The 60,948-nt window shown below is 43.0% G+C and overlaps 1 protein-coding gene, 1 long non-coding RNA gene and 1 pseudogene across 2 annotated transcripts in view; all 3 read left to right on the forward strand.

Annotated features, from left to right (window-relative positions):
- LOC142852127 (transmembrane protein 184C-like) overlaps nt 1-9,551 on the forward strand; it is a 16,007-nt gene extending 6,456 nt beyond the window's left edge. The window contains exons 5-10 of the mRNA XM_075976596.1: nt 591-665; nt 2,178-2,271; nt 4,632-4,744; nt 7,597-7,696; nt 8,121-8,292; nt 8,769-9,551. Coding sequence (XP_075832711.1) covers nt 591-665; nt 2,178-2,271; nt 4,632-4,744; nt 7,597-7,696; nt 8,121-8,292; nt 8,769-9,145 — 931 coding nt within the window. The 3' untranslated portion in view covers nt 9,146-9,551. The remainder of the gene's footprint in view (nt 1-590; nt 666-2,177; nt 2,272-4,631; nt 4,745-7,596; nt 7,697-8,120; nt 8,293-8,768) is intronic.
- Nucleotides 9,552-42,299: 32,748 nt separating this feature from the next.
- LOC142852906 (uncharacterized) lies at nt 42,300-45,752 on the forward strand. The gene is made up of 3 exons (XR_012911019.1): nt 42,300-42,564; nt 43,910-44,076; nt 45,384-45,752. It is a non-coding gene; the product is annotated as an uncharacterized LOC142852906 (long non-coding RNA).
- A 99-nt stretch (nt 45,753-45,851) lies between these two features.
- Nucleotides 45,852-60,638, forward strand: LOC142853078 (uncharacterized; annotated as a pseudogene).
- Nucleotides 60,639-60,948: the final 310 nt, after the last annotated feature.

The following is a 60,948-nucleotide window of genomic DNA, read 5'->3' on the forward strand; positions in this document are numbered from 1 at the left end:
ATTAGAAAACATTTAGTCAGCATCCTTTTTACAGCTGGGAATAGGAGCCTGCGTGATCTTGTCTGTGATCACACACTAATTGTCTCACTGCTGGGACAAAATGACTGCCAAGAGCAACTAAGGAAGAGAGTTTGTGGAGCCAGTCCATTGTGGTGGGAAGGTGTGCGGCAGGAGCTCAGCTCACCGCCTCCTCTGTGCAGTCCAGACCACAGCCTGGAGAATATGCTGCCACCCTCGGTGACTCCCTTGTCCCAGGAAATCTTTCTGGGAACACATTCTTACATATGCACAGGTACATATGCACAGTTGATCTGTGCCTCAGTTTCTCTCCTGGAGTGTGTGTTAGAGCTTTCATTGTCACTTCTATCAAAAATTTCTGAGATAATTAGGTTTATTTGGACTGTTGATGAGATCATTGGGTCCTGTTGATTTGAGGTATATCATGGCAAGAGTGGGAAACAAGGAAAGACCAAGGTCCCAGAACTTTCTACTCCTTCTGTTCCGCACCTTGTAAGTGACTTCAGTTTGGAGGCTTTGAGATGCTCCGATGCCACTGAATAGTTGAGCTTTGGTCTTCTCTTCTCTTGCAGAATGCTTCTTTTTCGGTGCAAACTGGGAGTGTTGCAGTACACTGTGGTCAGACCGATCACCACTGTGACGGCGTTGTAAGTGTCACCTTTGTGGAGCTGGATTTTTTATCTTCATGATACATGCCAGGGAATATAGCTCAGTTAATAAGAGTGTTTGCTTTGTATGCACAAAGCCTTGGGTTTAATTCCACAGAAACCAAGTGTAGTGATTCATGGCAAATAATCCTAGCACTTCAAGGTAGAGTCAGGAGAATTGATAGTTCAAGGTCAGACTGGGCCTTGTCTTAAAAAATAATTTATGTTCTTAAATGGGAAAAAACAACTAGAAAATCAATGTTGATTAATAATGTAAATCCATATACAAAAGCTGGATTCTATTACAGTGAACAATGCAAGAATTATCACAAGATTTACATTCTTTTGAGAGCAGGCTGTAAAACACAAAAAATAAAATCTCCTTTGGGCTAACCACACAGATTTATTTTATACCTTGTTAAGAATTATTAGGAGCCAGGTAGTGGTGGCGCACACCTTTAATCCCAGCACTTGGTAGACAGAGGCAGGAGGAGCCCAGTAAGTTCAAGCCAGTCTGGTCTACAGAGTGAGTTTGAGGACAGCCAGGGCCACACAGAGAAACCCTGTCTCAAAAAAAAAAAAAAAAAAGTTTATTGGGAGCACTGTCCTTTACTGGTGCCTCCTTTCATCCCAGCACTGAGGAGGCAGAGGAAGCGGATCTCTGGGAGTTTGAGGCCAGCCTGGTCTACATAGACGGAGTCTCAAACACAGACAAAAACCATTTAATGTCAAAATATGAAACATAATGAAACTACCTCGGAGACGTTCCCTTAAAAAAATCCAAAGTGTTAATTTATATGATTCCTCTGTTAGACCTCAAAGTTCTGCAGCTCACAAAGTAAAGCCAGCCACACTGAAACAAATCAGGTCAGCTCTTTATTCTGCCCTCGAGCTGGAGCGCTTTATGGCTTATGCTTTGTTTGTTTGCTGCTTAGAAACCCAACGAGCGCATAACCCAGTACTTGTGCTAAAAATTACTGGGGGGGGGGGGGTGAGGGGGTGGGGGGAGGGGGTCCTGGGTCTGAGGATACGCATCTGCCAGGTAGTTTACAGGGAAAAGGTGAGCTGGGATCAATGTTTATCCGTCACACTTTCCAAAATCAGGCCTTGTCTTCTGGAGTTAGTGATGATTCTCTAGTTTAATGATGCTGAGTTTGTCATTCCTTTAAGGTAGAAGGAATAATCATATCATACATATCTAGAAGAATGTCCTCTGTGACCAGAGTCAAGAGATGATCCATAGCGCTGCTGAAGTAAATGGTCTCAGAATTCTTAAGTAGTGCTGCCATGATACCTTCCGTGTGTGTTCAGGGTTAAGAGCACCCCACACTCCTGCAGAAGACTCGGGTTCAGTAAAATATAGGGCCAGCGTGGCCAGCACCCTTTTCTGGCCTCCAAAGGCACTGCACACACATTGTGCACAGGTCTGCATGCACTAGAATATTCATATACATAAAATAAGTCTCTATGGGTTTGCTTGGTAAGTCATAACGTTAATTTTTGCCATTTAAGGGTATGTGAGATTGTTGGTGTCTACGATGAAGGGAACTTTAGTTTCTCCAACGCTTGGACTTACTTGGTTATATTAAATAACCTGTCACAAGTGGTAAGTAAATCATCATTCCCCATAGCTGTACTAAGTTAGTTTCTGTACTGAGTGTTATCAGGCACTTTTCTTGAGAAAAATATTACCTTTTCATTTGTACATGTTACTTGAAACAGCTTTAATGTATATAAAAGTACAGTAATGTGTTCATGAATGATTTGGTGACTACATGCACACCTGTTTGTCCTTGTTACCGCCTAGCTGTGGGTAAAAGCATCGTGTGCTTCTAAATGAACAGAACAACACAGTCAGCCTGTTCAGTTGGAGGGAACGTCTAATGGTGCAAAAGGAAAGATTCACCAGGCGGTGGTGATACAGTCCTTTAATCCCAGCATAAAGGCAAATCTCTGAGTTTGAGACTAGCTGGGTCTACAGAGTGAGTTCCAGGACAGCCAGGGCTACACAAAGAAACCCTGTCTCAAAAAAAAAAAGAAAGAAAGAAAGAAAGAAAAAGAAAGAACTCAATTATCTGATCTGTATTTAGAATTAAAGGAAAATAGACTGAAGTTTTTTTGTTTTTGTTTTGATTTTTCTCTGTGTAACAGTTCTTCTAGCTGTCCTGGAACTTGCTTTGTAGACCAGGCTAGCCTCAAACTCACAGAGATCTGCCTGCCTCCACCTCCCAAGTGCTGGAATTAAAGGCGTGCACCAGCATTGCCCTGCCAAGACTGAAGTTTAAAAAAAAATGGGTGCTGTCTAGGAACTTAAGGGCTGTAAGGAGTGTCTTTGGGTGGTGCTTCCCACAGTGTAGTAACTGAAATACAGTGACCCACACACAGTGTTGGAAGTTTATAATGGTTCTGGGCATGGCAGCGCATGCCTTCAGTCCCAGAAGGTGGGAGGCAGGGGCAGGCAGATCTGAGTGTGAGGCCAGTGTGGTCTACGAAGTGAGTTCCAGGACAGCCAGTGCTACACAGAGAAACCCTGTCTCAAAACACCCAAAACAAACAAAACAATTTTTAATGGAAATAAATGTGGTGTGTCTCCAGAGATTTCCCTCGTGTTTGCCTTCATGACCCATAGTCTTTTTTCTGGAAATGTAGTCTAAAGAAATGGTCAGAAGTGCTTTTGCCTTCCGGATGAAATACCCATGATAAGAAAGGACTGGAAACGCTCTTCATTGTGGGCATAGTTTGTTCTTCCCATTGGCATTTAGATAGATATTAAAAGTAAAATTTAAGAAAACCGCACAAAAATTATCTACTTTTAGTTGAAAACAATATTGGGGAACAAAATTTTATTTTAGTTCATGACAGATGTTAGAAAATTGGGTTGTGACTGGTGGAATATGGAGTGTTTGCCTAGCACACATAGCCCTGGGTATGATCCCAGCCTAACAGGGTAACAGTTCCTATGTACAGAGAAATGGCTCGGTGCCGAGAGTCAGTTTGTTTTGGTTTCTGTTGTTGCTGTTGCTTTTGAGTTTTTGAGACAGGGTTTCTCCATAGTTTTGGAGCCTGTCATGAAATTTGGTCTGTAGACCAGGCTGGCCTCGAGCTCACATAGGTCCACCTGCCTCTGCCTCCTGAATGCTGGTATTAAAGGTGTGTGCCACCACCGCTAGGCCTTCAATTTCTTTTATTGTTTTTTTTTTTTTTTTACCAGTACTAGAGCTAGAACCCAGGGCCTGTGAGTGTAGAACATGCACCTTGCTTGGCCCTGACTCCACTGCAAGGATCTGAAAAAGGATCCTTACTGCTTTCCTGTCCTGGAGTAGTTTAAATGAGCATAAAGTGTCTTATCATTTTAATGGGGAAAGTAAGCTTTCAGAGATGCTTCTTGCTGCTGAAGTCCTGGTTGGTCTTTAGAACTGACTCTGACGTCATGGACATTTATTCTAAGAAGTCAGGCCAGCTGGACTAACAGACTGCTCTCAAGGAAATTCATATGATGTAGATTTCATGGTCACAATTTTATTGAAACTGTACTTATTTAATGTGTTGATTTACAAACCGTGTATGTATGTATGTTGTTTAAATGTTACACAAGAGACTAGTTTATAATAATAATAATAATAATAATTGAGTTTTTATAAAAATTGACGGTAACTTGTGTTTAAAAGCTTAACAGGTATGTTTCCCTTCTCTTTTGAATGAAAAAATCTTCTGTTCACGTCATTTGTTTATTGCTTGAGTTACAGTATGTGAATACTTAGAAACACGTTCAGGAAAAATGGTACATATGTCTTGAGAAATTTCACATGTATACCTCTGCAGTAACGTATTAAAAGCACTAAAACATTGACTAATCAGCCTTAAGTTCCACCTGGAATGTTCCTGTAGAGCAGGCTCTGGCTTCAGCTTTAATCGTCAGTCCCTGTTTTCCTACTGCAGAATGATGAATGTTGCTTTTGTTTCTAGTTTGCCGTGTACTGCCTCTGGCTGTTTTACAATGTGCTGAAAGAAGAGCTCAGCCCTATACAACCTTTTGGCAAATTTCTTTGTGTCAAACTGGTAGTCTTTCTCTCATTCTGGTAAGTATTGCATGCTCTTAAATATTCTTTCTTTATAAATGCCAATAAAACTGTTGTTTAAGGGAGTTTTTTTTTTTACAGTAATGTAAAGACAATGCCTACCTGTCTTTAATGTAAGTGGTGCCTACCTGTGGTCCCAGCCCTTGGGAAACTGAGGCAGGACCACCATTTCAAGGCCAGTCTGAACTTGGCAGATGTCCTTGGGCTGGAGAGAGGCTCAGCAGTTAGAGTTTGCACATATCCAGAGGACCAAAGTTTGTCCCCAGCAGCCATGTATGGCGACTCACAACCTCATGTCACCCTAGTTCAAGGGACCCGAAGCCCTCTTCTGACCTCTGTGACACATGCACATACTTGCACAGTCTCAGTCTCTCTCTCTCTCTCTCTCTCTCTCTCTCTCTCTCTCTCTCTCTCTCTCTCATACACACACACACATAAAATTTTTTTTAAAGATTTATTTATTTATTCTGTATACAACATTCTGCCTCCATGTATGCCTGCAGGCCAGAAGAGGGCTACAGATCTCATTACAGATAGCTGTGAGCCACCATGTGATTGCTGGGAATTAAACTCAGGACCTCTGGAAACTCTTAACCACTGAGCTGTCTGTCCAGCCCCTGAAATTTTTTTTAAACCCATCTGTTTAGCTTTTGTAATATTTACAAAAACAAGCCTGGAAAGATGGCTCAGCAGACAAGAGCCCTTGCTATTCTTTCGGAGGATCTGGGTTTAGTTCCCAACACCAACAAAGTTAGTGGACACAACCCTCTGCAATTTCAGATCCAGGTGATTCTAATGCCCTCTTCTGGTATCTGCAGATACTTTACTTGTATACACATATGCAGGCAAAACTCACACAAAAATATATATTAAAAAATAGTTTTTAAAAATATGTTTAAAACATAATCTTAGTCCTGTGTGGTGGTATATACCTGTAGTCCCAACACTCAGGGTAAACCAAGAGAATCTCATTGAGTTTGATGACAGCCTGCTCTCTATAGCAAGTTGTAGATTAGCCTATGCCACTGTGTGTGATCTTGTATCTAAACAATCAAAGAAGTAGTCAGACGGCCACTATGACATTTAAAAGATGAAGATAATTTGAGATAGCCTAACTATCTTGATACCATCGTTAAAATTATAGTTCTGCTGAGTGTGGTAGTGTACCCTTTAATCCCAGAACTCCCCGGGGAGGCAGAAGCAGGTGGTTCTCTATGAGTTCAAGGCTAGCAGGGTCTATACATAGCAAGTGTGAGGCCAGTCAGAGGTACATAGTGTGACCCTGTCTCAAAATGAATAAAATAAACTGTTTAAAATTATGATTGTCATGAATAAAACAGTATCAGTTTAGGAGAAGACATTTAATGGTGTGAGGAAATGTTTATCAGTGTGTGTCCTTTAAAATACAAGGTAGGGATGGAGATACATTTGAGTGTCCGCATAGTGTAGACAAGGCCCTACTGCCTGTCCTTGGTGTCACAAAGCAAACAAACAAACCTAGATGTGGTGTTAGATTAGTAATAGGCTAGGTAATAAGAGTTACATAGACAAATCTATCCAGTTTAGCAGTTCAGTAACGGGAAAAGAGATAAAACATTCATGGAATTGCACTGCCAGAGTAATGATTAGCATCTGAGGGCACACATCATGTGCAGTCTTCTACAGACGTAATTTATGCTAGAAAAACTTCTGGAACTCAACAGTATTCTAATTCAGATAACCCGTAAACTGGCAGGATAGCTCAGCAGGAAAAGGCCCTTGCTGTGCACACCAAAGAATTGAGATTGATCCCCAGCACCCTTGTAAAAGCAGAAGTAGAGAACACAGCTGCCCTCAGAGACCCTGCCACACTCACTGATCATAAAGGGAGGGGGAATAAGACAGTAGTAGAGCCGTGGCATGGGTCAGCAGGAAGAGAGGCTTGCCGTTGCCAAGACTGACGAGGGGAGTTCCACCCAAGAGCCCACGCTAGAGGGAAAGAAATGGCGCCAGCGGGTTGTCCTCTGATCTCACATACACGGCCGAAAATAGTCATTTTTTAATCCTGGTAATTATCCAGGTGTGATGGCACGTGCCTTTAGTCTCAGCACTTGGGAGGCAGAGGTGGCCAGATCTTGTGTTCAATGCCAGGTTGGTCAACATAGCAAGTTCTAGAACAACCAGGATTGCATAGAAAGACCCTGTATCTAAATAAATAAATAATAAAATAATCTTAGTATGCACATGTAAACACACTGTTAGAACTCAGAATCTAATTATTTGTACATGGTTTCAGAACAAAAAAAATATGTAAATCAAATGTTTTTCTGAGAATACATAATGAAATTCATCTTATGAAACTAATACATTTGAAATGCAAGGTGTGTATATTTAATGTAAACACAGTTTGTTTGGGAGTATGTCCTGAAGGCAGGATAGTTTGGAGTCCTAGGATACACTGAGGCCTTAACTGTTTGTGGTTGCATATTTTAATCTTTTTGTGTATATGTTATGTGTTTATTGTGAGTGGGAACATGCCCATGTCATGTGTGCATATGGAGATGAGGAGCTTTGGGTGTCCGTGTCTTGCATTAAGGTGAGGGTCTCTTAATTGTTCATTGTACGCACACAAGGCTTGCTGGCCTGCGGCTTCCCCGGATTGTGTCCCACCTCTCAGCTTCCCTCAGGAACGCTGGTTTACGTGTGTGCTACATGCCCGCCTTACCTGGGTTCTGTGCTTCTCACTTAGGACCTTCCTCACTCTTGTACAACAAGCGCTTCGCCTACCAAGCCACCTCCCTAGCCCCTAATTGCATAAAACAGCTGGTCATTTCATGATTTAGATTTGACATTTACCTCTTCTTGACATCCAGGCAAGCAGTGCTGATAGCTTTGTTGGTTAAGGTTGGCGTTATTTCAGAAAAGCGTACGTGGGAATGGCAAAGTGCTGAAGCTGTGGCCACAGGCCTGCAGGTAAGTAGGGCTGTCTCTGAACTCAGGGGCTTTTACTGTTTAAGCTATTTAATGCAGTGATGCCCAGAACCTGCCAACGTACAAACAGTAGGCAAGACTGTTAGCTTACTCTGTAGTGAGGAGCGAGAACCCGAGAGAAACGGCCCATAGGGACTGATGGGTACTGATTGTATTCCTGGTCTGCTTATGTCTGCATGGTTCCTTTCAGTGCTTGTGTAATGCATTGAGAAATTCTTGAGTGAGGGAAAGCAAAAGAGATGCAAACTTTGCTTGTCATGTTATGAAGTGGGGAAAAATGTTGAAAAGGAATATAATCTGGATTATATTTCAAAGTTATTGACACTCTAAGTAACTTTGAAAAGTTAGCAATTTGAAAAGTTATATCGAAGCCCAAAGATGTCTGATATTTGTGTGGCTGTTGTAGGATTTCATCATCTGCATCGAGATGTTCTTTGCGGCCATTGCCCATCATTACTCGTTCTCCTATAAACCCTACGTGCAAGAGGCAGAGGAAGGCTCGTGCTTCGACTCCTTCCTCGCCATGTGGGATGTGTCAGATATCAGAGATGATATTTCTGAGCAAGTAAGACGTGTCGGTAGGTAACAGCTCTTTAACTTCTGTTAGTGTAAGTGTGTATATTGGGAAGGTAGGTTTATGTGTGTGCACATGGGGTCAGAGTTGAACCTCAGGTGTGGTCCCTTGGAATGTTCAGCTTGAGTTTTGGAACAGGGTCTCTCGCTGTCCTGGGGCTCAGCTAGGATGGCTGACCAGAGAGCCCCAGGGATCCTATCTCTGCCTTGCTAGCACGAGGACTACAAACATGCCCAGCTTTGTACCCGTGCTGAGGATCGAACTCGGGTCCTCATGCTTGTGTGGTATCCTGACCCAAATATGTAAGATAAGGAAGGTCATTTACTCTAGTAATTTAAGAAATGAGAAAATATGGAAAGCAGTGCCATGATACAGGCTTTTCAGATTTGGGGAAGACAAAGGGGGGAAGGGAGTGGTTAGAGAATTAAGTTTACAGCAGTAAAAATAACCTTTGGCTATTAAATTTATATTGTCTTATAGGGAGAACAATGCGAGGTTATCCCCCAAAAAAATGTTTTCCTGAAGACCCAGAGCATAGTGAACACACAAGTCTGCTTTCCTCATCGCCACGCGATGCAGGTTCTCCAGGTTCAAAGTCATCCTCACCCCAGGGCCAGTATCAGGGCTTTGGACACACGATTACTACCCAGAATGCAGCTGCTACATCCAAGCTGTGTGAAGTCATGAATGACATCCCAGACGAGCATGGCCCTCCTGACGATGCAGGCCAATATCCAGACTTTGAAGACACAGTGTATTCACAGGACACGCTCTCTGCAGAAGACCAGCTGTCTGCAGACGTCATGAATGACATCCCAGACGAGCAGAAGAAGCTCCTTGACACAGCAGACTCCTAGAGAGGTGCCACAGCTCAGAATGTTCAAAATTTCAGATAGGCAAAGCCAGATATAATACTAATACATACATGTTAGTATATATATTTGTATATGTTTTATATATCACAAATAACATTTAAATTTCCTAGGCTTTGGCTTTCTTAAACTCTTAGGGTTTCATATATTCAAACAGTAGGTAACAACTTCAGCTGAGTGCTCTTGCATTTCTCAAGAGGATGGACATTTGAAGATAAAAAAATAAAAAAATCAGTGCTTCTTACCACTGCATGAATGTAATGCTCTGGACTCAAAATGTAAATATAAAATTCAGATTAATTTAATTTAATCATAATCATGTGCCATTTAAGTTTACATAATTATTCTTCAATTACATGTCTTTCAATAAATCTAGTACTGTTTTCTGAAACTCTTACATGTCTTATTTTTTAACCTTTTTTGGTTTTTTTTTGTTTGTTTGTTTCTTTTTTTCTTATTGAGACATGGTTTCTTTATGTGTTCCTGGCTGTCTTGGAACTCCCTCTATAGACAAGGCTGACCTTGAACTCAGAACAGCCTGCCTGTGCCTTCTGAGTGCTGGAACTAGAAACATGCGCCACCACTTGGCTGTGTCTTATTCTTTAAACATAAATTCTTAATGCTTTAGCAAAAATTTTTTGATTAGAAGGCCAAAATTTTTGAGCCAGACTGAATGGTGTACCCAGCACTCAGGAGGCAGAGGTGGCAGGACTTATTAAGTTCCAGTCCAGCCTGGTCTAGTCCAAAAATGAAAACAAATCACTGGTCAAAGAAAGAGAAAATGGAAGGACACACTGTGAATCTAAATAAATCTTATCACAATGCCCACACTACCCATAGGAATATATAGATTCAGTACAACTGGCAGCAGAATCTTAGTGGCATTAGTCAGATGAACAATCCTAAAACTCATGTAGAAATATTAAAAAAAAAAAGTCCAAACCACTTCTGAGGAAAGTTGGACACATGGTCCATCCTGATTTGAAATACAAGCTGGGTGCCATGATTCATGTCCCTGTCATCCCAGCATATGAGGCTAAGGCAGAAGGGTCATTTGAACCCATGTTTAAGATTAGCTTGAGCAACATAGTAAGAAACACACACATACAACATACCATATGCCTAAGAAAGAGTTGTTAAGAGAACTCAGTGGTCAAGAGCGGTGCCTGGAGAGTTGGCTCAGGGGTTAAGAACACTAGTTGCTCTCCCAGAGGACCCAGGATTGATTTCCAGTACCAACATGGTAGCTCACAACCATCTGTAACTGTAGTTCTGAAAAGTTTAGTGTCTTGTTCTAACCTACTCAGGCACCAGGCATGCCCACTGGTACACAGATATACATAAAGGCAAAATGCCCAAACACAAATGAAAGTGTTTTAAGGAAAAAAGTGTGAAACTAAGAAAAACCAGACAATTGGAACAAAATGGAAAGTTCAGGATAGTTGCTGACAAGAGCACCAGATAGGCATACTAAGAAAAAAACAGCTTCCATCCAGGGAATTGTCCCAGGAAGTCTGGATTCCACACACCAAAGGATGAAACTGGACCCTCGTTTACACCAGACACCAAATCAACTCACTGTGTAAGACACAGATATAACTGAGACTTTCAGAATATCACACCATCAGAAGGTACCGTGCAAGCTTCCAAAGTCCTACACAGCTATAACAACCTCAACAACAAAGCCGGGCGGTGGTGGCGCACGCCTTTAATCCCAGCACTTGGGAGGCAGAGGCAGGCGGATCTCTGTGAGTTCGAGACCAGCCTGGTCTACAAGAGCTAGTTCCAGGACAGGCTCCAAAGCTAACCCTAGGGGTGCAACAGTGGCATGTGTACTCTATTTGGACCTAAGATCTGCTCAACAAGAGGGAAAACATGCCTGGTACTGGAAACCTAGTTAACTACTCAGTGCTAATAATTATTGGAGGAGAATCTACAACCACTAATTTATGACACCAGCCTAATCCCTAACCAAAATCTATAAACATCTGTCCTTATACCTACAGATAAGTGTAGTTTTTACCCCTCATCAAGGGAATTTATCTACAACAGACCATTACAGAAAACCATAACCAAACATGCAGAGTTGTGGGGCCCAGTCCCAATGGTTAAATCTACAAAACATTCCTACACCTAAGGTTGAGGGGACATTGTGGAAGAGGTGGAGGAAGCGTAAGATCCAGAGGATCAGGGACTTTGCTGTGAGATTGTGGCTCCAAGTAATGTCAGAATCTACACGCACAGTCTCACCAACATGGCTACCCAAATGTGAGCTGAACAAGGACAAGACCAAGGGACAAACCAAACTAGACAGGGAAAATCCCAGAAGGCCTCAACCCTACACAAAACTATAGGTAACTGAGGAAAACTGGAAGTAGGAGAGGTGAGTTTTTTTTTTCATAAAAAAGCACAATAATAACTGGTTGTCTACTATCAAATGGTCAGCTCCTAAAAACAAATGCAGATAGCATTGTACAGACTGAGCAGGTTATATTTAGGAATATATATGGTATACATATATGCATACAATAACAATGAGAAAAGAGGTCATGAATTTGAAGGAGAGCAGGGAGGGATATATGGGAGAGTTTGGGGAAAAGGGAATGGAGAACTATTATTATATTCTCAAAAAATAAAAAATAAAATATCATACCATAAATTTATTCCACAAAAGCAAACCAAATGAGTGAACAACATTCTACAAGAGATGGCATCTGCACAAATCCACAAATTCAAACAGCCCTGGTCACAACTGCCTGCTGGGAAGACAGCAATTGTGCTGGACAGGCAATCTTTCCTGTTTTTCTTTCCATGCATGGCCCTGACACTGTATTGGCTACCATATCTAGAGCTCCCATAAGGGCAGGACAAGTATATAAATTAAAAGCTTCTGCAGAGCAAAGAAAACATATCGGTGACACAGAGCAGCAGCCTACATGCTGGGACAAAGACTTACAAACAGTATCTGCTTAAAAGGAGTTAATAGCTATAAAAATAAAAGCAAAAAACTCATACAGCTCAGTAATAGAAAAGCTGAACAAACATTTCAATAAAATAAAAATGGCCAGCAGGTGCTGTCTGTTTCTTTCTGACTGTGGACAATATGACAAGCCTTTTCACGTAGCTGCCACTATGCCACAGGACTGTATCCCTCTGTAGGCCTTCACGCTATCTGCACTGAGATCTGTGCACTTGGCTCCAGCCAGGCCCCATATCAAGGCTCGTTTCTTACTGCTTTAAGTGCAGCTTCTTGATGTGAAATGTCCTTCTGTATATGTGTTGCTTTTATTGGTTGTTGAATAAAGTTGTTTCAGCCAATGGCTTAGCAGAGTAAAACCAGGCAGGAAATCTGAACAGAGATATACAGAAAGAGTAGGCAGAGCCAAGAAGACACAATGTAGTTGCCAAAGGAGAAAGGTGCTAGAACCTTACTCGTAAGCCACAGCTTCATGGTGACACATAGGTTAATAGGAATGGGTTAATTTAAGATGTAAGAGCTAGCTAGGAATATGTCTGAGCCATTGGCCACACTGTTATAATTAATGTTAGCAGCAAATGCCTTGTAGCTCTTTTAAGAGGCCCTGCCATCGAACACTCAAATGCTGTTTATAAGCAGCCATCAGCATGCTTCTTGGTGGTGGCATGGACCTAGAAACTCCACTGAGCTGTGGCAAAAAACGTGGCTCCCACCAATACCCCTCCATGAGGCAGGACTCTCAGGAAGCCAAGGAATAAGACAAATCCAGTCACCAAAACTGCAGCACTAATCCTAGCCACATCACTTAGCAGATGAAAGACTCAAGGTCAGAAAAAGATAAAGGTACACAAGACAGATTCAGACAAAAAAGATACTCTAAATGGTTTACAGTGTGTTTAAAAAAATACATGGGGCCAGATCCCAGCACTTGGGAGGCAGAGGCAGGTGGATCTCTATGAGTTTGAGGCCAGCCTGATCTACAACAGCTAGTTCCAGGACAGACTCTGAAACTACAGTGAATCCCTGTCTCAAAAAAACCAATACACAGGGAGCTGGAAAGATGGCTCAGCAGTTAAGAGCATTGCCTGCTCTTCCAAAGGTCCTGAAATCAATTCCCATCTACCACATGGTGGCTCACAACAATCTGTAATGAGGTCTGGTGACCTCTTCTGGCCTACAGGCATACACACAGAGAGAATATAGTATACATAATAAATAAATATCTTTTTAAAAAAACAATACATACACAGAGACTTGGGAGAGAAAAGAAAAAGGATATAAAAAGTTCTAAAAAAAGAAAAAAGAGAGAAAAGAAAAAGGATATAAAAAGTTCTAAAAAAAGAAAAAAGAAATAGAGTAGTCGAATGTGGTGGCACACACCTTTAATCTCAGCACTTGGGTTGCAGAGGCAGGTGGACTGCTGTGAGTTCAAGGCCAGCCTGGTCGAGAGTGAGATTCAGGACAGCTGGGGCTACACAGAGAAGCCCTTTTCAAAACACCAAAAGTTTAAAAATAAAAGAAATAGAGTAAAAACAAAACAAAAAAGCCAGGTAAAGATGGAAAATACACAAAGAGTCTGGATTGTGTATATTATTGTGTTTTCTTTAAATTTTTTGACTGTTAATGAGTTAACTGCTGAAAACATTTGATTCTGGGGCAACTAAGCCAAACCAACATATATATTTTAAAAGTATCTTGATTTCAAAATTTGAGTCAAAGGATAACACTTTGGAAAAGAGGTTCTGCTTTTGTTTCCACAAAAGACGAGAACCTGTGGATTCCTTCTAGGTTAGTGTGGTTTGATGGAACAAGACCTCCAGAAAAGTCTCTGAACCCTAAAAATACTTTGTCCACCAAAAACAGGAAGTAGTTTGGAGAAAACTATGCCCAAATTCCCAAATGATTGTTTATAAATGTTTTATTTTCTTTTAAAGAAGGTTGTTTATAAACAATTAATGGTCATGGTTAATTTATAAAAAAAAATAAGGGGAGATGATAGTATGGATTTTGGTTTGCTGATACAAAATTAAAGTCAATTTCATTATATGTATATTTCTACTCTTGTTTAAGGTATTATGTTTATACAGCTCATTGAAAATGTAATGTATAATTTAGAAATTATGGGTTAATAGTCATGTAAAATAGTGAAACTTGTAGCCATGGTAGGTTTTCTAAATATACAGCAATATATTTCAGTTACACAGATAATCTTCAGCATTTCAAAGACCTATAAAATATGACATTTAAAATGTTTTAAGAACCTAGACTTATCTCGAAAGTGAGACATGTCTGCTTCTGGCAGCACCAATCACTTCAGAGAGGTTGATGGGCACTGAAGAAATTCATTATGGAATTTTCCTTCAGTGTGACAAAGCTAGCTATTTGGGCAAGAAACTGCTCTTGCCTGGACAGCTTGATGGTATGCTATATGAACTGTACATGCAAGACCTACAGAAAAGTGCTGAACTTTCCAAGATGAGATGGTACTTCAGAGTTCCTGCTTCACAGGCGAAACTGCCAGGCATCTGCAGGACACAGTTGAGAGCAACACAGATGAGACAAACTGCCAGCACAAGGCATAACAGATCTTCAAATTTCCTGCTTCAATGGAAAGTCAGCTGGACATTATGGGCCTATAGGCTGAAGATGGATGCCCCAATATTACAAAAGAACTTTGGGTGACTGTCCAGGCAGTGAGATGACTCTGTCAATTCTAGAGTTTTAGAAGTTGCTTACAATGCACTTCCTGTTTACTTAGGTCATATTATATCCTTCTGGGGTCTTTGGTGGAGTTGAAAACAGATAATTATAATTAGTTTTTCTTAGTTATGATAAAAGATAAACTAGAAATAAAACTTTAGACATGCAAAACAGGATAGATAGAATATTTTCCTTAATTTACCAAGTGTAAATGGACTGAATAATTATAATTCTTGCTTGATCAATATTTTTTATATGGAATTTTACTATGTTAAAGTTAAAACCTTCCTTTTTAATTAGACAGAAAAGGGAAGATTATGTGGGACGTCCTTCTGTATATGTGTTGCTTTTATTGGTTGAGTAAAGCCAGGTATAAAATCCGAACAGAGATATAAAGAGAGAGCAAGCAGAGTAAAGAGAATCCATGTAGCTGCCAAAGGAGAAAAATGCCAGAACATTACCAGTAAGCCACACCCTCGTGGCAATACCTAAATTAATAGAATAGGTTCATTTAAGATGTAAAAGCTAGGTAGGAATGTCTGAGCTGTTGGCCAGTGTTACAATTAATACAGTTTTGTGTGATTATTTGGTTCTGGGTGGCCGGAAATGAAAGCACAGTCTCTGTTTACCGCCCCTGCTCAGAATAATTTGCAAATTAGACATTATCAGCAACTGCAAGGTTATTTCAAACTAAGACCCCTGCTGCCTCTTTGTCTCTGCAACCCAACGGACGATGTGAACCATACTCTTAAGGAAATTCAGCAAGTGTCAGTCACACTAAAAACCTGGGCAGCAGAATACTTGTAGACTATGGAAGTATTTGAAACAAAACTCCTTGAATTCAGTGACCTGGAGACCAGAATAGAGCCTGAGTCTGCCAGGGAGAGCTTGGATACAAGCTCTACACAGCATGCTGGACACTGGATATATACAGCCAGCTTCCTGAAGGCTTAACCAGAGCTGAGACCTCAACATCTGTAAGCCAGACTTCAAAAGAGAAGCCCAGAAGCAAAAAAACATTCCATTCCAAATAGAACCTTGAGGGCAGTGGAGCAGCACAGGAGGGCAACACCCATGACTGTGACCAATAACTAGGACCCTAGCAGTGAAATGCCCAAGAGCACGGCAGGCTCTGGGAATCAGGAAACAGTGGAGACTTGAGACTGAATAGAGCCAACAGGATGGACAGAGTTCATACGGTCACGATCCAGCACTCTTCACATTTATTCTGTCTACTCTATTTTCCTTTCTCAAAACACCCAGACTCGACTGGCTTGTGGGTCTCTGTGTCCGCCTAAGACTGGGACTGGACTGTCCTGTTACCTGAGACTTTGTATTTCTGTCCTCACTCCTCCGAGCCAACACTGAACACCAGTCTCGCTCTTCCCTTCCCCCCTCACACCGAGTGAACAAGGTACCGGTGCTCTTTACTTCCTGAAATGATGTTTAAGGAATGGTGGGTTTTTATTTGGCTATGACAGTATTTTCACAGTTGACCTACCCCTTGATATAACAATCAGTTATTGTTGCAGACACTATTGTCAGGAGTACTGGGGACCAGGCCAGGGCTAAGCAATCTAGCAGAAGAAAACAACAACCCGGCCTTGTTATATATATACCTTTATCCCTCTTGAACACTGCAAACATTCACTCCAAGAATAAAGATGACTTAATTTTTAAAACTTTCTTTTATTAGTGTAGGTATGTCATGCACCGCCTGTGTGCTCGGTGCGGGAGATCTGAGGGGAGTGTCGGATCCCCCAGAGCTGGAGCTACACATAGTTGTGAGACATATATGGATGCTGGAACCAAACTCAGGGCCTCTGCAAGAGTAAAAATGTTCTTCATTATCATTATCAAACCATCTCTCCAGTATTTTGTGTATGGGTATTTCGCCTGCATGTAAGTCTATGCACCAATGGGCATGCCTGGTGCCCATGGAAGACAGAAGAACGCATCAGATCCTTGGGAACTGGAATTGCAGAATGCTGCGAGCTGCCATGTAGATGCGAAGATTCCAACTCGGGTCCCCTACAAGATCAGCCAGTGCTCTCAACTGCTGAATCAGCCAACAGTCTAACAACAGAGGATTAAGTTCAGAGCGAAAACACAGGAAAGAAACTGGAATACCAAGACAGTACAGCTTCGTGAAAAACTATCAAGCCCAGTTGTAACCACACCTAGTGAGAGCACATTAAATGACATCCCAAGAATCAAAAAGAAAGATTTTAAAATAAATATTACAACTATATTTTTTTTAAAAAAGTAAGAAGACACAAACTTCTGAGTTCCAAGAGAACATTAAAGAAGGAAATCAGGATAAGATATAAAAGAAACTGAAGAAAAACCAAACAAGTAGAAATTAAAATTCCAATAATTCAAATAAGACCTGTGGAAAGATTCGGCAATCCAAAGGACCATGAATAGGACAACAATATCCAGGCTTAAGGGCAATGAGGAATTGTACGTTCATTAACAAAGATGCATTAATTTAAAAAATATGCCTGGGCTGAGCTGTGGTGGTGCACACCTTTAATTTCAGCACTTTAATCCCAGTACTCAGAGGCAGACACAGGCAAATCTCTATGAGTTTGAGGCCAGTCTGGTTTACAGGGCTAGCTCAGGACACCCAATGCTACACAAAGAAACCCTTTCTTGAAAAACAACATATATGTGTGTTTGTGTGTTTCCGTGTGTATGTGCATGCCTGAAACATGCAGGATTCACGAGGAACTAGTAAAGAACCAAATCTAAGAATTGTAAACAGGTAAGTTTCATGTCAGAGGAACAGGAAAACATTTTTCATAAAATGACAGACAGCAAGAAACTGCACCTCATCTGAGATGCTCATACAGGTACTTGTTATCTTATGGTCAAAACACTAAATATACACAAGGGAAGTCTATCTAAAGCTGCAAAAGAAAAAAGTCACATTATAAAGGCTGACTCATCAAAAAACATATTCCTTAACAATATTTTAAAAGAGGAGAGTGAGGAATTTCAAGTATTTCAAGGTCTGAAAGATAATAACTTCCATCTCAGACTCCTATACCCAGTGTGGTGATTTTACGGAAATGGTCTCCACAGACTCATAGGGAGTGGCATCATTTGAATTAGGACATGTAGCCTTGTTGGAGTAGGTGCAGCCTTATTGGAAGAAGTGTATCACGGAGGGTGGGTTTTGAGGTTTCAGAAGCTCAAGTCAGACCCAGTGGCTCACTCTCTTTCTGCAGCCTGTGGATCAGGATGCAGAACTTTCCAATCCTTCTCCAGCACGAGGTCTGCCTGCACGCTGACAAGTCCTGCATTGAGGATTGTCTCAGTTTCTACCACTGCAATGAAATACCTAAAGTCAAGCTGAGGTGGGAGGGGAGCGGGGGGAGGGGATGGGTTTATCTGGCTTACACTTCAGCACTGTCGTTCATCACAGAAGGAAGTGAGAACAGGAAGTCAATCACGGCAGGATCCTTGAAGCAGGAGTTGATGCAGAGGCCATGGAGGAGAGCTGCTTGCTTACTGGTTTGTTTCCCACGGCTTGCTTAGCCCACCTTTTTATAGAACCCAAGACCAACAGCCCAGAAATGGCACCACGCACCAAGGACTGGGCCCTCGCCCACTGATCACAAAATGAGAAAATGCCTTACAGCTGGATCTCATGGAGGCTCCTTCCTCTCTGATGACTCTAGCTTGGGTCAAACTGACAGACAAAACCAGCAAGTACAATGATAATGAACTATAGACCAGTGCCAATTAAAGATGATCATGGTGTCTAGCTCAAGACAGAGGTCCAAACCCTATTGCTTTAGAAGGGGTGGGGCGCACAACACAACATGGACAGACTGTGGAGCCAGGTTATCAGAAAACACTAGTAAGAATCTTTGGGCCTGAAGAAAACAAACACACCCAAGAGGCTATGGAAACAGGCACACTGCGGCTGTGCCGCAACAAATGAAGAGCAGGAGAAAGCAAACACTGGAGCGACAGGATCAAGGTGTTCCTTCTCACTGACAACTGAACAGCAATGCTCCCAAGTCCACAAAGACACCGATGAGCCCCTCGCGGTCAAAGTAAGGATCCACTATTTGTTGTCTCCACAAATGAGCCACCAGTATAAACTGATGGTACCACACAGTGCCAGGATGAAATGGTGGTCCAAACAAATGGAACTATAAACAAGCAAAGTGCCACTGTTTTACTGCCTGACAGAGCCAGGCAGTCACAAGGTCTAAGATGTGATTGTATCTAAGGCAACAATCTCTCAAGAGGACATTACAATTCCAAACTTCTGTTCACCCAGCACATGTGCACCCATTTCACAAAACAAAACTACTAGATGTAAAGTCAAAGTAGGAAGATGGCCCAGTGACCAGAGGGCTTCCACAAAGGATCAGGAGCAGCATCCAAGCTAGACAGCTGTGGTGGTTCTCCGTCACCCAACACTGGAGGGGAACCAGGGTCTACAAGGCACACCGGCTAGAAAAGACTTTGCTATTGGTGCTCTCTGGCTTCAGCAAGAGAACATACCTCAATAAACGAAGAATGAGGGAGAGAGACACAGTATCAACTTCAGGGTTCAGTATTCATGGGTACATACTGTGTGTGCACACTAGCACATACATGTACTAGCACACAAGCCACATGCAAATAAAATTTTTAAATCAAATGAAAAATCACAAATTAATCCCGACACACAGTGGGTGACTTTCTCAGCAGCAGACAGGTCATCGTGTCAGAAGTTACACACCAGAGTTAAGTGACGTAGCAACAGAGCCTACAGTCCATTCCAGCACTTCAGGACAGACACTCTCAGCAACCCATAGGAACGGCTCTAAAATAGACCATAATAGATCATATAATAGGACATAAACATAGGGAACTTGAAATAACTTTTATTTTGATCAAAATGTTAAACTAAAAAGCAACAGCAAGAGTAACTACAGAGCATGCAAACTTGTAGAAACTCAACAGCACACCATTGCCATTGCACTGGCACTGAAGAAATCAAGAAGGCCATCAGAGATCAGGAGAATCAAAGCAAAAGGAAAACAACAAACTAAAACCTACGGGACACAACAAAAGCATTTCTAAGGGGAAAGTCGTAGCTAAACATGCCCACATTTAAAAAATAAATCAGAGAATCTCAAAGAAAAATGAACCTCAGAGTCTTGGGAGAAGTAAGAACAAGCCAAACCTAAACAGCAGTGGATGGAAAGAAATTAAAATGAGGGCAGAAATTAATAAAAAAGACTCATGAAGCTGAGTTGGTTCCTTGAGTAGATGAATAAGGGATGGGAATGGAGCTTACTAAAAATGTTTGACTAGCATGCCCAAATCGGGACCAACCAGAGATGCTGGCATGCGCCTGTAATCTCAGCATTTAGAAAGTAGAGATAGGAAATTCAGAAATTAAAAGTTATCCTCAGATACATTGCTAATTTGAGACCAGTCGGGGATACATAAGACCCTGTTCAAAAAAACAAAAAAGAAAAGGAAAAAAAGGGAGGAGGAAGGATCAAAGAAAGAAAACGGAGAGGAGAAAAGAGAGAAGAAGAGACTGGGACAAGGGAGAAGATCAAAAAAATCCTTATTGCTGTGCGGTTGTGGCACATGCCTTTAATCCCAGCACTAGGGAAGCAGAGGCAGGTGGATCTCTGGGAGTTCGAGGCCAGCCTGGTCTACAGACTGGTCTACAAGAGCTAGTTCCAGGACAGGCTCCAAAGCTACAAAGAAACCTGTCGTGAAAAAAAAAAAAACAAAACCAAAAAAATAAAGAGAAAAAGAAAGAAAGAATTTCTTAGCAAAATCAAAAGTAGGGAAAGCAAGATAGAGACATGGGCAATGACTTTCTGAAGGCTTTCAGATCACTCAGGAAACAGCGACAATTAAAAATGGGATCCCATGAATTACAAAGCTTTGCAAGAGGACATTCAAATCAAAATTAGAAAAATTCTGCTGAGCCGTCTCTCCAGCCCCTGAGTTAGCATTTTCAAGCTTTTGTTTGTGCCTCCTTAAGACACCTCCTAGGCCCTTCACTCTCTAACTCACTACCTAACAGAGCAAGCTCTGGCTCACACCACCTTTCAGTCTTCCCTAGAAGCCTTTATAAGCCAAGGCCTCAAAACCTTACATATCTGTTTAACTGACATGACAATGAGGCAGACAACTTTTAAATCCCTACCAAGCCCAACAAAATGAAACAAAGGACGTATCCTTTTCTAGAGAGCAAAAACAAGGCTGCACATTAAGGCCGTTACCATGTGCTTTATTAACGCTTTACTTTGAGCACGACAAGGAAATTTACACTCCTCCCATGATTACAGCCTCTCTCACTGCTTCACTGTGATGCTGACATTGCTCTTGTGATGCTGCACACTGAGCACAAGCTCCTTTCCTGCCTGCACCTGGATGGGGGTGTCCAGAACCACGGCAGCTTGCTTCCAGTGGGAGCATTCACCTGAGGTGTCCAGCCTGACCTCATCATCAAGGCACAAAGGAAACCAAAATGGGAGAGCGGTCACTCGTCCAGATCTACAAATGCGGACCTAAAGAAATCGAATTTTGAACATTTCATCGAGGCAAATCATCAAGTCTTTCTCTTTTTAATCAAATTGGATATAAGAACTAAAAACATATTGAACCACCCATTCAAATTTAATAATAACTAGTCCTAGACACTAATATTTATTCAATCTATTTTTGCATGCTGTCTAGAAAGATTTAAATCTTCAAAGAAAATGATAAACCGTGTGAGTATAGTATCCCTCATGAAGGCAAACTGTTCTGACTGACAAGAGTGACTGCTGGCCGTTGTCCTTACCTTTACTTCTCTACTGGACGTGTTCAGATATAGCGTCATCAGATCTAATCTTAAGAGTTCCACTGGCACCAGGCGGTGGTGGTGCACGCCTTTAATCCCAGCACTCGGGAGTCAGAGACAGGCGGATCTCTGTGAGTTTGAGGCCAGCCTGGTATACAAGAGCTAGTTCCAGGACAGGCTCCAAAAACACAGAGACCACCACTGGCAGGAACCGATCATTGCAGGTAAAAAAATTTGTCTTTTATTAATAAAATGTCTGGACACGTTACTATTCAAGAATTTAACAGTTTTTTTAATTGTACCATGTGGGAGATTTTACAAGAGGTGTCTATCACCCCACATCTATAAATCCTTCTGGGATTTGTAGTTTTCATTGGCACTAAATGGTTTGATAATAGAAATATGATAAAGTCTTTACGAGACGAATCCAGGATTCTTAAGGCAGAGCACAAGATGGGTTGAATGTATAGGGCCAGAGGGACAAATAGGAAAATTAAGGCCATATGTAGCCAATATTGCAATGAATATATGGGGTCGTGACCTATTACAACAATGGAATACCAAAATTAACATTCATGCTACTTCTAGAACCTATATTTATGAGAATAATATTAAAAGATATTACAAACAGAGAAAACCCGCCATTCGAGCTGTACAAGAACAAGCAATTGATGTCCCTTCAGAGATACCAACAGCCTTGCCTCTAAAATGGTTGACTGAGAAACAAATACGGACAAAGCAATGGCCTTTAGCTGAGGAAAAGTTACAGGCTTTAGAACAGCTGGTACAAGAACAATTAGATGCTGGACATATAGAAGAATCTACCAGCCCTTGGAAATCTCCTGTATTTGTGGTTAAGAAAAAATCAGCTAAATGGAGAATGGTGACAGATCTCAGGGCCATCAACGAGGTTATTCAACCTATGGGCCCTCTGCAATCTGGAATTCCTTTGCCCTCTTTATTACCAAAAGGATGGCCTCTCATAATTATTGATTTGAAGGATTGTTTTTTCACTATACCTTTGCAAAAAGAAGATAGAGAAAAATTTGCCTTCACGGTGCCTACTTATAACAATTCTCAACCTTCGAGGAGCTACCACTGGGCCGTCCTCCCCCAGGGTATGTTAAATAGCTCCTCCCTGTGCCAATATTTTGTGAACCAACCATTGCAAATAATAGGCAAGAAATTTCCCAAATCTATAATATACTATTACATGGACAACATTTTGTTAACCGATTCAAACATGGATACCTTGAACAGAATGTTTGAAGAAATAAAGATACTTTTACCTAAATGGGGATTGCAAATCACTCCTGAAAAGATTCAGAAGGGAGATTCTGTTAATTATTTAGGTTATAAAATAGATTTGCAAAAAATTAAGACACAAAAGGCACAAATTAGGAGAGATTGCCTACGGACTCTAAATGACTTTCAAAGACTGTTAGGAGACATTTCCAGTCTACGACCAGCTATTGGGATAACACCTGATATAATAATTCATTTGAACATAACCTTGGATGGTGATAAAGATTTAAAGAGTCCCAGAAAATTAATAGCTGAAGCAGAAAAGGAACTGACAATGATTGAGGAAAAAATACAACAGACACATGTGGACAGGGTGAATCCAGAGCTCGATTGTATTCTCGTCATACTACCATCAAAAATTTCTCCTATAAGAATTTTAATGCAGAGAGATGATATTATCTTGGAATGGATCTTTTCCCCACATAAACCAAGTAAGAAACTGAAAACTTATGTGGAAAAAGTCTCTGAGTTAATTATAAAAGGCAAACTGAGACTTCATCAACTAGCAGGCATAGACCCAGCAGAAATTATAGTGCCTTTCACTGCTGATGAACTAAAGAAATTATGGGAAGATAATGAATCATGGCAAAGAGCTTGTGATAATTTTTTTGGAGACATTAATAACAACTATCCAAAAAGCAAGAGGCTTAACTTCATAAAGAGAACTTCTTGAATTCTTCCTCGAATCGTCCATGATGCTCCAATAACTGGAGCCCATACATTCTATACTGATGCCAATAAATCAGGGAAGGCGGGTTACAAAGCAGATGACTTGGGTAAGGTGGAACAAAGTCCTTATGATTCTGTCCAGAAGGCAGAATTATATGTCATTCTTATGGTGCTAAGGGATTTTAAAGAACCTATTAATATAGTTACAGATTCACAATATGCAGAAAGAGTTATTTTACATATTGAAACTGCTGAATTTATACCTGAAGATACAGAACTAACCTCATTGTTTCTCCAGGTTCAAGATTTGATCAGGAACAGGCTTTGCTCTATGTACATAACACACATCCGATCCCATACGGTTCTGCCAGGTCCTCTAGCACAAGGGAATGCAGAAATTGATCAATTATTGATTGGTAATGTGCTACAAGCCTCTGAATTTCATGAAAACATCATGTTAATAGCAAAGGTTTGAAGAAAGAGTTTTCAATTACATGGCAACAAGCTAAGGAGATTGTAAAGAAATGCCCTACTTGCTCTTTCTATAACCAAACGCCACTGCCTGCAGGGGCTAATCCAAAGGGCACCCAAAGGAATGAAATCTGGCAGATGGATGTGTTCCACTTTGCAGAATTTGGCAAATTAAAATATGTTCATCACACCATTGACACTTATTCAGGCTTTCAGTGGGCAACTGCTTTAAGTTCAGAAAAAGCTGATTCAGTAATCACTCATTTATTAGAAGTCATGGCTATCATGGGTATACCTACACAAATAAAGATGGATAATGGTCTTGCTTATGTCTCTAGGAAAATGAAACGGTTTTTTGATTATTACAATATCAAGCATGTTACAGGTATACCATACAATCCTACAGGTCAAGCAGTCATAGAAAGATCAAATCGAACTATAAAGGATATGTTGAACAAACAGAAAGGTGTGGAAAACACCCCCAGAAATAGGTTACATAATGCTTGGTTAACCTTGAATTTTCTCAACACTAATGAGAAGGGAACAACGGCTGCAGAAAGACATTGAATAATGGAAAAGTCTACTGAACTAAATCAACCAGTTTATTTCAAGGATGTGCTGACCTCACAATGGAAGCCAGGAGATGTGCTGCATTGGGGAAGGGATTTTGCTCTTATCTCCACAGGTGAGGAAAAATTGTGGATACTGTCAAAATTAATAAAGGTTTGGTTTGAAGAAAAGAAGCCACTTGGAAAAGATAAATAACAGTTCATTCACAAGGATGGTGAGCATACTGATGGTAAGAAATATAAATAGGTTGGGGGCAGGGTTCTTTTCTTATCTCCACAGGAAAATACTCATCTTCAAAGAAATTAAGGGACCCTGAATATTTAATTACTGATGGATGGACACATTTTTTAAGTATTAATTTTTTTATATATATGTCTTATTAAACATTTCTTTATAAATATGTAGAGCTGGTTTTGAAGTTGGACTCTGGCTCAGTCCCTCTCCAATTCCAAGCCTGTTAGTAAGAGAAAAACCCAGAGTCTCTGGAGTTTCTGTCTCATGTCAAGAGCCATGATATGGGACAGAAAGAAATATAAGTTTAGAAAACATCTTTGCTTTTCTTCATATCTATCATACTTTTCATTGAATATATCTATCATGCCTTTCATTGAGTATATATATATATATATATATATATATATATATATATATATATGTCTACATATGTCTATATGATTAATGCTTAAGTTTTTCACAATGAACAATGAGTTTTTCCTGAAGTGACATTTGAAGTTTCCAGGAAGAAGATAGGGCCCCATAACAACAACTCTACCTGGTTGATATGACGTCATGATACTGATAGCGCTACTACAAGACCTGTTTTGGGTACCAGCTGCACAAGACAATCCCAACTTGGTTAGCTGAAATGGTGCACATCTTGTACAACATTCTGGCCAGACCTCCACAAAACACTCAGAGACTATTTGCAATTTTAAAAGACATTGATCTTGAAATTTAACCATCATTTTACTTTCACAGAATCCCCCAGAAAGAACGTCGCCCCCATGACAGCTGGAAGTAATTCTAGAGGACGATGATGTCCCCTCTCCCAGTAAAGTTTGCCCCTAGGTTTAGGGACATCATTTAAGGGTTGGAAGGTTGGGGGAGGAATTTTATAAGCTCAGGGATCATTTTGAAAAAAAAAGAGGGAATGATGGGATAATAGATTTATAATTGTGAGTTACTGCTTTAGACAAATATATTGGTATCGATTCTTGTATATTGATGATACAAAGTTAAATTATATTGACTATTGTATGCATGCATGTTTCTACCTCTGTTTAAAACATTTTTTATGTATTGACATATATTGTATTGATATATATTGTATATATTTACCATATTGCAGTGTACATTTCTACCTCTGATTAAGATACTTATATAATGTTTGTGTATCGATATATATTTACCATATTGCAATGTATATTTGTACAGTGTTTATATTTGGAGGTCATTATCCTCATTTGTTACACAGTTGTTTATTGTCTTAGTCTTTAAGTTAGATAGATATTGAGAATTATATAGATAAATAGTCTTATAAGTTTGTCATTTATAATTAGATTAACCAGGTTCTCTAGATATATAGAGATTATACTCAGTATAGATAGATAATCTTCAACCTCTTCAAAGAGCTGTAGAAAATGGCCTTTAATCTAACTCAGAGTTTTGTGGTAGTGAGACACAATTGCTCCTGGCAACACCGCTCTATTCCCGAGAGAACGTTGAGCACCAAAGACACTCCATCTGGAGCCTTTCTTTTTGGCAGAACTGGCCTTTGGGCAAAGAAATGCCCATACCTCAACCACTGACAGAGATACAGAGTGTGCATCAATGGATAAAACAGGACTGTCATATCCTGCCAAGACAGGGTAAGATAGTTTTGAAAAGTTCCTTACCTTTAATAATGGTATGTCAGTTATGTTAGGCCTTAGCCAAAGTAGGCTGACTCAACATTGCAAACGAGACTTTGGGTGATTGCCCAGGTAGTCAGTTGTCTCTGTCAATTATTGCACATTTTGGATATATCTCGTTTGTTAAGTAATATTTATTCCCTTCTCAGATCTTTGACGGAGTTGAAGATTATATAATTGTAGTTACTCCCTACATTATTTAGACTTCTTGAGATAGAATGTTTAGCAAAACTTTTGTTCTCAATATTGTTTGTTATATCTATTATTTGTTATTATTGTATATAGTTGTATTTAGTTTAGTTCTGTCTTATTTAGACAAAAGGGGGAGATGTAGGGATAAGTCCCGCCCCTTAGGGGGCGTATTCTTCTCGGGCTAATGTTTACCTAAAAATCTGGTGAGCATGCTTGCAGCACTTGCTTCTGCTTTCCTGGTCTCCGCGGGAACGGTGTTTCTGTACGTCTATTTCTCCATTAAAAATATATGTGTGTATATATATATACACACAATATGTCTGCATTTTTTTACTCCGTTATACTCCAAACCATTTTCTCTGCTTCTGATGGTTAATTAGTGACCTTATACATACTTTCTTTCTGGTTTATGTACAATTTTTCCATATTTTTTCTATTAAGAGTCTAGAGTGTCTTTCAAATGCTGATAGATTTGGGGAACTCACATATATAATGCACATGCTAAAGGGACAGTTGTCAGCTTGGAAGTGGTGTTCACTTACTTGCACCTTTCCTTGCTATTTGTTATTTAACTTAGCTATCAAACTCATGATTCTCCTTTCGCACAATTATGTATAATTCTACGGTTTCTAGACCCTAGACATCTACCTCAAACTAAAAAAATGAATACCATGAATACCAAATAAATGTGCTTCCTGCCTGCTTGCCATCCCTATCTCTATGTGTTTGGGAGAGGAGGGAAATTGAGACAGTTTTCTATATAACCTCAGCCTGGACTGGAATTCAAGAGCTTATTGCTCAGACTTCCAAGTGGTGAGTATGCAGTCATCCAACACCATATTGGACTATGTACTTTCTACTTAACAACATGAATATTAAACACACACACACACCACAGATAGCTCAGCAGTAAGAGCATTGGATGCTCCTTCAGATGACCTTATTTGACTGGATGTTGGCTCACCACTGTCTGTAACTCTAGTTGTAGGAGATACAACTCCCTCTTCTGGCTCTGAAGAAATCGTATGCACCTGGGACAGGCATACATGAAAGCAAAACACTCACATTCATAAAAATGAAAATAAATCTAGGAAGCTGGAAATGGCTCAATGGTTAAGAGCACTGGCTCCTCTTCCAGAGGTCATGAGTTCAATTCCCAGCACCTGCGTGGTAACTCACAACCACGGAATCTGATGCCCTCTTCTGGTATGTAGAAATACATGTTGTCTTAGTTAGGGTTTCTATTGTTGTGAAGAGACATCATGAGCACAGGCAGCGCTTATAAAGGAAAACATTTAACTGGGGCTGGCTTATAGTTCAGAGGTTTAGTCCATTGTCATCACGGCAGGAAGCACAGCAGTGTGCAAGCATACATGGTGATAGAGAAGGAGCCAAGAGTCCTACATACGGACTGTCAGGCAGCAGGAAGAGAGATTGACACTGGACCTGGCTTGAGATTCTGAAACATTAAAGCCCACCCCTGTGACACACTTCCTAATGTCATAAACCTCCTAATAGTATCATTTCCTATAAGTCTATGGGGGCCACTTCCATTTAAACTACCGCACACATAGACAAAACACCCATGTACATAAATACATGAATAAATAAATCTATTAAAAAGTAACACTAAAAAATCTAAATAAAATTTAAGACAGAATCTCACTATGCAACATTAAAAAAATCTAAACAAAATTTAAGGCAGGGTCTCACTGTGTAGCCCTGTCTGGCCTAGAACTTGATATGTCAACCAGGTTGGCATTGAACTCACAGAGATCTGCCTGCCTCTGCCTCTGCCTCCTAAGTGCTAGGGTTAAAGGTATTTGTCACCAAGCCCAGCTAAATACAAGCTAGATGTATAAATATGTATGTGTATATATATACATATATTAGCATATAAACACTATTCAGCAAGAGAATATGTGTCAGATATGACTCTAGACATTATCTTTTTATCCTTCCATATAAATACGTTTGGCAAAGAAATGTTTAAGACTGAAAATTATTTCTTAAAATGAAGAGATGTTGGTTAAAGAGTGTGTGATGGTTTGAATAGGAACGGCCCCCAAGGGCTCATATGTTTGTTTGCTTGGTCATTCTGGAGTGACACTACACGAGAGAAATTAGAAAGTGTGGCCTTTTTAGAGGATGTGTGTCACTCAGGAGACGGGGGCTTTGGGGTTTCAAAAGCCCACACCAGGTCAGTGATGTTCTCTCTTGCAGATGGCTGTGGATCTGGGGGTAGAACTCCCAACTTTTCTAGGGCCGTCTGCCTGCATGCTGCCATGCTGCCCCCCATGACTGCAATGGACTGCACCTCTGAAACTGCTCGCAAGACCCAATTAAATGCTGTCCTTTAAGCATTGGAGTTAAGTAATGAGAATTGCTGCGGTCAAGGTGTCTCTTCACAACAATAGAACCCTGACTAAGACGGTACAAAAGTTCAGTTTTTTGGGAAGAATAAATTTTAGAAGTCTAATATTTATCATTGTTACTGTAGTTAAAAGTACTCAACTGTATATGTGAAATTTGATGATAGATTTCATTTTATTTTATTTATATTTGGGTGCTTTAGAAACCTCTCTCTATTATACAACTCTGGCTGTCCTGGAACTCATTAAATAGACCAGGCTGACCTAGAACTCACAAAGAGCCAGCTGCTCTGTCTCCTGAGTGCTGGGGATTAAAGGCTTGTGCCACTATGCCTAGCACACTTTTTAACAATCTATAACTAATTGCTTATCTTCAGTTTAAACATACCCACAGTTCCTAATGAAATAGAAGCAGCAATTAAAATTCTCCCAAGCCCCCTCCCCAAAAATATCAGGATGGTTAGTACAGATTTTTACTAGACTTTAAAAGAGGTAATGTCAATATTCCTCAAATTTTCTTACAAAATAGAACTAGATGCGATGCTGCCCAACTCTTTTTCTAGGTCACAGTTACCCTGATACCTAAACCACACAAAGATCCAAAAAATAGAGTTACAAACAAATTTTCCTTATGAACAAAGACACAAACATACTTGTAAACCTAATCCAAGAACACTTCATATATATATATATATATATATATATATATATATATATATATATATATATTCCACAATAATCAAGTAGGCTTCATCTCAGAGATGCAGAGATGGTTCAACATAGGTAAATAAATAAATGTGATCCATCATATAAACAAACTAAAAGACAAAAAGCACATGGTCATCTCATTAGATGCAGAAAAGACCTTGGACAAAATCCGGCAAAAATATCTCCATAATAAAAGTAACGGAGAGATTAGGTGTATAAGAGACATACCTTAACACAATAAAGGAAGTTTATAGCAAGACCATAGCCAACATCAACTTAAGTAGAGATAAACTCAAAGCAATTCCACCAAAATCAGGAACAAGACCATGTTGTTCACTCTCTCCAAACCTATCCAATACAGTACTTGTCTCTCCAAACCTATTCAATACAGTACTTGTCTCTCCAAACCTATCCAATACAGTACTTGTCTCTCCAAACCTATTCAATACAGGACTTAAAGTCTTAGCTACAGCAATAAGATAACTGAAGGAAATCAAGGGAGTACAAATTGGGAAAAAAGGCAAAGTATTTTTATTTGCAGATGATATAATAGTATATTTAAGCGACTCTAAAAATTCCAACAAGGAACTCCTACGTTTATCAAAGTATCTGGATACAAAGTTAACTCACAGAAATCAGTAGCCCCCTTATATGCAAATGACAAATAGACTGAGAAAGAAATCAGCAAAATAACATTTTCATCATAGCCTCAAGTGATATAAAATAGCTTGTGATTACCCTAAACAAGCAAATGGGAGACCTGTATAATTAGTATAATTACAAACTTTAGGACATCGAAAAAAGAAATTGAAGAAGACATCACAAGACAGGAAGATCTTTCATGTTCATGGATCAATAGGCTTAATATAGTAAAAATGGCCATCTCACCAAAAGAAGCCTACAGATTCAATGCAATCACCATCAAAGCTCCACACAACTTTTCACATTCTTGAAGGGACAATTTTCAGCTTCATTTAGAAACATGAAAATCCCAGAATAGCTCAAGCAATCCTGAGCACTGAAATAACTACAGGAGGCCTCACCATTCCTGATCTCAAGTTGTCCTACAAAGCAATGGTAATAAAGACCACATAGTATTGGCATAAAAACAGTTTGATCAATGAAATCAATCAAAGACCCAGACATAAATGCACACACCTGTGAACACCTTATTTTTAATAAAGAAGCTGGAAATATACACTGGAAAACAGACAGCATCTGTAACAAATTGTGCTGGTCAAACCAGACAGCTGCATATAGAAGAATGCAAATAGATCCATACTTACCACCCTGCACAAAACTCAATTCCAGATGGATCAAAGACTTACAATAAGGCCAAATACACTGTATACGATAGTAGAGAAAGTGGAGAGTCGTCTTGAACTTATTGGCACAGGAGATGACTTTCTGAACAGAACACCAATACCATAGGCACTAAGATAAAATTCAAACATGGGGCCTCATGAAACTGAAAATATCAGCCGGGTGGTGGTGGTGCACGCCTTTAATCCCAGCACCAATTAGGGAGCTGACAGAGAAACCCTGTCTCGAAAAACCCCCAAAAAATCCTATGCAGCAAAGAACACCATCATTCGAAATGGCAGCCTATATAATGGGAAAAGATTTTTTTTTACAAACTACACATCTGCTAGATGGCTAATATTTAAAATATATAAAGAATTCAAAAACCTGGACATCAGGAAAACAAGTTTACCAATTAAAAAATGGAGTATAGATCTAAAGAGAGAATTCTCAAGAGGAAACTCAAATGGTTGAGAAAAACTTAGAGAAATGTTTAAGATCTTTAGTCATCAGGGAAATGTAAATCAAAATACTTGGAGATTTTATCCTACATCCGTCAGAGTGGCCAAGATCAATAAAACAAATGGCAGCTCATATTGGCGAGGCTGTGGAGTAAGAGGAACACTCCTCCATTGATGGGGGAGTACAAACATATACAGCCACTCTGGAAATCAGTGTAGTGGTTCCTCAGGAAGCTGGGAACAGATCTACTTCAAGATTCAGCTATGCTATTCTTGGGCATATAATCAAAGAACTCTTCATTCTACTACAGAGACACATGTTCAACCATGTTCATTGCTGCTCTATTCACGATGGCCAGAAATTGGAAGCAACCTACATGTTCATCAATAGGTGGATGGATAAAGAAAATGTGGTAAATTACATAATCGAATATTGCTCAGCAATTAAAAAATGAAATAATGAAATTTGCAGATAAATGGATGGAGCTAGAAAAAAATGGGTCTTCAGTGAGGTAACTCAGACCCAGAAACACAAATGTGGTATGTATTCACTTATATGTGGATGTTAGCTGTTAAGTCATTGATAAGGAAGCTATAATGTAAATAATCACAGAAGTTATATATATATATATATATTACGTATATGCATATGTGCTTATACCTATCTATATACATATGTATATAATCTGTATGTGTCTATCTATATATGGGTATATATAGAGATACATAAATATGTGCACATATATGGGTATATATATTACACTATATATGTATAGAATAAGGGACTATGGGACTAGGGATGGATCCCCCCAGGAAGAGGAAATAGAATACACATTCATGAATGCATGAGGTGTGGGGAGACTGGAATGGGAGGATAAAACAGGGAGCAGGTGGGATAAGGGGCGAGTGAGGGAACATGGGGAGGGACATCTAAAACTACGGGCCATTGGAGAGGTTGTATAAAAACTTAATACATGGGGCTGGAGAGATAGCTCAGCGGTTGGGAGCTCTGACTGCTCTTCTAGAGGACCAGAGTTCAATTCGCAGCACCCACATGGCAGCTCACAGCTGTCTGTGACTCCAGTTCCATGGGATCCAACACCCTCACACAGACATATATGAAAGCAAAAACACCAATGCACATGAAATAAATAAATTTAAAAAACTTAATACAGTAGATGCTTCCTATAATATATACGTATATGTAATCAATTCCAATGAAATTGTCACATAAGAAGGGAACAGAGTCCCAGCTGGACATCTCTCATCACCAAATGAAGTTTTCAGTACTGGGAATCAGTTACATTTAATTGAGTTGTTCGCCAAAGGGCTTGTACGGGAACTCCCAAACAGCACTGGCTATTGTCAAGGCTATTGCTTGCTCTCCAAAAGGCCTTATTGTTGAAGCCAACACCAACCTACACAAGCTCACTGAACATGGAGAAGTCATGTGCCTCCCTAGTGCCTTGACCCCTGCTGACTAATGCTCATGATATGCCAGTGACCATTGTCAAAGGAGCAGCACATAATAACTAATATTCAAGATGTCAACCTAACAGAATGAAATTCACTGATGAGAAACCACGTCAGGCAAAGCCATAGAGCAAAGACTCGGGAATATCTTATGCTTCTGTCTCTTACTCCACATGTGTTATTTCAAACTGTATCATACATAGTGTGCTTATGTCATGATCGCATGCCAATCTACCAGGTATTTTTATCTGTGGGTGATCAAGAAGATGACTCCTGGGGCTGGAGAGATGGCTCAGAGGTTGAGAGGCATTGTCTGCTCTTCCGGAGGCCCTGAGTTCAATTCCCGGCAACCACATGGTGGCTCACAGCCATCTGTAATGGGGTCTGGTGCCCTCTTCTGGCCTACAGGCATACATGCAGACAGAATATTGTATACATAATAAATAAAATATTTTTTTTAAAAAAAGATGACTCCTCCTTAATTGTATTATCTAACTGATATCAATAATGTTATCTTTTTTGCTGTTTGTTTTTTTTTTTTTGGAGACAAAGTTTCTCTGTAGCTTTGGTACCTGTCCTGGAATTAGCTCATGAAGACCAGGTTGGCCTCAAACTCACAGAGATCCACCTGCCTCTAAGGCATGCACCACCACTGTCCAGCTTAATAATGTTATCTTATATAAAATTTTGATGAATAAAATAAATACAAAGAAGTGCTACATATGTCAGAGGTTATTTTATAAGTTCCCCCAAAGACCTGTTATAGATCACAGCTCAGGCTGACGCCAAGGAAATAGTGAAATTTTCCACAGCGGTCAGGACAGATGTGCACGATCAACTGATATAAAATTTCAAAGTAGCTTTAGATCAGACCAGGTACATTACTAATGGCTTTTAAGATGAACTATACTCAGAAAAGGCAACCCAATTCACAAGGACACATAACAAGCTGTCTGATCTGTTGGACTAAGGCGAAAAGTACAAAGCAGCCTAATTGTTGTGCAGTCTCTTTTGCTAGGTCTGGCTGAGAACCTAGGACAGTGATCAACTCTGCACAAATTCCTAACCTCAGTTTTATGATCTGGGTCTGTAACCTGAAGACCCAAGGTTCAGCCAACTTACCTATTTTTTCATGTTGGGTCCTGAAATTTGTGCACGTGACAGGGAGCAAGTAACCGAAGTCTAGAAACAAAAACGCTTTGGTTTAGATACACCACAGGAAAAGATTTTCTAACTGGCCAGGGCTACAGAATGTAATATGACTTCATAGACCCCAGAAAGCGTTAAAGGTTTTCTCTTTTATGCTCAAGCATTACACACAGGGCAGAAAAGCACATTTTAAGATTTAAAGCACTGTGTCTTGGGAAGTGCCGATTGAGCAGATACGAAGAAATTTATAGTAAAGAATTTACAACACACCAAACAGGGTGCTCGGGAAGAAGAAAAAGACAAGGTCTCTTGAATAAATTGGGATCTTGGGTGAGGATTAAAAGGGAGGGGAGAGGCAGGAAGGGAGCAGAGAAAAAAAAATATATATATAAAATAAATCAATCAGTTCAAAATAACAAACAAACCAGGGTGCTCATGGAGTCCCAGTAAGCCCAGCTTTTATGACTGTTAATCACAAAATGTTAGTTTAATATGTTTATACACTCAGAAATATAAAGTACACAATTTCCTTATTTTTCTTATACCCTTTAATAGTTTGATTTTATATATAACTTCTTTAAAATCCTTTATAAGTCTACCACTCGGGGAGCTGGAGAAATGACTCAGAAATTAAGTGTATTGGTGCTCTCCCAGAGGTCCTGAGTTCAGTTAGTGACTACCACATGGTGTCTCACAACCATCTCTGATAAAATCTAGTGTCCTCTTCTGGTAAAGAGGGATACATACATGCAGAACACTATATACATAATAAATAAATCTTTTGGTTGTTGTTTTGTTTTTAGAGACAGGGTTTCTCTGTAGCTTTGGATCCTGTCTTGGAACTAGCTCTAGTAGACAAGGCTGACCTTGAACTCACAAAGATCCACCTGCCTCTGCCTCCGTAGTACTAGGATTAAAGGCGTGCGCCAACACCACCCGGCAAATAAATAAATAAATAAATAAATAAATAAATTTTTTTTTAAAAAAGGAACTACCTCTCTAAATAGTTAACAAAATGATTCTTTGCAGCTGCAAGTTACAAACCACCAATTAAGGGACCTGGCTGAGAAAAAAAATGTTCCTTTCTTGCTATGTGACAAGTTATTTAGATTTATAGCATGTGAGCTGTCTGTTTTTAATCATTTACTTAAGAAATGAAATGCGACCTTTTGTGTGACTCCTGTATTGTCTGAAAGATTTTGTGGGTATTTACACTGTGAAGAACAAAGAAAGATGAGAACACCATGAGAGAAGGAGTTACAATGGGCTAGAAGGATAACATCAGGTATGAGAGAATTCAAAGGGAAACATAAGAGGAAAGATAGAGTCAGAATGAGAGAATAGAGAACATCACGAGAAAAACATGAGAGAATCAAGAAGGAATCCCTCAGGAAAATGTAGAGTGGTTTTTTCCCCCTTAACCCCCTTAGATAAAATGTCTTAGTTTGCACCACACTGTGGACTTTCCCTTTGAGCCTTTCTGCAGCCTGGAAGCTGGTTCTCCCAGGCAGCGTTAACTGTACTGTGCAAGCTAATAGAAGAGAAAGGTAAATAACAACCCAGCTATTATACCCTTTGACCTACAATGTTGTCCCGCCTTCAAGATATGCTGGTACAATGGCGGCCCAAAGCTTGTGGGAGGAACCAACCAAGATCTGATTTAAGGTGCACTCCACTGGCACTCCTTGAGAGTGCCAAGAACCTGAGACTAGATAGATAGTCCATGGACCTACGGGAAAACCAAATACTACTGTCTGCTAAAGGAACGTAGCAATAAAATGACTCCTAAAGGCATTCTGATATTCATAGATCAGTGCCTTGCTCTGTCATTGTCAGAGAAGTCTCCTCTTGCAGCAGATAGGAACAAATACAGAGACTGCAACTGGACAAGTGCAAAGCATGAGAGACTTTGGAAAACTCCCTAAATACATCCTTAAAAGGGACGTCTCCGTCAAATCTCTCCCCTCAGGGCTCAGGGAACTCCAAAGAGGAGGTGGAAAGTGTGTAAGATCCAAAGGGGAGAGAGGACAGCAAGAGACAAGGCCTTCTAAACCAGTGGTTTTCAGCCTGTGTATTGAGACCCCTTTGGGGCGGGGAACCATTGGAAAACATATATTATGATTCATTTTTGTCTTTTCCAAGAGCTGAGGACCGAACCCAGGGCGTTGTGCTTGCTAGGCCTGTGTGTTTTCTACTGAGAGACAGAAAAGGTGTGGGTCAGATGGGATAGGAGAAGGGGAAGAATTGATAAAAGTCAGGGGGAGAGGAAACAATAATTAAAATATATTATATGAAAAAATCTATTTTCAGTAAAAGAAACTTTGCTTATCTTTTATTACTATTATTTATTTATTTATTTTTGAGGCATGGTCTTATGTAGCCTAGGCTTCTCTTGAATGAGATATGTAATTAAGAACGTCCTTGAACTTCTGATTGTCCCAGTTCTACCTCCTAAGTATTGGCATTATAGGTGTGTGCCACCATTCTAGGAACTTAACCCAGGGCCTCTTCACACTAGGCGAACACTTCTACCAACCGAGCCGGATCCCTAGCCCCTCGATTTATTTTTGCATTGGTGTATTATCTCACCCAGGGCCTTCTGCAGGCCAGAAAAGTTATGCATCACTGCACTACATCCTCACTAGACCTTAAATCTCTCCCTCTCTCTCTCATACACACACACACACACACACACACACACACACACACACACACACACACAGAGAGAGAGAGAGAGAGAGAGTAAATATAAGAGATGATGGTGAAAGGGTTATAGTAATCATTTCATAATATATCTGTATTTCTAAACATCATGTTATATACCTTGAATAAACACATTTTCCTTCTTTCTGTGCTGGGGATTGACTATGCTCAGCAAGAGTGCTCTACCACTCAGGTAAACCCCTAGTTCATCTGCCAATCATACCTCCATAAAAGTAGAAAAAGTAGATTTTTCATTACTAAAACACATTTATTTTTTTTAAAAAAATGCAGGATTAGGGACCAGTGAATGAAGAACACCCACATGCCTGCCCAGGGTCACTTGCCCTGGGTCGGGAGGAGGAACCACTGGCAGTCAGGCACCATTATGGTGAGCCAATATATATTGGTGTATGGAAAAGAGACAGAGGCAGAATGGCTCATGTCCTGTGGAGAGAGGCAGATCTGAAGAGGCAAAGGCAGTAAGGAACAAGTTGATGTGGATAACCTGCTTGCCCCTTGGACCATGTTGACGTCTGGGTCTGGGCTTCTGCCAAGGACCATGTCTTGGTCAATGGCCCTGCTACAACTGTGGTCTGTGTTGATGTCTGTGGTTATAACTGAAGGAAGTGAGGATACCTGGAGTCTGGGGTGTCACATTGATGCCCAAGAGCCATGCCACTGCAGGGCCTACCCTGAACTACCAGGGACCATGGAGGCTTCCGGGCCTGAGCTGCAGATGAGGGTCATGTCTAGGTTCACAGTCTTACCGCAGCCAGGGTACATGTTGATATCCACTGTGCCTGTTGCCACTGAGGGTCTGGGCCACCACCTGGGGCCATGTCGGTATCCAAGGGTCACCCTGCCACTGGAGCAATGCTGATCTGAGAGACCTGCACTGCCACCTAGGGCCATGGTGACATCCTGGCTCAGGCTGCTGCCAGGAACCATGTCCGGGTCCGTGGTCCTTGCTCCGCTGGGGTCTGTGTTGATGTCCATGGCCCATGTTGCCACCAAAGGCCACAGAATGCCTGAAGGAGCAAAACAAACTCCATTTTGAAAAAGAACTCCATTTTAGACAGGACCTAACTAGGGGGCTGAATGCAGCCCAGGAAAGCCATAAACACTCCCAAGAAACTGTGTCTGCCCTGGTCAAAGTGAACCACCAGGGTACTCAAACAACATCTGTTTACATCTGCTTGCTTCAAACGTCCTTGTAGGTACCCGATTAACCACTGTTTGCTCCTGTGGTTAGCACAGGGTCTGCAGATGTCTGGAGGACATAACCAGGGGGTTGTTGCTGTCTCCCTTAGATACTTACAGCCTATCGGGAACTAACAACTGAGCTTTACCTCACCTTTAGCCAATTGTGATATAGAAAGATTTTTGTATTTTGAGGTTTTTGCCTTTATCAGCCCCTTACAATAGTAGACGGGGTCCTTCTCCCTCCATCTGTTGTGTCAGACTGTGAGGCAGAGGACCCATGCTAGCCCGTACTTAATAAACGAAACCTTGCTTTTGCATTGGGAAGTGTGGCTCCATTGTGGTCTTATTGGGGTCCTTAGACAAAGGCACAATGCCCAGATTTTGGGGTCCCAGGAATGTGTAGCTGCTGGGGTCATGCCGATCTGAGTGGCCTGTGTTGCTGGACCTGTGGTGTCATCTGGGTCCCTAGCTACTGCTGAAGACCCATGTTTGGGTCCATGGTCCGACTGCAGCCAGGGCTTGCATTGATGTCCATGGCTTCTCTTACCACTGAGTGCAGTGCAAATGCCCGGAGTCTAGGCAGACATCTGAGGCCATGGTGGTGACCAAAGGTCATGCTGCAACCAGGGCCATATGGGATGTGGGTAGCCTTCTCTTCCTACCTGATGTCATCTGGTCCTGAGTTGCTGCCGATGGCTATGTCTGTGGCCCTACCATATCCAGGGTCCGAGATGATTTCTTTAACTTGTTGCCACCAAACCCTGTGAAGATGCCAGGGGTCTGGGTCAACACTTTGGGCCGCATTGGTACCTGAGGGTCAGGCTGCCACAGGGGCCCTACAGATGTGGGGGCTGCACTGCCACTCAGGACCATAGGGCTGTCTGGGCCCAAGCTGTGGCCAGGGTTCACGTCTTGGTTCGTGGCCCTACTGTGGTTCCTGTTACCATTGAAGGTTGTGTGGCTACCTGGGATTTGGGCTGCTACCTGGGGCCATGTTGGAGTCTGAGGACTGTTATACCTACATTATGGGGACCCTCAAAAGACCACCACAGAGACTGAACCTTGTATGTAAAAGCAATGAGCCTTTATTCAAGTTCGAATTTGAACTCTCTGTGTGTCCAGTGCATTGGCGTGATCAGAGAGCCTCGAGCTCAGTTGGGGTGGTATATATATATATATATATATATATATATATATATATATATATATATATATAATAGCAGAGGTTGGGGTGAGGGATTTCAAAGGTTCAGGACCCCTGATTGGCTGACACTTGTCTAGAAGTGCCCTGGTAAAAGGGGATGGGTGTGTGTTGGACTAAGGGACATCAGGTGATCCTATCTATAATGGGTGAAATGTTAGGATTTCCTTTAGGTACTTTCCCCTTGGATGGTCCATTCCTGGGTGGTGCCAGAGTAGTCTCAGTTTCTGGTCTTTCCTGGAACAAGGTAATCTGAAACTCAGGCCTCTATGGAGTTTGTTATGTCTGGGCTCATTCTGATAAGAGGCCTGCAATGCCAACCTGGGCCATGGTAACAACTGGACCCAAGCTGCTGCTACTGACCACGTCTGGGTTTGTGGCTTTGATGCAGCTGGGGTCTGTGTTAATGTCTGTTGCCTGTGTTACCACAATGGCCCATGTGAACCGTGTGTTTAACCATGTGTTGAACTGTGTGTTAAAGTAAAAGGACTTTAGGCCTGGTGGTGGTGGCACACGCCTTTAATCCCAGCACTAGGGAGGCAGAAGCAGGTGGATCTCTGTGAGTTCAAGGCCAGCCTGGTCTACAAGAGCTAGTTCCAGGACAGGCTCCAAAGCTACAGAGAAACTCTGTGTCAAAAAACCAAAAACCAAAAAAAAAAAAAAAAAAAAAAGTAGACAAGGCACAGACATTCCTCAACCCCCTATACTTCCTGGTCTTCCTGCAGGGGCTACTCTCCCCGGCTACTGCCTCTCTCTTCCTATCCCATCCCAGCTTGCACCCAGGAAACCCCTCCCTTCTTCCTCCCCTCTTTGGGGCCATAAGATCCCCCAACCAGCTCAGCCTGTTCGGGTGCTGGGACCGGGTGGTGAGTGCAACTGGGCGGGCCTTTTGTCTGAGAGGTCCCTGGCCAGCAAGGGGATCTGATCCTGTACCAGAAGATCCATCAGAGGAGTGAATGAGTTCCTGACCAACTGCAGCAGCCCGAGACACGCAGCACAGACATTCCTAGGGGGAAACGAGCGTTCTCACGACTGTTGGGAGCAGCGGTTGGAGAAGAGTCTACTCTGGAGTGAAGAAGGCGCCATAGGCCTGCGAGGGCCTTTCGCTTTCCTTTCCCCTTCTCTCAGCCCTCCGTGACCCCGCTGGCCCCGCCTACACTGGTCCACGTGCTCCTGTCCTGGATCCCCATCTAATTAGGGGTTTGTGGATGGAGAGATGAATGAATGGGAACGTCGCGGGAGGCCGCTGGGCTGCTGGCCCAGCACATTACCTCCTGCTAAGGTCCATTCAGACCTTCTGGGGTTCGAGTGCGCCAGATGATGATGACAATACGAAGTGTAGGGGGGGATAGGGTGGAAAAATGGTGGCGCTGCCAGGCAGGTCTCTTGGATATGCTCCCAGGCTTTGAGTCGCCTGGGAACAAAGTTATTGCTTCCGATTTTTATTCTTGGCCTTGGACTTGTTTTGAGGTGATCGGTAGTTCCAGGCCCAAGGCTTCTGAGAGTTTCAGTCCTTAGATTGGAAATAACACTGTGAAGATGAACCCTAGGACAGCATTTACACCATAAGGAAACGACGGTGCAGTCTGATTCGCTTGGGTGAAATAACGTGCTGTTAGTCCTGGAAGTAACTTTTAGTGGAGAGGGGAGGTGTTAGTGTAATGCCCCAATTTGAAGTGAATGAATCATTTTAAAATGGATTTTAAAGGCGTGCGCCACCACCGCCCGGAAGAGAAATCCTGTCTCGAAAAAAAAGGATTTTATTCTGGTCGTTGGTGGCATAAGCCTTTTATTCCACCACTTCCGAGGCACTTGGTCTACACTGTGAGTTCCAGAACAGCCAGGGATACACAGAGAAACCCTGTCTCCACAAAAGCAAACAAAATTTTGTATTTGATGCCCCTTAAGATTTTAAACGGTCTTTTGAATTTCTGGGACTGTTTAGCTGGATTCTTGGATTTCTACTCAGAGTCTGGGCACCAATGACACTGAAGGGAATTATATTTACATGTGTACTTCTCCCAGGGAGATGCTCTTAGTTCACCATAGCTTTGCAGATTCTGTTGTAACTTGGAATCACATTTCCCCTAGAGGTGTTATTTCTATTTATGGGTCCTAAAGATGAGAATTTAAAACCCAGATGAAATTGATTTTTGAGTCACTATAAGCGTGAATGTGATAACACCTGTGGTATAAAATAAGTGGTATTTTTTGTTTATCACATGCGAAAACTGAGTCTTCTAGAGATAGAACCTGGGGTAGAACTGTGATCTGGTTCCAGAAAGAGCCTTTTCTACACACACACCTTGCCCTGTCATGTGTGGTTTTTTTTAAGTTTGGCAATTTTACGTATTGTAAAATATCAATAATTTCTGTTTTTCTCAATTTTATTCTTCACTCATTTTCCTTTCTGCTCATGTTGTAGTTTTTATTGTCTTTTAAGACTATTACCTTCAGTCTGCTGTTCATTGTCTTAACTGAAGTTAGAATCAGAATTACATCTGTGTCGAGTACACTTGCCTGATGTATCTGATGACCTGAAATATGTTTTGTAGTTAGAAAAAGAAGACATTGAATTATAGAATTAATGTCTGCAGTTGGAAAGCGCATACTATTATAGACTGTACTTTACCTCTAATGTATAACGTAGAGTAGGTTGGAGGTTTTGTCATTTGCTTGTGGCATTTGACTGTCATTATGCCTGTTTTGAGTGTGTTTATTACTAACTAGGAGTCAGAGTAAGAATATTTAGTTAAGCTCCTTTCTTTTGGTAATAATGTTCTTGATAGGGGAAATCAGTGACTAATGCTGCCTTCCATGTGTGCATTTGTGTAATAGCACAGTAGATAGATGGAAGTTTATCATAAAAAGGGAACATTAATGTTTATAATTTTTTTCCCAAAGATACAGATTTGCCCTAATGGCTTGTATAGAAAGTAATTTTGCTTTAGGGTGTTGTTGATAATATTTTAATCATGGCAGCAGTTTATAATTGGGGAAAGTGATTTCCCTATAGTATTTTATTTCATCCTTATCAAGTTTCATGTCAGGTTATGTGATAGCCATTAAATACCTAGGGAATTTGGAATAAGAATATATTATTTAGTTGACAGTTCTTAAACAACTGTATTTTTCCTTCCTACCAGGAAGTGTTTGATGATTCATCACCTGAAAAGCAAAAAGAAATGCAAGAACAAGATCCTACATATGAAGAAAAAATGGTATGTTCTAGATATGTGAATAGCATTTGTGATGAACCTTTGTGAAAAAGATTTTAAATGTATTCATTAGTTTACATATACAGGTGTCTCTAATTGTGCTGTAAAACATAACAAATTATGGCTCTTTTTAGATGAACATAACTCTAAGGTGATAGTAGAGAACACTTTTACCCACTGTAGTTCAGATTGTGATACTAATATATTAATATAGAGCTTCAGTCCTCTGACTAAAGTTTATTTCATTTCTGCTGATCTCACTTGTATGTATTATTCCCTGAAAATCTTTACCCTGAGAGACCTTTTTTAAAAAAAAATTAACGCTCATAATTGATTTTCTCATGTGCTACCATACCTGACTTGTTTCTCTTCATGTAAATAGATTATCATGTCTTTAAAACATCAGTTAAGGACTTGAGAGTTCATTATTAGTAAACTTTGTTTTCAAATATATTCACTCTCTTGATGTGACAACAGGAAATATTCAAAGGGAGTGATGACAATCCTGAGACTGAGGAGATCCATCCAGAGGGGTCATTGTCAACAACTTTACAAACTGGTCTCCCTGCTGGCACATACTGTGATGTCATTTCTGGAGATAAAATTTATGGCAATTGTACCGGAATTAAAGTCTATGTTTCTGGTGATGGCACTGCACAATTTTCTATTAGTAACAGGGCTGGAGACCCATTTATTGCAATTCATGTTGAATCAAAACTATAACATTTAAAATAAATTAATACTGAGAGCAATAATGGCGCACGTCTGTAATCCCAACACTTGGGAGGCAGAGGCAGGCGGATCTCTGTGAGTTTGAGGCCAGCCTGGTCTACAAAGGGAGTTCCAGGACAGGCTCCAAAACTACAGAGAAACCCTGTCTCGAAAAACCAAAAAAAAAAAAAAAGAAAAGTATTTGATAAGTGAATTTTAGACCTGGTACCCTTTTAAAATTTGGTATCAGTTTGAGTAAACAGTATGTTTTCTTTCAAATACATTCCCTTGTACAATGTTTTCTTGCTTATTTTGTTTTTATGTTGTATTTAAAAATCTTGTTACTGTTATCTTATTAGAGGATAATGAACATAAAATGTTAGTTTTGGAAATACATGAACTCATTTAAGCATGTCTGTAGGCATGATGTATTTCCTGTCATGCCCCTTAACCCGCTCCCACTCTCCTCTTGATAGGTTCGTATATTCAGCCTGTGCTTGTGGGTGACTTGTCTTTGGGAGTCACAGTCACCTTGTTGCGTTTTTCAGTAGTTTGTTCATTTTGATTCTTCAGTTCTTCATGCAGGCATATGTACATTATTTCTGAAGTTTAATAAAGGGTGTCTTAAATTTTGCAGCAAACTGACAGAGCAAATAGATTTGAGTATTTACTAAAGCAGACAGAGCTGTTTGCACATTTCATTCAGACTGCTGCTCAGAAGACTCCAACCTCACCCTTAAAGATGAAACCAGGGCGCCCACGGGTAAAAAAGGATGAAAAACAGAATTTGCTCTCAGTTGGCGAGTGAGTAGTAGTTTATATTTCATAGTTTAAACCAAATTTGCTTTTTAAATTATACTTTTTAAGGTTTTTTTTTTTTTTAATCTTCTGTGGCTTCACAGTTGTGGCCATCGGTGTCTCAGTATCTAAAAATATATACAATGACTTAGTTTTAAACCATTAAATGCTTTGTGAATTGTAACAGCCATGTTGTACATGGAATTAAGATGTTAAGCGTTCCTTAGAGGGGTTAAAAATGCGGAGGTTAAGTGTGTTAGTCACCGTTACATAGAAGTGCTTGGTCCACGCTTGAACGTGAAGAAGCTATTGTATATTTTTGTCTTCCAAAAACCATAACTACATTGAGGGTATGTTTGTCTTTTGTGTTGGTACTAGAGACTGAACATAAGGCTTCATGCTTGCTGGATGAGCATCCTACCACCAGCTTATAGAATCCACCCAATTTTTTCACTTTTTAAAATTTTGAGACAGGGTTTTTCACTGAGTTGTCAGAGTTGGACTGAAGGTCTTTCTGTGTCAGCTCTCTAAGTAGCTAGCATTGCAAGTGCATATCCCCAGCCTTGTTAGTAAGGGCATGTGTACACTATTTGTTTAAAATGTTTGCTGTATACTTAGGGGGCTGCTTATATGTTATATGCCATCCTTCAGTGTTTTTTGGTAATTCATTGTACGTACTGAATATACGGATTTTTCAAGACTTTTGTGCTAGTATCTACTATAATACCTGATGTGATAAATGAAGTGTGTAAATTAATTATCATATGTAAGATTATTTTAAAGAGGGGGCTGGAGACGTGGCTCAGCGGTTAAGAGAACTGACTGTTCTTCCCGAGGACCCGAGTTCAATTCCCAGCACCCACAGGGTAGCTCACAACTGTCTGTAGATCCAGTTCCAGAGGATATGACACCTTCACACCAATACACATAAAATAAAAGTTAAATAAACCATAAAATTTTTAAAAAAGATTATTTTAAAGAGATTATATGTTTGTCAATGTGAAAATTGCTAAGTGATTAGTTAAAACAGAAAAGTATTATGTTCATCTAGAGTTTTATTTGGAGTATTATGTTGTTCTGGTGTATCTTATTATTACCAATTATGTATATCCAAAGTGCTATTTTTATATTAAAACATAAAATTCTTTTCAAGCCAGGTGGCAGTGGTACAAGGCTTTAATCCCAGCACTAGGGAGGCAAATCTCTGAGTTCTACAAAAGCCAGGGCTACACAGAAACTCTGTCTCTAAAACCAAAAAAATAAAGAAAACTTTTTATTTATTTATTTTTTTAAATACATACTGTTCTTGCCAGGACCTGAGTTTGGCTCCCAGCACCCATATCCAGAAGCTCACAACTTCCTGTTACTCCAGCTCCAAGGGTTTGAGGACTCTCCTCAGGCACACGGAAGGTATCATGGCAGCACTACTTAGATTCTGAGACCATTTACTTCAGCAGCGCTATGGATCATCTCTTGACTCTGGTCACGGACAGAGAAACGTTCTCCTAGATGTGTATGATATGATTATTCCTTCTACCTTAAAGGAATGACAAACTCAGCATCATCAAACTAGAGAATCATCACCAACTCCAGAAGACAAGGCCTGATTTTGGAAAGTGTGATGGATAAACATTGATCCCAGCTCACCTTTTCCCTGTAAACAACATGGCAGATGTGTATGTGCGGACCCAGAGCACGTCCTGTGAAGACGTTGTTTTCTAATGTCTAGATATTTGCCTGAATATAGGAGGGCCCTTCTCTTCTGGGATGTCAATCCTGTCATGTTCACCCAGATGGAATGCAACAGCTGCATTCTGGGGAGTATTCGTGTCCAAAGCCCCTATACTCGCCCTGGGGAAAGGATGTCTTTGAGCCTGGAGAACCTTCACTGTGTGGTGATGAGATAAGCCGACTTGTGTGTTCACTATGCTCAGAACAACATCTCTTTTGGGATTACCTCGCATTGTTCTTTCTATAAGACAATATAAAATTAATAGCCAAAAGTTATTTTTACTACTGTAAACATAATTCTATAACCACTCCCTCCCTTCCCCTCTTTGTCTTCCCCAAATCTGAAGAGCCTGTATCACGGCACTGCTTTCCATATTTTCTCATTTCTTAAATTACTAGAGTAAATGACCTTCCTTATCTTATGTATTTGGGTCAGGATGCCACACAAGCATGAGGACCTGAGTTCGATCCTCAGCACGGGTACAAAGCTGGGCATGTTTGTAGTCCCCGTGCTAGCAAGGCAGAGATAGGATCCCTGGGGCCCTCTGGTCAGCCATCCTAGCTGAGCCCCAGGACAGCGAGAGACCCTGTTCCAAAACTCAAGCTAAACATCCCGAGGGACCACACCTGAGGTTCAACTCTGACCCCATGTGCACACACACAAACCTAGCTTCCCAATATACACACTTACACTAACAGAAGTTAAACAGCTGTTACCTACCGAAATATCTTATTTTTTTGGTAATATCATGCTTGATATCAGACACATCAAATATTGCTAGGAAGGAGTCGAAGCATGAGCCTTCCTCTCCTTCTTTTATATAAAGCTTATAGGAAAAAAAATAATGATTTCGAAATGCCGCAAAAAGAGGAGGGGAGCCGCTTACCCCCGTTCCCTCTGCTCCAACCCCTACTCCCCCCTCCTCTTCCTTATATCCTACTATCCTCAAGAAAAAAAATCCACTTTACCCCCCGCCTGTTCTTTCCCCGGACCCTGAATCTCCCCTCGTAGACCTCCTATCGGAGGAGGAGGAGCCTCCTCCATATGCAGGACCAGCGAGCCCAGAGGGACCTGAAGCAGCCCCGAGGCACCCCCACAAGAATCCCCAACCCCCTCACCTATGGCTGGCCGACTGAGGGGCAGATGCGAGCCACTGCCTGATTCCACCTCCCATGCCCTTCCCCTCCGTAGGGTCCGAATGGCCAGCAACAGTACGGGCCATTCTCAGCTTCTGATCTATACAACTGGAAGCAACACAAACCCCCCCCCTTCTCCAAGCACCCAGTGATACTAACTTGATAGAATCTATCCTAGTTACACACCAGCCCACCTGGGACGACTGCCAGCAGCTCTTGCAGGCTCTGTTGACCTTGGAGGAAAAACAAAGCGTCTTTTTGAAGGCACAGAAGAATGTCCCGGGCCACAACGGACGTCCAACCCAGCTGCCGAACGAGATTGATGCGGCTTTTCCCTTGACCCGCCCTAATTGGGACTTTACCACGGACGCAGGTAGGGAACACCTACGTCTTTACCACCAGTTGCTCATAGCGGGTCTCCAAGGGGCAGCACACCACCCCACTAATTTGGCTCAGGTAAAGCAAGTGATACAAGGGAATGAGGAGACACCCTCAGCATTTTTAGAGAGGCTTAAGGAAGCAGAAAGAATTTTTAACAAAAGGGAAACTCCGGAGGAGAAGGAAGAGAGATTATGGCAGAGAATGAAAAAGGATCAGGAGGAAAGAGACATGAAAAGAATAAAGAATTAAGCAGGCTGCTGTCCACTGTAGTTCAAGGACAAGATAGAAAGGGAGGTAGGCTGGGAGAACGGAAGGGGGCCAAAGTGGATATTGACCAATGTGCCTACTGCAAGGAACGAGGACACTGGATCAGGGACTGACCCAAGAAGCCCAAGGGACCCCGGAAACCTAAACACCGGGCTTCCCTATTAGCTCTGGATGAGGACTAGGAGAGTCAGGGCCAGGAGCCCCCCCGCCCCCCACCGAGCCCAGGATAACTCTTAAAGTTGGGGGGCAACCAGTTACCTTCCTAATGGACACCGGAGCCCAGCACTCAGTCTTAACCCAGGAACCTGGACCTCTCAGTGACCTATCAGCCTGGGTTCAAGGGGCAACCCGAGGCAAGAGATACCGATGGACAATGGATCGGAAGGTTCAATTGGCAACTGGTAAGGTGACACATTCCTTCTTGCATGTTTCAGATTGTCCCTATCCTTTATTGGGTAGGGACCTTCTCACTAAATTAAAGGCCCAAATCCACTTTGAGGACAAGGGGGCTCGGATAACGGGCCCTAAGGGTGGCCCCCTCCAAATTTTAACACTCCATCTGGAAGATGAATATAGACTTTATGAGCCTCAGGAGCCACAAATACCTGACTTGGCCTCCTGGCTTAATGACTTTCCATTGGCATGGGCAGAAACTGGGAAAACGGGGTTAGTTAGTCCTACAACAGGCCCCACTCATCATCCAACTAAAGGCCACAGCTACCTCCGTCTCAATTAAGCAGCACCCCATGTCTCATGAGGCATATCAGAGTATAAGACCCCACATAAAAAGGCTGCTGGATCAGGGCATTCTCACTCCCTGCCGATTGCCATGGAACACCCCCCTCCTGCCAATAAAAAAAGCCGGGGACTGGGGACTACCGGCCAGTGCAGGATCTGAGAGAGGTTAACAAAAGGGTGGAGGACATACACCCCACAGTCCCCAACCCTTACAATCTAGAGTACTCTGCCACCATCCCACGTTTGGTACACCGTATTGGACTTAAAGGATGCTTTCTTCTGCTTGCGGTTACATCCTGAGAGCCAGTCCCTTTTTGCCTTTGAATGGAAGGACCCAGATCTTGGACTTTCTGGTCAATTGACCTGGACCAGGCTCCCCCAGGGATTTAAGAATAGCCTGACCCTCCTTGATGAGGCCTTACACTGGGACTTGGCAGACTTTCAGGTTCAGTACCCCGCCGTGATATTGCTCCAATATATTGATGACCTCCTTCTGGCGGCCGCCTCAGGAAAAGAATATCAGGAGGGCACAAAAGCCCTCCTACAGACATTGGGACAATTAGGATATCAGGCATCAGCCAAAAGGCTCAGATTTGCCAGAAACGAGTCATTTGCCTAGTTATCAATTGAGAGATAGACAGAGATGGCTGACCGAGGCGTGCAAACAGACTATTACTAACATCCCTGCCCCCCAGAACCCCCTGCCAGCTGTGGGAGTTTCTGGGAACAGCGGGGTTCTGCCGCCTCTGAGTCCCAGGGTTTGCGGAGATGGCTGCTCTCTTATATCCTTTGACCAAGCAAGGGGTGATGTTCACCTGGGAAAAGGAGCACCAGGAGGCCTTCAACAATATCAAAAAGGCTTTGCTAACCTCACCCGCATTGGGCCTTCCAGACGTTACCAAGTCCTTTGAACTGTTTATAGATGAAAAGCAGGGATATGCCAAGGGGGTCCTGACCCAGAGACTGGGCCCCTGGAGGCTTCCTGTGACCTATCTGTCCAAGAAACTCGACCCGGTCGTATCCAGATGGCCGCCCTGTCTACTGATGGTAGCAACTATTGCAGTCCTTACTAAGGACACAGGTAAATTGACTCTGGGCCAGCCATTGACCATCCTGGCACCCCATGCAATGGAGGCCTTGGTCAAACAGCCTCCAGACCGCTGGCTTTCCAATGCCCGCATGACTCATTACCAAGCCATGCTCCTGGATGCGGACCGGGTGCAATTTGGACCTGTGGTCACTCTCAACCCCGCAACCTTGCTCCCCTTGCTGGAGGAGGCAGAGCAGCATGATTGCCTCCAGATCCTTGCAGAAATGCACGGGACCAGACGGGACCTGACGGATCACCCTCTTCAGGACGCTGACTACACCTGGTACACCGATGGTAGTAGCTTCCTGGAAAATGGGGAGCGGAGAGCGGGCACAGAAGTAACCACGGAAACAGAGGTAATTTGGGCTGAAGCCCTACCAGCGAGCACCTCATCCCAAAGAGCAGAACTCATCGCATTGACCCAGGCACTCCAGATGGCAGAAGGTAAGAAACTTAATGTCTATACGGACAGTCGATACACCTTTGCCACTGCCCATATACATGGGAAAATTTACCGAAGGCGAGGGCTACTGACATCAGAGAAAAAGGAAATTAAAAATAAGGCTAAAATCTTGACACTACTCAAAGCCCCATTTCTGCCCGAAAAACTGAGTATTATACACTGTCCTGGCCACCAAAAGGGCCACAGCCCAGAGGCAAAAGGAAATCGATTGGCGGATGCTGCCGCCAAGGAGGCTGCCCTAAAAACAATCAGCACCTCCCGAGCCTTCCTTCTGACCGATTCAGAAAATACAAGACCGTTCCGATGTCCACTGCCCTATAGTCAAGAGGACACCAACCTCCTAAAGAAAATTGGGGCCACCTATGACCCCAAAGAGCAACATTGGGTCTTCAAGGAAAAGACTGTTATGCCAATGAGACATACCTATGAGCTGATAAAATACCTGCATAGGTTGACCCATTTAGGACCAAAGAAGATAAAAACCTTACTGAAACAACAGGAAACTGGCTGGGGATTGAACCTGGGTCCTCTGGAACAGCAGCCAGTGCTCTTAACTGCTAAGCCATCTCTCTAGTCACAGGGAGTTTTTTTTTATATTTTTTAAATTGTTTTTTTGAGACAGTGTTTCTCTGTGTAGCCCTGGCTGTTCTGGAGCTTACTCTGTAGACCGGGCTGGCCTCAAACTCAGAGGTCCTCCTGAGGATCTGCCTCCCAAATGCTGGGACTAAAGGTGTGCACCATCACTGCCTGGCAGGGCATTTACTTTTAAAGGATTAAACAAAGCAAAGCATACAGAGCACGCCATGGCTGTCGGGTTTTGTCTGGCATCTCTCCTCTGGTTAAACAGAAGGCAAATGTATGGAGGGACAGAGGAAGAAGCGAGGCCCCTACAGCAGCAGGCCTTTCTCACTTGAGAGATGTCTCCATCGCCAGGCTGAGCCCTCCAGAGCCTCAGAAGCATGGAGAGCTGATTTGTCTGGGAGCAGAAGAGTTCTGATAGAGAGCAAGGGGAAGATGCATCCCTCTGTTTCGGTTATTCCTACATCAGCAGCTAGCCGCAGCCACCTCTGATTTAGCACATTTTCTCACCTCCCAGATTCTGGCAATGGAGCCACACAGAGCCCTCACAATCTAGCTACCCTGCCTCCTGGGAGGTGACCAGGAAAGAACATAGCTATGCAAAGGAGAAGGAGTCAGGGAAGAAAAAAGAGCTTTCTCACTAGCACTAGCTTGAAATCCATTCACCCTGGACAGGATGACTCGGGCTTTAGCACACCACCCCCGTTTCACAGATGGAAAGAGGAGATGTCAGTGAAGCAGCCTTCAGGATGCTTTTAGAATTGGGCCATTGGGACGATTCAGTCAGTGAAGGCGCTTGCTAGCATGCCCGATGGCCCAAGTTTGCACCAAGAATCCCACATGGATGATGAACTGACGACCACAGGTAGTTCTCTGCACTCCACACACATGTCACAGTGCTTATATGCATGAACACGCACATGTGCATGTGTGTGCGCGCACACACATAAATAGAGAAGTTTAAGACTTCGAATGTAGGATCTTGATTCCTGGAGTGAATGTGAAGTAACTGCTCACTAAGCAATCAAAGAGGTTTAAACAGCCCATTCTGTACAGGTACTGTCGTCTTGGGCCTGGAGATGTGGCTAGCTGGCCTGGCGTGCAAGAGGCCTTGGATCCCATCCCTGGGAATGAAAAGACATGCACGCATGCACACACACACACACACACACACACACACACTCACACATTCATGCATACATCCACAACATAACATACACATGCATACACGCGAATACACACACACACATATACATATAAAACTGTCTTAGTTATTGTTTCTATTGCTGTAAAAAGACACCCTGACCACTGCAATTCTTATAAAGGAAAATATTTAATTGGGGCCGCTCACTTATAGTTCAGAGGTTCAGTCCATTATCATCATGGGGACATGGCAGTGTGCAGGCAGACATGGTGCTGGAGAAGCAACTGAGACTCCTACATCTTCCAGGCACCAGGAAGGGGTCCGCCTCACTGGGCTTGACTTGAGCAATATGAGACCTCAGAGTCTGTGTCCACAGTGACACACTTCCTCCAACAAGACCACACCTCGTAATCCTATGAGATTATGGGGGCCAATCACATTCAAACTACCACAACATGCACATACATATAGACACATACACCGATACATGTACATACACACACTCACACACATGCACACATACACAACATATACATGTGCACACACACACATATACACATACCCACAATACATACATGTACATACTCGGCACACAACATACACATGTGCATACACACATAAAATATACATGAACATATACACACGCATGCACACATACATTTACACACAACGTATACATGTGCATATACACACAAATACACACACAGTTGCACATAGCAGAACAGGGCAAGCGTTGTGTCCTTTCATGACCTAACCAGGAAGTGCTGTCCGCCCTCTGCCATGCTGCAGCTGTACTAAGAGAATTGGCAAATCCAGCACCTGTGATGGAGGCCAGGAAGTGTGATTGCTGGTACCGGGCTTGGAGGCTGCCAGCACCTGCAGACAGCCAAGATGAAGATTTCCATATTAATTCCAGATTCAGACTGCTGGGTCTGACTTGCAGCCGGGCCAACCCCAGCTAGGAACCTTAGGCGGGTCACTCACCCTCTCTGTGCTTGAGCTTCCAGATCTGGAAATGAGCATGAATTTAACATTGCCTCATAGGCTCGTGTGGGAGCTACAGCTTGGCATCCTTTGGCAATGCCTAGGAGGCTGGCAGGAGGGCCTCAAGGCCAAGAACAGCCCGGGCTATGTAGTTTTGCCCTGTCACAACAAACAAATAAGCAAACCTTATCAAATTTAAAGTGTTTTGAGTCACAGGAATGTCTCGGGTTTTTAGAGCTGTCCAGGGCTCTGGCCCAAGCGTGCAGGGTGACTGACCAGAGTAGGAGGGTGGCCACATCTCTGCAGGCTCTCTTCCAGTGACTACAGGAGCACAGGGCTTTGAGACACAGCCTTGGCCTCAGCACTTTTGGAGCCTAAAGCTTTGGAAAAAGCCTTTTTGAGTTGGGGGAGGAAGAGGAGAACTGGCTGTCAAGATGCTGGAGTCTGGGGAAAAATGCTTCTAAGACAAAAGGGGCGGGGACGTGGCTGGCTGGGCTATGTACACACCCCAGGGCTGCAGGAACTCCTGCCATTGCCTACTGTGGTCGGTATATAAAATAAATGAAAAAAATGCTGATTAAATAAAAGAAAAGATAAAAAGAAAATCCAGCTCGCTCAAAGTAGATTCTAATGCTCTGGACTGTGTCAGGTTGAGAAAGTGCCCAGTCAGGGAAGCGCTTGCCTTAGGAACATGCCGACCCGAGTCAGAGCTTCAGTGGGTAAAGCCATAAAAGCCTAGCAAGGCCTCATGGACCTGGCTGCATTCCTGCTGCAGGCAGAAGCAAGAGGATTCCAAGTACTCGCTGGCCAGTGAATCAGTGAACTCAAGGTTCAAAGACAGACCTTGTTTCAAAAACTCAGGTGGAGAGACTGGGAGACAGCTCTGCAGACAAAAGGGCTGGCTGTGCAGGCAGAGCTGGGAACTCAGGTTCTTTAGGATCCCTGGAACGTGTGTAAAAAGCCAGATGTGGTTGTACACATCTGTATCTCAGAATTCCCACAGAAATGAGGAGTGGAGGCAGAGAACCTCTGGCTGACACCCCTGAAGCAAAGGACAGAGACCCTACCCAAAGCCAGGTGGAAGGTGAAGACACACGCACTGTGGCACCCCATCCCCATCCCTTGCGGGGTCACACAAACAGATGAGAAAAAGGAAAGAACACACAAGGCAGAGTGTGACCAAGGAAGACACCCAAACACACATGCACATGTATCCAAACACAGAGTGTGAACCCACACACATCCTTTAAACAGAGCATGGTGGTATAAATCCTTCACCAATGTAGGCAGGCGGATTGTGAGTTTGAGCTCCATGAGACACTTCCTCAAAAGAAAAACAAAACAAAAGACCAGAAAGTATTACCAGGAAAACTGTCTGATAGCCCCAAAAGGCTCCTAGGAGAGAGACAAGCCTGTCTTTGTGTCTGGCAGGCTTAGGACTGGACCAGGATCTTTTTGGGACCTAGAGAAGTCTCATCTAAAGAGAAAGCCAGAAAATGGTGCATTTCTCTGTGTTTCAGTATGAGGAACAGCAAACCTTCAGGGCTGGAGGTAGCACAGCTCCAGGGGAAGCCAGGAAGCAGTGTGTGTGTGTGGGGGGGGGTACAGGCCATGAGCGTGACAGTATCACTGGGAGTGGCGTGTTTCACAGAGAAAGGTTGTCAAGTGTGTCCCAAATCAGTCACTTTTACTCAAGAAACTGCCCACGTCACTTGAAGTCTGGGTGCAGACGTTATTTCTCAGCTGGCTTTGCAGTTCAGCATGGTCATATGACCAGAGGAAACTCAGCAGAAGCCTTAGAAGCCTGACCAACCATCTTTATGCTTGGCGGTTGCTTCCTGGAGCTTGGCATGTGGGGTTGAGGTGGTGTGACCTTCAAGAGGTGGGGCTGGCTCATGGGAAGGACTTGCTAGTGAGAATCCAGCCCCAAAATGGGCAATGTCTCCCAGGAGTGGCTTAGGTTTCTGGGGACAGTGTGAGTTCTCTGGGGAACTGACTGTTAGACTGGACCCCACGTTGTTAGTACTGCGGCCCTGGTCTCTTCAAATTACCCTGGGGGTTTTCTTGGGTCTGAAACCTGCACATGAATCGCTGTGGAAATTCTCAAACCCATCTTTCTGGGCCTAGTGCCTTGTTCTCTCTCTCTCTCCTCTGTCTCTGTCTCTGTCTGTCTCTCTCTCCCTCCCTCTCTCTCTTCCCCCACCCCCTTCATTTGGATAGTGTATTTCAGGTGCAGAGTTCTGTCTCTGTACAGACTGTGGGTGCCTGAGGCCGTCTGCTGCCTTGCACAGCTGAACGTCTCCCTGACCCAGTTGGGGCACCTTAGGAGGTCTGTAGGGTAACCAACCACAGGGGACTCAGATGCCAAGTTTGATCATCCTAGGGGCGATCTCTCAATAGAGAGGACAAGTGGGCAAACTCATCTGGTCTCAGCTGGTATCAGGGGAGGCACCAGCTAACTTGCTTCTCCAGTGCGGAGTCCCATGAATACTAGATAGGAGATCTGCCCCTGGGCCACACCTCCAGCCCCTCAACTGAGGAATCCAGGCAGGAACATCAAACCACAGCAAGCTCTTGGTCTCACTATGTCACCCAGATGGATTGTGACACTGTCATCTTCCTGTCTTGGTATCCAAGGCAGTAGGATGGCAGCTGTGTGCCTGTGCGGCCACATCGGCTGGAGGTGCCAACTCATCATTGACAGGGTTATCCCTAAAGGATAATGTGCGCTAACCAGATGCCCTTTACTTGGCTGTTGTTCACACCCTGCTGTGAGTTAGACTGCCTGTGGCTCCCTGCTCCCTGACTCACGGTCACTGCCCTCACCACACCAAAGCAGCAGAGTCGGGTGACCATGGACTGAGCCTGAGAAACCATGAGCCACGACACATCCTGGCTACTTCACGTTGTGGCTCATAGAGACAGGGTTGGGGAAGCCAGGAATCAGGGTGAGTTCTCCTTCCAGCCCTGGCCCTGTCTCCTCTGAGCCTCCTACACTTCACGCTGCTTTCGCTGCTCCTTCAAGGCAGACCACACTCTCACCAGCTGCTCTCTCAGCCAAGAATGACCCAGAAGAGAGCGAGACCCCACCGACAGTGCTAAAATCCAAGCCACTAGAACTTTCTGCAGGGATCATGATAGTGGCTGGGTGTCCATGCTAGCCAAGTTATTAGCACCAACAGGCTTCAAGCTGGGCTCAGGCAGACCTGTGTTCAACCCTAGCTCAGCAGTGACTTGAGTTGAAGAGCCTCCAAATAGGAAGTGAAATATGGGAAGCTGGGCCACAGTCCGGGCAACTGCAAGAGGCAAGAGACTAATGGCTGAGAAGACGAGGACGCAAGCTCTGGGGCCAGGCTTTCGGGATTTGAAGTCGACTTACATCTTTGTGATCTCAGACTGATTACTAAGCCTCTCTGTTTCCGTTTTCTTGTTTGTGAAATGGTGCAGCTTTAACACTTGGCATACGCTGCTACGTTCCCGCTGACTCTCGGGAGGCATTTAGCAAACCTGCTACTCCGAAAAGCCCCCAGAGGACACTGTCGCCTACACCATGGATGTAAATAGTGCCTCCTGACATTGTCCAAAAGAGCAATGGAGTCCATGGCTGTGTGGGAGAGGCTTCTCTGGACACCGTGATCATCATTCCTTTTACCTCCTTAGAACTGTACAAAGGTCAGGATGCTCCGTGTCTCAGGACAAGAGACCAAGTTGCAGCTGCAGAGCCACACGCCCAGGAACTACTGGAGCAGGGGTGCAAATTCCGACTCAGATCAGAGAGGGAGAGACAGTGCTTACACTTACCAGCAATTTGTCCATGGATGGGTAGGTGTGGATCAGTGGGCTTCAAGAGGACTCCTGGGGACTATGGGAAGGCATATCTGTCTTCTAGAGAAAGCATTCTTGAGCTGAGCATTGTGGTTCTGTTTGTCATCCAAGCACTAGGGAAGCTGAGGCAGGAGGATAACTGCAAGTTTGATTTAAGCGAGTATCTTTAAGATTGTCCTGGGCTACAGAATGAGACCTTGTTTCAAAAAGAAGAGAGAAAGAAAGAAGGGGGAAAGGGATGTGATGGGTCCCCCTTAACGTCGGTTCATGCTGCCATTCTTAGTAGACGTGACCAAGAAGGCAGTCTCACTGGGCTGCAGGAGAAACCAGTCCAGGATAGTCCATAAAGAAGCAGAATGCAGGGGACGTTGGAGGGCTAGCTGGAGCCTTGCTCACACTGAGCCTGAAGCTGCACCTCTTGTAGTTCTGAGAACCAACAAAGGCAAACAACAGCAGCCAGGTGTGGTGCCGGACACCTCACCCTCAAGCACTCAGGAGGCACAAGCATGAGGCTGGCCTTGGCTGCACAACACAAGCCTGTCTCCAAAGCCAAAACAGCAAGTATGGGATTTCCTCTTGGAAGCATAAAATTGCCTTAAATAAAAGTGGTGGGGAAGAACCCACCACACAAGCATGAGGACCCGAGTGAGAGCCCAGCACTCACATGAGAAATAGCTGGGCTTGGAAGCACATGCTTGTAGTCCCAGCACCGGGAGCAGAGACGGGCAGATTCCTGGGGCTCACTAGCAAGCCAGCCTAGCCTACCTGGCAAGCTCCGATGACAAGCCCTGCCTCATAAATAAGGAGCCTGAGGGACAGAAGCTGGGCCTCCACATGCATGTGCACACACATGCACACGTGTACACATACAAGAGAAGAAAGGAAGAAAGGGAGTGGAGGGGGGAAGAGCAGAAGTTGTTGATTTATTCAGTGCCTCGATTTTCAGTGTGAAGCTTGGGAGATGTTGGACACGACAACGGCTCTGACTCTCCCAATAGCGCATGCTCAGATCAAAACACCACATCGCATGGCTCCACTCTGCACTACTGTTTATCAAGTCTAACGGTTTCCATTGAATATCCGAGTGACTATGAACAGCATTGCTCCCGTCCCGCCTAGAGTCACACGGCTATGACAGCATCAGCCCTACACATGTGCAGAGTCTACACGCATCCATCCTGAGTCACACGGCTATGACAGCATCAGCCCTACACATGTGCAGAGTCTACACGCACCCATCCTGAGTCACACGGCTAGGACAGCATCAGCCCTACGCATGCGCAGAGTCTACACGCACCCGTCCTGAGTCACACGGTATGACAGCATTAGTCTACACATGTGCAGAGTCTACACGCACCCATCCTGAGTCACACGGCTAGGACAGCATTAGTCTACACATGTGCAGAGTCTACATGCACCCATCCTGAGTCACACGGTATGACAGCATCAGCCCTACACATGTGCAGAGTCTACACGCACCCATCCTGAGTCACACGGCTAGGACAGCATCAGCCCTACGCATGTGCAGTCTACACGCACCCATTCACTCAGCTGAGCGCTGAACACATTTGCGGGAACACTGCATCTCCACGGAACATACAGAAGCCCCTGTCATGTCACTACTCCCCACACAATACAACACAGCTGTCTACAGAGTAGTTCAGAGATGGCGTGAGGCACACAGTGCCATTTTTACAGAAGGACTTGCTCATTTTGGCAGGCCCCAGCCGTCGCAGGGTTAGTTGAGTGTCTGGGACCCCGCAGAAGGACTTTAGTGCCCTGAGTGGTCTTGGGTTTTCTCTAGCTCACTGCACCAGGGAGGTCACTGGAGTCTGGAATTGGTACCAGGAGTGGGGTGTGACAAGCACACCGAGATTACAAATCTGGTGAGAACTTGGATCAAGGCTTGGTATTGTACGCTGTCATTCCTGAGCCCAAGGCATACTGCAGTCTGTTCCTCAGTTTCCCCAAGCTCTAGCTCTTGGCCCTTTGCCTTTCCCTGATTTCTTTTTTTAAAGACTTTTAAATTTTTAAAAATATTTATTTATTTTATATGTATGAGTATTTTGGCTGCATGTAAGTCTGTGCAGCACATGAATACTTTGTGTCCATGGAGGCCAGAAGAGGGCATTAGGTCTCCTGGAACTTAAGTTACAGGTGGTTGTGAGCCACCATGTGGGTGTTGGAAGCCGAACCCAAGTCTTCTGCAGAAGCAACATGCACTCAACCCCTAAACTATCTCTCTAGTCCCTGGTTTCTATTTTTTTTTTAAATTATATTTGTCTCTGTTGGAGTGTGCCTTGTGCATTCAGTGCCCAAAGATGCCAGAGGCCAAAGGCTTCAGACTTGTTGGGGCTAAAGTCACAGGCAGAACTACCACATGAAAGACGTTGCAGGCAGAGGGAACAGCAAGCAGAAAGGCCTTGAAGGCAAAAGCACTTAAGGCCAGGCATGATGGCCTTGAAGTTCAGGGCTGGCCTGGGCTAGAGAGATGGCTCAGCTTTTGAGAGCATTGTTAGTTGCTATCTCAGACTATCCCAGAGGACCTGACTTTGGTTCCAGTATCCAGTCAGGCTCATGACTGCTTGCAACTCTAACTCCAGGGGAATCAAATGCCTTTCTCTAGCCTTTGAAGGCATCTGAACACTTGGCACACACACACACACACACACACACACACACACACACAGACACAGACACACACACACACAGAGCGAGAGAGAAACAAAATTATTTTTAAAAATAAAAGAATATTCTGACTGTTGCTTGGAGGTAGAAAGCATGGTTGACACACATGAGGTCCCTAGTTCCATCCCCAAAACCATAGGAAACAAAACCCCAAAACAACAAAACACGAGGAACAACAGATGGAGTGGTGGGGATTTGACCCAGGGGAGAAAGTACAGCCAGAGGCAGAGTCAAAGGTTCCGTTTGGGTGGAGCCACTAGCAGAACCTGCAGGGGCCAGTGGTGAGCCACATGAATCATCCCAACACTGGGGAGACTGAGGCAGGAGGGGCATGACTCCAACCCAGTCTGCACTGCAGAGTCAGTCTCTGCAGAAACAACAACCAAACCAAAACAAACAAAATTACAGGCCTGCTCGTGTGCACAGTCACCATCCAGAAAGTGTGACGGGGCTGGGGAAATGGCTCAGGTGGTAAAGTCCTGTTTTTGTCATGCAAACACGAGGACTTGAGAACTTGATCTTGGGGGTCCTGAACCGGCACCTTTCTCTTCACTCCCAGCACTGGGGTATGAAGACGGGCAGATCTCTGGGGCTCGCTAGCCAGCCAGCCTTGTCCCATTAGCAAGCTCTAGGCCAATCAGAGACCCTGTCTCAAAACATGAATGTAGGGTGTTGAAAGCTTAGCATCTTACCTGGCTGTAAGAGACAGGAAGGGACAGGACAGCTCAAGCTCACAAGCCCCATGAAAAAGAGATGGCTTGCGGCTGTTGGAGACTTGGAACCGGAGGCACAGCTGAATCCTACATCAAAAGTCCTATAAGTTCAGAAGGGTGGCTGGGTCTTGGGAGCACATGTCTGTTAATCCCAGCACTTGCAAGGGAGAGGCAAGAGGATCTCAAGGAATTCGAGGCCAGCCTGGTCTACAAATCAAGTTCCAGGACAGCCAGAACAGTCCTGGACACAGAGAAACCCTGTCTCAGAAAAAAAAAATCTCAGAAGGGTGACTTCAGGGACATGTGCTAATAAGACACTGAGGAGCCAGCAGCTAGCATGGAGAGCCTGCCAGGCACTGAGGGAGGGGCGGGCACTCCAGAGCCTCTGCAGACCTTCCTCTGTGGCTCGAAGCCAAGGCCAGTATTCAAAGGACAAAAAGAGGGTCTCTCTGCCCTGCAAGCCAGCCAGCTGCACTGGAAAAGCAGTGCCCTGGGACCAGACCTATTTCTTTTTAATATCATCTAGGCTAGAATTGTTCAACCTTCCTTCCCCTTAAAAAAAAGTGTTCTGATTCCCAAGCAGCTCCTTTTTAAAAGTCAGGATTGTTTTCTTTTTCTTATGGGAACGAGGCACTGAGACCAGTTGTTCTTTCTGCCTTGAGGTGCAGAGACCAGACGCAGATCGCCTGTGAGCCTGCTCTGTTAGAGCAGCTGCCGCCTCAGGTTGTGGAGAGGAAACAGTGCAGAAAGCATTCGCCTTCCAAGCATGAGGACCTCAGCTTCATCCCTGAACCCACGGAGAAAGCCAGGCTTCTTGCACCCATGTAACCCTAGCACGAGGGAAGCAGAGTCAGAAAAATCCCTGGACTTGCTGATCAGTCAGCTTAGCCTAACTGATGAGCCTCAGGACCCAGTGAGAGACTTCGTGTTTAAAACGAGAGTGGAAACCAGGCATGGTGGCACACACCTTTAATCTCAACACTCGAGAGGCAGAAGCAGAAAGATTTCTGTGAGTTCCAGGACAGCCAAGGCTACAAAGAGAGACCTTCGCTAAAGAAACAAAGCTAGCGGAGGGTTCCTGAAGAATGACACTCGTGATGACCTCTGACCTCCGTACACATGCTTACACATGTGCATA

This window comes from Microtus pennsylvanicus, chromosome 6, assembly GCF_037038515.1.
Source record: "Microtus pennsylvanicus isolate mMicPen1 chromosome 6, mMicPen1.hap1, whole genome shotgun sequence".
NCBI lineage: Eukaryota > Metazoa > Chordata > Mammalia > Rodentia > Cricetidae > Microtus > Microtus pennsylvanicus.